This window comes from Melopsittacus undulatus, chromosome 4, assembly GCF_012275295.1.
Source record: "Melopsittacus undulatus isolate bMelUnd1 chromosome 4, bMelUnd1.mat.Z, whole genome shotgun sequence".
NCBI lineage: Eukaryota > Metazoa > Chordata > Aves > Psittaciformes > Psittaculidae > Melopsittacus > Melopsittacus undulatus.
Window position 1 is genome coordinate 4,639,763 of NC_047530.1, and position 70,869 is coordinate 4,710,631.

The 70,869-nt window shown below is 46.7% G+C and overlaps 1 protein-coding gene across 2 annotated transcripts; it reads left to right on the forward strand.

Moving 5' to 3' along the window:
* The first annotated feature begins 6,706 nt into the window (after nt 1-6,706).
* On the forward strand, nt 6,707-47,878 carry CD82 (CD82 molecule). 2 transcript variants are annotated; one of them, XM_034062652.1, is made up of 9 exons: nt 6,707-6,763; nt 26,144-26,225; nt 31,291-31,363; nt 34,662-34,786; nt 36,848-36,922; nt 41,678-41,785; nt 44,698-44,889; nt 45,146-45,229; nt 45,754-47,878. In XM_034062652.1, exons 2-9 carry the CDS (start codon nt 26,163-26,165, stop codon nt 45,829-45,831), a joined length of 798 nt encoding a protein of 265 aa, XP_033918543.1. In that variant the 5' UTR covers nt 6,707-6,763; nt 26,144-26,162; the 3' UTR covers nt 45,832-47,878. The 2 variants fall into 2 exon arrangements, with proteins under 2 accessions (XP_033918543.1, XP_030909456.1); XM_031053596.2 differs by lacking the exon at nt 6,707-6,763 and adding an exon at nt 13,143-13,181.
* Nucleotides 47,879-70,869: the final 22,991 nt, after the last annotated feature.

Below are 70,869 nucleotides of genomic sequence, written 5' to 3' on the forward strand. Positions count from 1 at the left end.
TTGAGAAATATGCACTCTGCCAGTGCCAGCTCCTGAGTGCTTCCATTTACTTTGGCAGACCTTGAACTGGGTTCTCCTTCTCTGCATTTTCTAAAGTGCCTCTGTTGACTGGACTGAAAGGAATGACCTCTCATCAGCCTCCATGCCCATGGGGTGTGGAATTAATGCTGCCTAAGCAATAGTATCTGTTCTGGCACATCCCCAGTGCAGACCTACAGAAGTTTTCCTCATTGCTGGGTAATGTTCTTCTCAATCTGAAGTAACAGGCAGCTAAAAGAACTGTCAAGAAACAGATGAGTGTTTCAACACACTTATACAGCCTTGTATCACAAACAGAGCTGGTCTAAGTCAACATAGGTGCTAGAAGTGAATGAGATCAGTCCAGATGTGCCTATGTCATCGGAACTACATGATCTTAAGGTCCTTTCCAATCCTAACTATTCTGTGTTTCTCTGGTGCCAATTCTGTACTTCCCTTTTGAAAGGCAAAGGCAGAACCATGAAGCTTTGCATTCAAGTTATCATCTTAAGAGGAAAGTAATCTTATTATCAGTGCTCTGGCTCTTTATTCCAATGCATAAACACATCCAGGCAGCCTAACCTTGGAAACATTGTCATGGAAAAACATTATGCAAAATAGCTCAAATCTTGTGGGAAGGATCTCATGGTGCTTTGGCATTTCATACCCTCCTCATGCAAAGCTGGCCTTAAATCCAGAATATCCCTCCAATCTGTAAGTATTAGATCAAAACAAGGTTGCAAGTGGAACCTATTGTGCTCCAGCAGGCTGCCTTTAGAAACAAGACCTTACTTGGTTCCTGGAGGAACAGTGCATATTCTTGTTGCCCTCTGAATAGAAGACTGTGATTCAACCAGAGACCTGTAAGGTCTCACCTGCAAAAGGCACAAACAAGATGCCTTGTATTTCCAAGGAAAAAGAACACACTGGAAGAAGCATAATGCTCCTGTGTAGGAGGAAAAGAAAGATTTTGGTGTCTAATATGGAAGTCTCAGGAGTAAGATCAAATTCTCCGGGTGTTCAGCCATACCTACAAAAGTTAGGTTCCTAAAAGGACTGAGCCTGAATGCTGCCTCTTTAGAATCAGTTTCTGGTTGCCAAAGATGACTGCAAAAGGCACAAATTGATTAGAAAATTGGGATAAATCCAAGTTCCACAAAGTCACGCTATGGATGTTAGCCCAGGTACTATATAGAGGTCAGCAACACAAGCAAGGCCTCCTTAGTAACTGAGATGCTTTATTGAAACACATTTGGCTTTTTCTGTCTTATCTGACTCAAATGATCAAGCCCACGGCAACAGTCATGGTCTCTTCTCAATCTGGAGATGTCTGTGTCCTGCTCACACTCTGCAGAAGGCCTTTAGATATTTGTTTGCATGAGGATTTAAAAAAGGGACATTAAATCATTATTTCCAGCAGATTTCCTAACCCAAGGGCCAGACAGACATCCAACTCATGAGGGACAATGCTCCAATCCTTGCTAATGCTCAATAGATCACAAAAGCTTAGAGTTCAGAAGTCCCAGAGTTAGTGCCTAGAAGACACATTCCCATGTGTTGTGTTTCCCAGTACTCATCGAAGGGCGAGCAATCTTTCCTTGCCAAATACTGAGTTTGGGAGTGCAGTCACCTCTGTAACAGCTTCGAGGGACTCCTACCCGGGTCCAAAATAACCAAGCAACAGAGGAATCTGCTTCCCAGTTACGTGGTACCTCTGGCAGAACAGTTTATCCTTTGGCTTGTTTAAGTCTTAACTTCTGCTGGAGAATCCCAGTTGCCTGCATTTCTCATTGCAACCAGCGGAGGGCAACTGGTCATCAGGAAAATTAGTTCGGTTTACTACGGCTGACTTGTTCACCAGGTCATAGAACACAGAATTAGTCATGAAAAAACCCCCACCAGACTAAAAACACACCTTTTGGTAAGCATTTCTTTTCCTAATGTGAGTTAAAATAGACAAGGGGAGCACTGCAACCACTGCACTTTCATTGCTGTTCCCTCTAACCATTCCTCTTTGTATATGATTAATCTGCTAGTAAATCACAGCTTCTGGCAAATAAAAGAGGATTCCACTTACAGTGCCATGAAAACACTTCTGTTAAATTAGGCTTGACAAAATGTGTAATTTTAAACCATGCTTTGCGTTCTATTTTGTACTGTTTTATTAAACAGGCACTAAGTGTGAAGAGAAATACAGCAATTCTTTGCTCTGTTTTTGAAGTCTTTCCTCCTCATAACAGGAATTGCAAGTATTTTTCTCAAAGGCAGTTTGTATTGATAATTACAGCACTTATCACCAGAACGCTTCAATGTTTTGACCTTGTCAGCACAGAAATCCTCCTCCCATCAGTCACAGAAACATGTGGCCAATTCAAGGACTTCTTTAAGGGAAAGAAACATGCAAACATTATAAATCAACACGTATCTCCCTATCTCTCAGTTATCCCTAATGCCAAGCACTCATTCCCTGCTCCTGATGTATGTAAAGCTGAGCAGCAACCTGTGTCAGCTGAACCTTAGGATCCTTCTCAGAGATGCTCTGAGCTTAGAGAAAAGCAGTTTGGTCCCTCCCACTCTGCAGCTTGCTGCAGAACAACCCTGAGACCTTCCATCCCTGCTTCACAGAGAGAGATGTAAAGTGCTGCCTGTACTTAAAACGGTGGGAACTTGCCTGCTTGCATCCCACTGCTCCAGGATGGCTCCTACCAGCCAGGTATGGTTTTACCAACACAGGATGAGGGAGCTGTAGCTCCCTCCATCATCAGAAGCCATCCATAACTAGTAGTAGCTGTGTTTTTCATTGCAAAGCAGTGGGGCTCTGAGGTCTGTGCAGCTTCTGGCAACTCAGAGCAAGGCTGCAAACGGCTGTAGAGGTGCAGCACAGCCAGCTCTGTGCAGGGCATTAGTATTCCCCTGTGTCTGAAGGAGACAGAGCTTGTGTACAAATGAAGCAGGACCTGTACGAAGCTGGGTCCCAGGGACTTGGACTCGTGCACAGGCTTCTCATGTTTATCCACAGAATCGGCCATGACTTGATTGGGTAAAGAGATTAATTCCATCTCAAAAGAAAGTATTCATTTGACAGGGAATGGTTGCTGTGTTTGAAATGAAGATGGCCCAAGGCAAAAACAGATTGCTTGGCTGAGTGACCTATTGGCTGGTTTCTGACTGCCTTTGAAATGGTATTCAGCCTTCAGCCTTACATGCCACATAATGGTGGGTTTCTCCAGCCTGAGTGTTTTCTTACAAGCACTTTTGTCTAATCACTAGCTGAGAATCCAGCCTACTGTGTATGTTGTAAAAGATGCTGTTTATATTCGGGCTTTTAGTTTACCATCTGTGCACAGCTCAGCTGCAACATCTCTGCAGATCTGTTTCTCCTCTGCTGCCAAGTCCCTGTTGCAAGCCCTCAGAAGAGCATGATTCACTTCAGACTTCTAATAAAATTCAGGCTCTTTGGAGGCTCTCTTTAAAACCCTACCCCTTATTCTCAGCAAATGCACCGCTATAGATTTAATGCTTTTCTACAGGCTCACTGATTCATATCCGAGTGGCACTGAAGCATAACCAGTTATACATGCAACCGCTCATGCATATATACCTCCACACCGCCCTGCCTAAAGTGTATCACATTCTCAAAGCCATTGACACAAATTCATTCAGGCACCAGAGCTGCTGGCACACACACAATCCATTTGCACTGCACCTTGTAATCACTTTTTATTCTAAACCCATTTTCTTTATGAAACAGCCTTTGCACTAATCCTCAGGGGGAATATTTTGAGCCCAGGCTTCCTTCCTCAAAGTAGGACACTTTCTGTAAGAATCAGAAACAAGCTGCATGCTCAGTACCTATAGGCTTGAATACTCTCTCAGTGCACAGATGACGTAGACTGAATATAAGGACAGGTAGACACTACTTCACTGTCCCACAGAGCCTTGCATCTTTACAGGTAAGCATTCTGGCTTACAGACTATGGACATAAGCCTGGCCAGGTGATTAAAGTAATACCAAAGCTTATTACAGAGAGAGAAAGAGGGAAGAAAAAGTACTTCCAATATTCAGTTTGAGAATAGGAGTGTTTTTACTGAAGGTTAATTATACTTGAAAAAGAGATACTGGAAGGCTGCTGATTTCCAGAGAGAAACAACTCCGAGACTGGTTGTAAATGAGTTTTCAGATGCTGCCCCCAATAACTCTGATGCACAATTTGTCCTTATTGCAGACACTAACAACTGACCTTACAACTCTTTTGGTAAGAGAGAGGAGCCTGAGCAACACCAGGTTTATCAGAGAGTTTGCAGGCCATGGTATTGCTGTGGGCAGCTGCAGAAACAGGAGTGGTGAAAGCACAACTGCAAAAGCCCCTGTGCAGAATGAATCATCTCACTTCCACATTATGGTCCCTGTTCTGCTTCAGCACCTGCATTTCAACCACCTCTCCCTGGCCGAGCCCACATGGCAGCTGCAGCTGATGAGCCTGCAGTTAGCTGCTGTTGGCATCCTTGCTCTTATTATGTCTTTAAACTGAAAGAAGGTAGATTTAGATTCAATATGAGGCAGATTTAGATTAGATATACAGTATCTGAAGGGGGCCTACAGGGATGCTGGTGAGAGACTATTCATTAGGGACTGCAGTGACAGGACAAGAGGTAATGGGTTGAAACTTAAACAGCAGAGGTTTAGATTGGATATAAGGAAGAAATTCTTTACTATAAGGGTGGAGAGGTACTGCAATGGGTTGTCCAGGGAGGTTGTGAATGCTCCATCCCTGGCAGTGTTCAAGGCCAGGTTGGACACAGGGGCTTGGAGCAACCTGCTCTAGTGGAAGGTGTCCCTGTCCATGGAAGGGATTGGAGCTGGATGAGCTTTAAGGTCCATTCCAACACAAACCATTCTATGGCCTTGTGCATCTGAGGGTGTTGCATGCTATGTGTGGCACTCAGTGAGCAGCATCTGCTCTCCATGTGCAGCCCCCTCCCATAGCCCCTCCTGTCTCATGCTATCCAAGATGCACAAAGGAGGACTTGTTATTTGGCCACCACTCACCCATGACACGACCACATGCTTATCCTGCCAACACTGTGAGGTGTCTGTAGGATAATACATAGGCTAGAGGGAAAGCTGATGAGCACCACTGCTGGAAAAGGCGAGAAGGATGTGTTTAATCCTGGTACCAGGGAAAGAGAATGCTGCTCCTCAGAAGGGTGAGGGACCTCCTGACCTTCCTTCAGGCTTGCCTGGTTTGTTTTTAGTATATTTGAAATGGGGATTTAAAGAGGATCACATTATTATTACTATCAGATTGCCTTATCGCTATTATTTTTATCTCTGTTCTGCCAGGAAAGAAGAGGCAGGATCCCATTGCGCTGGTTTATGCCACATGCCAAGAACAAAGAACCGGTGCTGTGAGCTTGCTGCCTGCTGCGCGGAGCGGATACACTGCACAAAGCAGGGAAGCCCGGGGAAACAATGCAATGACATCGGTCAGCAGAGTAATCTCACTGCTGTAATCAGTGGGGCAAACAAGAGCTTAATCATAGAACCAAAGAACCATAGAATCAACTCAGTTGGAAAAGCCCTTTAAGATCATCAATTCCAACCATTCCCCAGCACTGCCGAGGCCACCACTAACCCATGGCACTGAGGCCTCATCTCCACACTGTGTGAACACTTGCAAGGATGGTGACTGCACCTGCCCTGGGCAGCCTGTTCCAATTCCTGAGCACCCTCTGGGGCAGGAATTGTTCCTCAGCTCCACCTAAACCTGCCCTGGTGCAGCTTGAGGCCGTTTCCTCTTGTCCCATCCCTTGTTCCTTGGGAGCAGACCCCAGCCCCTCCTGGCTCCATCCTCCTGTCAGGCACTTGGAAGGAGCCATCAGGTCCCCCCTGAGCCTTCTCTTCTCCATCTGAACCCCCAGGTCCCTCAGCCATTCCCCATCCCTTGTGCTCCAGGCCCTGCACCAGCTCCATCGCCCTTCCCTGGGCCCGCTCCAGCACCTCAATGTCTCTGTTGTAGTGAGGGGCCCAGAACCGAAGACAGGATTGGAGCACGATAGGGTTCGAACAGTGAACAATGCATCAGCGCTGATGCTGTTTACAGGGCTCACCAGAGCAGCAAAACTACCCATTGGAACAGCATTAGAGCAGGTCATCAGCCTTGCGTTCAGTTGGCAGCAAGCCACTGTGCACACCTCACAGGAGCAGCCTTAAACATCGAGTTTAACATTAACCCCACGGCAAAGGGGTTGGAACCAGATGATCTTAAGGTCCTTTCCAACCCAAACCATTCTATGATTCCAAGGCGATGGGCTTCGAAGGCAAGAAGAGCTTTAGATGAGCCAAACACAACAGATGCCAACGGCCTCAAGAAGAGTGCTGGGGGTACTGAAGCGATGAGGTGGGCAAGCTGAGGGGCCATGAGGAGCTGACGGGGGGTGTAAACCATGCCATTCACTTCACGGAGCGAGTATGAAGGGGCCACAGCGGGCAGCGGCAGGCTCCGGACGGCAGCGCCGGTAGGCACACAGCCAGCCCGGCCTGAGCGGGTGAGGCGCCTCCGCTCCGCTCTCCCCTCAGCGGGGGCCGGGGCCAGCGGCCCGAGGCCCGCCCCGGGGCTGGCTTAGCGCAGCCGCCAGCTCCGCCCCGAGGGGTTGGGAGCAGAGCCGGGGCCACATCGGCGGAGGGAGGCAGGCAGGGAGCGAGCGGACCGGGCAGCAGAGCCGTGCGGAGCTCCCCAAGCAGGTAAGCGCTGCGGCTGCCGCTGTGGGGGAGCGGGGTGGGCTCGGCCTGGCCTCCTTCTGCTGGGCCCAGAGGCTCCGATCCCCTCGGCACAGGGGGCTGGAGCCGGAGCCGGTCCCGGTGGGGGTCTGGGCTGCGGGGACTTCCCAGGGGCTTTCCGTGGAGTGGGGAGGTTCTGCCGCCGTTGGGGCAGCACCGGGGAGACCCCCGGTTCCTCTCCTCTTCCTTCCCCTTTCCTTTCCTTTCCTTTCCTTTCCTTTCCTTTCCTTTCCTTTCCTTTCCTTTCCTTTCCTTTCCTTTCCTTTCCTTTCCTTTCCTTTCCTTTCCTTTCCTTTCCTTTCCTTTCCTTTCCTTTCCTTTCCTTTCCTTTCCTTTCCTTTCCTTTCCTTTCCTTTCCTTTCCTTTCTTTTCCTTTCCTTTCCTTTCCTTTCCTTTCCTTTCCTTTCCTTTCCTTTCCTTTCCTTTCCTTTTCCCTTCTTTCCTTTCCTCCCGGGGCTGGCTGTTGCCCAGGGTCGCGGGCAGCCTCTCTGGGACCAAATCACCATCGCTCACACATATGCCCATTCAGCCTGAAGCTGGTGGGTGAGTTTTGACCCTCTTGTGTAGCTGGTGTATGGCCTAAAAGAAAGGAAATAATCCTTACCAGGTGCAGCACACCTGGGGCAGGACGAGCCCCGCAGGCAGGGTGCCATATCTCTGTAAAGGGGTTTTGGCAGGCTGAGTGTGCTTCAGACCGGGCAGTGCTGCTGCCTTCATCAGGACTCTGCCTTCACTGATGCTAAGATGTTTATTAGGTGCTTCTGTAGCAGTCTTACCCTTGTTGCAGCTACAGAAGGTTGGTACGTGCCCATCCTGCTCTGTACCCCTGCTTTTTTTTCTTCCTCCCTTTTAAGATGCTGTGGAAGAGAAGGGTTCAGAGTAGTGCTCCCATTTCAACAGCTGGGTAGGTGCTGGTTGTGGATTGCCCTGCAGTGTGGCTGCTGAATCTGTTGATACAGGGATAATGGCTTGTTACAACCCGGGCATGCTGTTTCTGCCCCAGAGCATACCAGCTCTGCTGTGTATGCTTTAATGTGCAATTGAGCACTCACTACGAAAAAGAGGGGGAGGAGGAAAAGAGCAACCATCCTGGAATCTAAATGTTGGCTTCAATAAACTGTGAAGCTGGTTGAGGATGAAGTGTTCCTATGTCTTGGACCAGCTCTAGCATTTCCATCTTGTGCATGAGATGAGAGGTTGAGGCTCATTTACTGGCTGTGCAAGGGCTGTCCTGCTGCGGTGCTGTGGGACCTGGTGACTGGGGAGAAGAGCAGCTCTTGGAGAGGTTTGTGCTGCTGCTGGTAATAGAGGCTTGCAGGGATATAACCCATCCCCAGTGCTAGTGAAGCCTCACTGGTGTGATTCTGCGCAAGCGAGGATGCACAGCTGGAGAGTGCGCTTTCAACATCTGACATCAGTGATACTTCCTCTCCACAGAAGATGGTTTTTAACTTTCTCAGGCACCTTTGGGCTTGAGAAAAACCTTCATCAAAGCCTGACGTGTGAGCCTGCTGCTGTGAAGCTTGCTCGCTGCATGACAACCAATACGTAGAAGCATGGGGCTAGGATCCTTTTGATGAGACACAAGGTACAAGAGTAAAACATTGCTCTGAAAGTCTAGTGAGAGGAGCAGTCTTGCTAGTGTGCTGACGTCAAGCAGATGACAAGCTGTAAAAATGACACATTACTTGGATCTTACAAAATACTTCGCCAGAACTGAGTGGGAAGAAAGTGTTAATGAGGGAGAAGGGCACTGTTGGTGCAGTCAATGACCTGTTCTGCAGTGTTACTGCATGAGCAGTGGCAGTCCTGCCAGTGTCCCATCACCAGACCTCTGTTGTTGGTACAGTGGGGTGGTTTTTAACATTCACACTTGTTTCTGGTCTTTTGGCTGCAGTGAGAACTCCCACACGTACAGTTGTGCTGCTTTTAAAAAGAAAGAGAAAGAATCCATTGCTCATACTGGGCTGCCACATGAGTAAAAAGGACCTTTGCCAACTGCTCTGCAAGCCAATGTGTGGATTTGGAGTGATTTAGGGAAGTGAGTAGCTTCTCCTCACTGCATGTCCCTTCATTTAACACTCCTTTCATAGAAGGATCTTGCTTCCAATATAGCTTTACTCAGTGGAGCCTCTCTGGGACCCTCTTGGCCTGGGTTTCTCCATCCTTGCTGAGGGCTCTGGGGATGGCTGGGGCAACATCTGTATCCCTGTGCTGCAGGGCAGAGGTGGCTGGGTGAAGCCTCTCAGCGTTTGCTCAAATTCTTACCTGCCTGTGACAGAAATAGAGCAAGATGCAAGCTCAGTGCCTAGAGAAAGCTCTCCCCCCGGGCAGTCTCTGTCTTGCTGCATGGAGGCTCCTCCCTTAAGAGGATTTAGCAGCTTTAATGGTGCAGCTCATCAGGACTCTCTTCATTCCTGTTATTGTCTCTATTTTAGTTCTCAGGGGACACAGGCAGGTGTAGTGTGACCTACAACCGTAAGCTGGTGCAGAAGATGCTCTAACAAGGCCTTCCTACAGCTCCATGGAGGTTTCCTGCCCCCAGGGCAATCTCTGCTTCAAACTCCATGAAGTGCGTGTGTGTATGATCATATGAAATTCCTTATCCAACTGTAGCTGAGGAGAGGTTTTATCCCACTCCTGTATCTCCATGTCCTTGTGTCACAGCTGTAAGGCAGCAGGGGACCATCCAGGACTGCAGGCATTCATCCAGGAGATATTTAATTGGAGAGATACAGGTGGGAGTTCTGCAGACCTCTGGTAACCACAGCCCCTGAGGTGCTTTCCTCAAACCATGGCTGTGGTTCCTGGTGCCCCCTGGCACTGTTACAGCAGGAAGCACACAGCAGAGACACAAGGGCACTGCTGCAAAAACCTCAGGCAGCGATGACACAGGATCTGTTACAGGAAAGCCAGGATGATTCTGGGAGGTGGACCATGCCCCATGCTATCTGAAGTGATAATTACTGGTTCACTTTAATGATGTGGGTGGTGTGTCAGCCACTTTCTTCCTGGTTTCCTTTCTGTTTCTGCTTACTGGTGAATGGGAGGACTCAGGCCAAGGTTGAGTTGCTTGGAAAGCTGGAGGAGGTAGCAATGCTTCAGGAAGGGATGACCAGAGCCTCAGTTCTTCACTTCTTCAGTTTCCTCTTTGGAAAAACTTGTGTGCATCAAAACTAACTTCTTATTGCCAGGAACTCTGGCCCTCACCCAGAGTGCTTTAACTTTACCTCTCTAAAATAGGAACATGACATCTGCATCCCCTTCTTTTCCTTCATTGCCTTCATTTGTTTTGGAACACAGATCATGACAACCTGGGATGTGGGGTCCTTATGTACTGTAAAGGATGAGCTGGGGCCCATTAACCTTGCCCCCTGCCCGCAGTTGTCGGCTTTGGTGGCCTAAGAAATAAACTGTGCTCTTGTACTGATGATTCTGTGTGAAGAATGTGGGATTGGAGCTTTCCATGGACAAATGATTAATGACATGTGCATGAAGGTAGTGAGCTGCAGTGATTACCTAACCCCTTCTGTCTCTCCCTGGCTCATCTGTATTCTTTTAAGGAATGAAATAGAGGAAAGCCTAAAAACCACAGGCTCTCTTGGCATGGCAAAAGGAATAATGCAGGAGATGCAGCCAGTGCCAGCAGTTCCTTGATGGTTGGTCAGAGCCTGTTTGCTGAAAGCTCTCTGCTTCATCAGGGATTGGAGGCACTGAAGCTGTTAATGGCCGACTTGAACCTAGACAGGGTAATAAGTGAAGCACAAGGAGCTGCACGCTGGAGAGTGCTTAAATCACTGCTTGCCTGCTCTGACAGATTCAGAGCGAGCCCATTTTCTGGAAGAAAGATGAGGCGTTACTGTGAGCAGCTCTGAAAGCGACCGCCTGGTAGGTGACAGCAGAAAAAGGGAATAAACCAGGAGCCTGTTGGGATGGGGACAGGGAGCAGACATTGCAAGCTCAGTGCCCAAGCCTGTGTCCTCTTAGACACAGTATGGCAAGGGAGGCTGAGTGGTTTGGAGCTCATTCAATATACAGAGGAGACTGGACTGAAGGCAGGCTTTCTCCTGCGGGAAGAGGCACATACACGGGCTGTCTGGCTGACTGCTCTAGTTATTTTATCTCCTTGATGGAGCTTTAGAACTGGGACAACACCATTAAAAGCAAGTTAAATCAAAGCATGGTGTGTGTGCTGAATTTCCAAGGCTTGCTGATGAGGCAGGAGCTCAGGAGCAGGGAAGATCTGTCTCCTGTGCCACCAGGAGCCCTGCACATAGGCAGGAGACTGGTGCATAAGGATGCTTATGGGCTGCAGCTTTAGTTTCTCTGCAGCACAGTGTGAGCGAATAGGTGCATCACAAAAACGCTTTACCTTTTACTGCAAAATTGCTGCTGGGCTGTAAGCACATTGCTCATCTCTTCCAGTATGAGGATAATCCCAGGCCCTGTGTACTTGGGAGATGCTGATCTGGGACAAATTATCCACGTTAAGATATCCAGTAGCCTGGAGATTAGAAATTATATAATGGAGAGTTCCCCTTGTAGGCAACACTAATTCTGCTTCAGGGAGATCTCTTGTATGCAAGCAAAGGAAGGGATGAGCCATCAGAGCTGCAGCTGTGGACCTCGAGCCAAGCTGAGCTGCCCATCACTGGAGTCAGGGACTTGGTCATTTCTGCTGCTGCTCCCATCCATGGCAGGTTGGGAAAGAGGAGGGAGAGGACCTAGCTTACAGGGATTTGCATAGCAGGGCCCAAATTTGCTGTGAAGTAGCTTTACCTGTTGGGAGCAAAGGAGACCATTTCCCTGAGCAGTCACTGGATGTGCCTTTGTCCTTCACCAGCAGCTTCCTTTGGACACTACCTCTGTGATCCATGAAGTTTGTGTGCCCTCAGTGTTATGGGGTCGAAGGGCTACATGGAAGCTCTATGCCCTCAGCTCCTGCTGTCTGTCTGTTTTTAAAAGCAACCCAGTCCAGGACCTTGCTTGTGTTTGGGCTGCCCTGGCCCAGGTTCCAGTGAGGTTTCTCTAGGTGTTTTTTGCATCAGGATCATCGCCTGTGCTGCATTGGTGCAAGGCTTCAGGAGCAGTACATCAGGCAGATGTGGAAGTGGCATCCTGCCTCTTGGCTAGGACTGCAAGGGCTGCTGCCATCATCCCCTAATATGAGAATATGCAAAGCCTGGAGTTGGCATGTCTCTATGGTAGATGATTAGCAGTTTGTTTGGGAATCAGTTGTGGAGTCTAACTAGAGGAGCTCTACTATTGCACAGAATGGTTTAGTGCTCTGGTTAGGGAAGTTTCTCTAACTTCCATGGTATTTCAGTTTCTAGGTACTCGAGTCTTAGATGCTAAAGTATCTATGTTGGGAATGTCTTACTCCCTTCCTACTAGACTTTTGTTCCCATTTTCTCCTTGGTCCTGCAAATGTCTTTTTTAACTTGGAATATATATGGACAGAAACTGAAGAGAGGTTCTGTATTCAGCAGTGTCAGGGTCAAGTGGTTTTTTGGACTTTGGATGCCAGAGCTAATGTGCCTGCTTTTGAGAGGCACCATGTGGACTGCTCTGCTCCTCTCCTTTCTGCTTGTAATCCATTTGTAGAGTACTCTGCCATTGTGTCTGGTGTGATGATAGAATACCACCTCAGTTATAATCATGCATTGGTTCTGGGGCTTGTTTCATGCTGGTGGTGTGGTGCAATCAGAGCATCCTTTGAAGCTGGTCATGTGTCTGTATGTGTGTCAGCCTGGACTGAAGCTGATGGTGATGAGTCAGTCTTGAGTGGCTTCGCTGGAACGTCCTCAACTTCCCAGTGTGCTTTACTGAGTAAACTCCATCTCCTTTCCCCTCGCTCCCACTCTTCTGTGTCTTGTGATCACAGAGCTGGGCTCCCTGGTCATACAGAAGTGTTGATCCAGAGTGCTGTGCTTGGCTTGGACTGAGGACACTGCTGATTATCAAGGCTGTTTCCTCTCTGCTGTTGCCTCAAGTTTTGCATTGCCCAAGCAGAGATTGAGAACTATTTTGCATCATCTGTATGCTTGAAGAAACTGGGGCTTAAAAGGCAGGCAGCAGTTCTATTTATGCTCATCTCTGAAGTTTCTCGGAGGGTGGGGGGAAAGAAATCCACCCAGACAAAACCCAGCTGTCTGGATTGAATATGCTTTCCCAACAGTCTTAAGAAGCTGCTGGGCTCTTTGCATTCAGGTCCCTTTCTAATGCAGGCTTGCAGAGACACTACAAATGGAATAGCTAAAGAGTCCTCTGAGTCGTGAGTAAATCTGCCTATTCCCAAAGGAAGCTCTTTTAATTAAAGAAGACTTCTGCTCTACAGCTGCTGTGCAGGACAGTGCTGGACCACTGCTGTGCATGAGATAAGGTAAAGGCACATAAGGGGTTGCTCCCAAAGGGTTTGCTGCACTTCCCTTGGGACAGGAGTGGAATGGGAGGCTGCAGGTATAACAGAGGTCCTTAGAGGCTGGTGGTGAGGTAGGCAACCCCAAGCATCCTGCTTGCAAGCCCCAGCCCCTCTGTGGGACTTTCTATAGGAGATGGCTGCTCCCTCACACCAAAGCTGATAACACCTTGCCTGAGAGCAGCTAAAATAAGGGTGGTTGTGTCTGCTCCCAGGAGTTGGGAGGTGATATCAGTGCCTGATGTGAGGGGAGTCAGAGTTTCCTCTCCCCCTTGCTCCCTGGGGGTGGTGTTGTGACTTGTGGCTTCCTGGAACAAACCCAAGGTGGCCAAAATGCTTCTGTTGAAACCGCGTGGGAATTCATGTCAGAAGCTGCATCGGACTGGCTGCAACCTCAGCAGAAAAGACTGTTTCAGTTGAGGGACAGCAAGCTGCTTTAATGGCCAAGACCTCAGAGGCTCCTTTGCTTTGATGCTGCAGTCCTGCTGGTGGTCTCAGAGCCTGGGTGTCTGCATTCATTTCCAATCCATCATGCTGCAGCTTCATAGGCTGCTGTGGCGGTGGTAAAGCAGCAAGTTCCTGCTTTGCATAGCTTCGGGCAGATGGGAAACCTCTTCCTAGCCCAGCTGTCAGCTACAAGCAAGACCTACCAGCGTGTATACAAGTGGATGGCCATGCCCCCGGTGTTGTCCCATGGGAACCTAAACAGTTGCTCCTTGTTTGCCCAGAAGAGAAACAGCTTTCTCCATGGGGTGTTTGCTGTCAGGAGGAACAGCCTGTGTGGCAGTGTGAGCTGAGCCAGGTCAGCAGTTGTGTTACTGCAGTTGTGTTACTGCAGTGCTGGCTGATGGTTACTCCTGTGCCCAGGGTCTCAGGAGCCCTGCAGTGTGTGGCTGTCTACACAGCATCCATCCATCAGAGGAGGAGCAGGCAATGGGGCTTTGCAGGGCTGGGTTTCATGCTGCTGCACAAGGGGTGGGCACACATCCTTAGGAGTAAAGGAACCCTTGTGTCTCAGCCATAACCTGCTGAGGTAGGATGCATGAGACCCCTTGCTGTAATTTGATGTCATTAGTAAATATGGCTTCCTTAAAACCTGTAGAACTGATGTGATGTAGAAGTCTCTGGAGAGTGGGCTATAAGGGAAAGAGCACAATGTGGTGGGACAGAGAAAGCAAAGAGAAGTGTCTGCAGCCCTATTAAGTAATCTTAGCTTGAATCATGACTTACTGGTTAAAGGTGATACAGCCCTGCTCTATTTCCTCTCTGAAATGGCAGCATTTATCTCTGCATTGAGGCCTATCTTTGTAAATCAGTTTTTTTTCTGGCTAAAAGTTCCTTCTTGTTAAAACAAATACCTCTGATACCATTTCAATCTCATTCTTCTAACATCGCTCCATCAAACAATCCCCTGGAATATTCATGCTCCAAGGTTAGAAAAGGAGACCCTTTCAAGAAGGTAGAAGAGGCCACCCAGCCTCCTTGGTCCATGGTCAGCAGAACCCATCCTCCAGACCACTGTGCGTAAGTCTCTAGGCTCCAAGGAGACCTCTCCTGTTCCCAAAACAGACCCAGCTTTTCAAAGTCTTGCTGTCTATTTTAACTGCCAGATTCCTGGGGAATGGATCCCATATGTCTGTTCCTCTTGGCTTGAAGCAGCCCTGTCCATACCCTCTGCATGTGGTGCTTGGAAGGATGGATTGATTGTTTTCCTCTTTTTTTTTGGATGGTGCTTGGTGGAGGGGGGATCTTAACTGCAGATGGCAGGTCTATAAGTGACTAATGTTATCCCATTGCTTCAATTAAACCTGCTGGGATTACCTGCACTAATAATGTGGCAAGTAGCAGTCTGCCTTGGCCTCCTCCTCTTAACAGCAAGGAAACCAGAAGGTCTGGAGCATCTCTTCCAGCTGGATAAGTGTTTTGTAGATGGACCTTTTGTTTTCCAGCTTTGTCTACTGAGATTGTGAGTGGGAATGAAGCTGGGAATGAAGTGGCTTCGCTGCAGCTTCTGTAGCAGCTTGTGCTGTGTTATTCCTGCTCCTCACAGTGCTGCCCTTTACTGCTGTACAATGCAGCTTTATTTTCTTCCTCCTGTAGGAAGAGCCTGGAGTAAGGAGACTGCTCAGCGAAGGTGGAAGGAAAAGGTGCTAGACAGTGCTGTCATACATCTCTTAGACTGTACAGCAGCCCTGTCTGATTGACTGTTCCAGAGGAAAGCATGGAATAGCTTTGGAGTTGCATCCTCATGGTGCTCAGACCTGCAAGGGATTTGGCTCTTGTGGCCAGGTCCTGCCAGTCAGCAACCTGATCTAGTGGAAGGTGACCCTGCCCACGTTGTTGGAATCAGACGAGCTTTAAAGTCCTTTCCAAACCAAACCAATACATGATTCTGTGCTATTGGAGGCAGAAAATGTGGTTGCAGGTGGGTGGTTTTTAGTAGAAAGGAATGACTCAAAACATCTGTGCTCTAAACTCTTGCACTTAAGGGCTTTTCTTCCCCTTCTACCCTCTCTAAGTCATCATTGTGGAAAGAGAGGCTGCTTGAGAAAGAGTCCCTTCCTCTGAAGCTTTTTATAGCTCTGGCTTTCCCTTTTCATTCATGGCCACTGGTAGAGTCAAGTGGTAACTGTGATGTGAAACTCAGGATGTTGTGAAATGCTCATCCTCAGACTGTGACAGTGCTCATCATGCCAGTGAGCAAACCAGGCTGCAGTGGGACCTTGGGATGGTCTGATGGGAAGTAAAGCTTTTCCCAGGGCAGAGGTTGGGTCCGGCAGTAACCTCTTGTGGCTGTGGCACTACTGGTGTGTGAATGGCTCCTTACCCTGGAGTCCGTTAGGTTTGGAGACCTTTGGCTTAGCCATCCTCATCTACTTGTAGCAAGTGGGTTTGCTGAGTTGCTTTCCTTGTCTTCTGTGATATTTGTGTCTGAAAGAGACTCTGAGATGATTTGTGTGAGAATCTTGCAGGAATCCTGTACTTCTGACTCTGGGTACTGGCAGATTATAGAGTGAAGGGCCCATGGTTATGGTAGGGCAGACCCTGTTGAAGAGAGGTCTCTTCCAACCCTAACAATTCTGTGATTATCACAGCTGCTGATTTGTGGCCTTCTGCTCCAGAATCCCATGTAACAGTGCCAGCGTACTAGCAGGGGAGCAGCAGTGGTTCAGTAGCCACAGGCATACAGACAGCTGGTAAACGGCGAGGGGGCTGCAATAAGCAAATGCTGTATTTGGCAAAAACAAGATCCCTGGGATCATAAATAGTAAAGGGGCTGTTTCTGTGAGCAGGCCAAAAAGTGCATCCCCTTATGGGCTGAGGCATTATTCTGTGACTTCGCAATCGTGCTGGGTCTGCAGTAGTATTCCAGCTCTGCTTGATCTGTGGGGCTAAAGGGTCGAAGCCTCTGTTTCTTGAGATCAGTGCCTTGTTATCAGCAAAGGAACTGATACAAAGCAGGATTAAAGTAGACTAATGGCCTGCCTCTTTTCTTGTCTGAGAAAGCAGACTTAATTCTACATCTTCACAACCATTTGGAGTTACAAGCCAGAGGTGTCTGCTTAGTGGTGTGAGTTGTGGGTTGTTTGGTTTATTGGTTTTCCTGTTGCTTTTCTTCCTTCAAATCCTGTTGATGGTCTATATGGGAGACAGGCCTTGGAGGGAATCCTGCTGCCAGAAGACACTTCTATTCTGCAGCAGGCTGGTGCCCAGCCTTGTGGGACTCCAGTGCTCTGGTGAGCACTTGGCTTGGTGTCTGCTTCCAGAGGCTTCTGGGAAGCATGAGGGAATGCTTGTCCTCTGATGCTCTTCTGGGTAAAGGGATCTCTAGCACTTGGCTTCTAGCAGTATCTGGCTTCAGCTATGGAGTGAACTACCGGAGATCCTGCTATTGCTGGGAATGGTGGTGGATAAAGCCTAGTTAGGTTTGGCTTCTTTCCCTTGCTGCTTGCTGGTGCCTGTGCTGTGCTAGACCCCATCTTTCTGTTTCTGAAGAAAGGTGCTAATTCCTGGAAAGGATAAAAAAAGAACAAGAAACTTCATTTCCCAGTTCAGGCAGATGCTGTGACTTTCAGAAACACATTTGGCATGGGTGTGATGAACCTTGAACGCCCACTGGTTATGTGCCCTAGCATCCGAGAAAATGGAAAGGAACTGAAAACCAGTTTGTTTTGGAAGGGAACTCTGCAGGTGAAATTCCTTGACCTTGACCTCTGGTACCTTGTGGGAGGAGGAGATGGAAAAGATAAAAGTCAGTTATACTACCTCAGTTCCTACCTCAGTCTGGCAATCCCTGGTGCTGTCTCATAAGATGGAAAACCCCCTTGTGTTAAGGCTTCCTTCCTGCCTGGATTGTGATAACCTTTGGGCGCTTTGGCAGGGTGGGAAGGCTGCTGGGTCTCCGGAAGGTATCTCCAAGGCAAATGGCATTGGGAGGGTTATTGTGCAACTCCTTGGAGGAGATTTGACCTCCAAGGCATTGCTTGCATGAGAGGCTCAGGAGCCCATCCTGTGCATGTACTTGTACTGTGATTTCCAGGCTGATGTATCTGATAGCAGTGACAAAGGCTTAGTAGCATCCTCTGTGCACTGCAGAGAAGCTTCCCTGTGTGCAAGCAGGGTGCTGCTAGTCTGTGCTGGCCCCCCTGCTGCAGTTTGGGGTGCAGGTCCTGCCTCATGGGCTTTGCTCCCCCATGGGGAGGTGCTGGGGACTGCCTTTGACACACAGGCGGGGAGGAATCCATCTCAGAGGTTATGTTTACAGCCCAGCAGCTCCAAGAGCAGAAAACAAAGCTGAACCAGTCTCATTTTTGGAGCCATTAAAGAGCCAGCGTAGTCAAGTGACAAGAGTTGCCCAACCAGTTTTGTGAAAACTATGCATTTTTCCTGAGCTGGGTGCTGGTTTTAGGCAGTGTGGAGACTTCCTTCTGGACCCTACCTGCACAAATAACATTCTAGTAGTACGTGGTAATCCAAAAGACAAAAAGTCCACTAAACTGTACTTTGGGCTCTTTCTTCTGTCTATTTCTGGTAAGTTGTGTGTTGTGGGTTTGCTTTTCTTTAGGGGGAGAGGAGACACAAATGGCTCTGGGATAGGTTGTGGGGTGCTTGTGGGGTTTTTTTTCCCAGGTTTTCTGTTGGCAGAGCTGTAACTCTGGTCTTGCTGCATGGAAAGAATTGCTTAAATGGGAGAAATACTGTCCTGCAATGCTGTCGTGCTGTGCAAGTATGAGTGTATAGACTGCAAGCAGCCAAGAACTTCCTCACTTTGCCAGGGGTAAGGACTGAAGACCTACTTAAATGTTGGCTTCCACACTGAAGTGTGAAGGCCAGATGTTCTTCTGATTGCAAATATAGAGATGGCAACAAGTCCTTCCAAAAGCCATGCTGCTCTTTGATGCTGAACAGTGAGTTGGATTCTTTTCAACAGCAGGATAGTGGTCTATAAATACCTAATCACTTCCCCTCGAGCATCAGAAATATGCTTCTAAGGTGTATTTCCAATTGGACAACATGTGGTTGCTGTGGTAAAACATGCTGAAAACCCTCTTCCATTGTGGACAGCCCTGTGGGTGCTTTCTAATCTAGCGTCTCACCAGATGACACTGTTGCTTTCAGGTTCTTCACACAACAGTGTAATAAAACCAGGAGGCAAATGGAAAAGCTTCATATCTAACCAGGTGCACCAGGAATAAATCTGCCTTTGCCTTTTGAGTTGATGAGTTTTATCTGAAGCTGATCTAGTTCCTTGAGAAATCTTAGTCTTTCCTGTGGTGTTTCTGCAGTACAAATGATGCCTTGCTGCAAATCTGCTCCCTTTACTCTAAAGATAGTGAATGTGCATTCTTGAGCTGCTATCTTGTAGATGCTGATGTTGGGGTGTCACTATAGCTGTACTCCATGGCACATCAAGGTTTGTTGACAAGTACTGTGCTGTGGTTTGCAAGCTGATGTAGCTGTACTGCTGTCTCTGCACTTAGCACTCAAACCATCTCGTTCAGCTTGAAAGTGATTGCTTCTACTTAAGATAAGAAGCAGCTATCTCTAGAGTAGATGGAATAAGAGATAGTCTGTTCTGAGCACCTTCTTTTCTTTCCTCTGTTTCCAAAGTTTGTATTATGCACAAATAACAAGTTTTCTACCTTGCCCTGACACTTCCTTTCAAAAAGAAACTATCTGAATCAGTGACATACACATACACACACACACATATATATACATAAATATATATAAGAAATCACTGCATCCACAAGTGTGGCCTGTTTCAGAGGGTAACCCTAACCAGCAGCTGTACTATTTAGGCTCCAGCTTCCCCCTCAATGCCTCCATTGTAACTTTTGAAGAGATGCAGGTTGGAAAATCCCCACAACAAACATGATCTTATATGTCTTTTCAAGGTCATTACACCACTGGTATTATCTCAGTGGAGCTTAACGGAAAGTTCAGTGAATTCAGACCTGAGTCTTTCATTAGCTCTGTGGTTATTTACTTACCAGAGACAAGATGTACTTCCCAGGTGTACTAAAAGTCCAATGCCTTTGAGTATTAATGTCAACAGGATGAACTCCTTAGGATAGTCTTTGTATGTTAATGTGGCTGTAACTTGGAGTCTCTGCCTTGAGAGCTGCGCTGTACATGATTAACAGGGTCTCAGTATCTCTCTGGTTGTTCATTAACTAGTACTGTTGTGTGAAGCTGTCCTGTCTCATCACTCTGATTACCAAGTGCTTGTTCTTCAGTGCATGGATAGAGAAGCATTCCCAGCAGCTGGGCTCTGTGGTGCAAGGGCCCAGAACCCAACAAAAGATGATCTGTTTCCTCCCCTGCCATTAAAGATCATGTCTTTCTAGGCTGCCCTACCCTGCAGGTGTATGGCTTGGAGCTGGAAGGAGAAGTAAGCATGAAGTGAGCAATTTCTGATCCCCAACTGGCTTCTGTGGGTCTCTAAGCTCAGATCAGCTATGGCTGATCTGGTTCTGGTGTTTGGATTGGGATAATACTGCAAAAAAGTAACCTGTTACAGTAGGAAGAAAACTAACTGTATCCCAGCCAAAACCAGGACATAACTGCTGTAACCTTCAGAATGGCCTTAACCTCGTGCAAATTAGTGTGCAGAACCTTAGTTTGCAATTCTTTGTAGCTGTCCAGTTGGAAGTTTCCCCTTCAGCAAGAGGAATAGCAGAAATGAGCCAGTCGGTATGCAGCTGTAGAGGGCATTCAAGGTGTTTGTGGGAGCAAAGGGAACTGGAAAAACACAGTTCTGGTGCTGGTTTGACCTGAGCCGAGCTTGGTAATGCTACTACAAGCACATCCTGTAGGGTCTGCCTTTGTTTCACATGCCCTGGCGTTAGAGCTTGAGGGCAGGTGGTAGGGAGCAACTGGCCAAAGTACATAGGAACAACCTGCAGCTTTTTTGCAACCCATTTCTTTTCCTTATGGAAGAGGGCCTGAGGCAGAGAGGACAGCATCTTCCAGGCTATGTAGATGCATTCAGAGGTGAACCTCCTTTTCCTTGGAGCACTGGGGCTGACCTTCAGAGCTCATTGCTTTAGTGCTCCCCTTGAGGGTTTGTGGGAACTTTGCACTTGGCTGTGAACGTCCCAAGACGGTGATTTCCACACTGAGCTCCTGTGGTTTGTGCTGAGGCTGTTCCTGCTTGTCTGCTGCGCTTTCACCGCTCTCATAAATGAGTGCCTTCTTTGTGCTGTACAATAACTTGGCAGCTGAGGTGCTTCAGCTGCCAGGACTCGTCAGGAAGAAACCTGCACTGCAAGAGCGAGGCTGGTGCTGCGGAGGAAGGCTGAGCTCTTACCAGCAGAGCTGCATGGCACAGGCATGTACAGTGCTGGCCTGAGCCAAGAGTCATAAACTTCAGCAAGCACCAAGTATGCAGTGTTGGCTGCATGGAGGAAGGGCAGGATCTAATCCGTGGCATCCCAGACTGGTTTGCGGTGGAAGGGACCTTAAAGCTCATCCAGTTCCAACCCCCAGCCATGAGCAGGGACACGTTCCACTGGAGCAGGTTGCTCCAAGCCCCTGTGTCCAACCTGGCCTTGAACACTGCCAGGGATGGGGCAGCCACAGCTTCTCTGAGCACCCTGCGCCAGCGCCTCAGCACCCTCACAGGGAAGAGCTTCTGCCTAATGTCTAATATAAATCGACCTTCTTCCAGTTTAAAGCCAATCCCCCTTGTCCTGTCCCTACAGACCCTTGTCCCAAGCCCCTCTCCAGGTTTCCTGCAGTCCCTTTAGGCACTGGAGCTGCTCTCAGGTCTCCCCTTCAGGAGCCTTCTCTTGTCCAGGCTGCCCCAGCCCAGCTCTCTCAGCCTGGCTCCAGAGCAGAGCTGCTCCAGCCCTCACAGCATCTCCATGGCCTCCTCTGGACTCTCTCCAACAGCTCCGCGTCCCTCTTGTGTTGTTGCCCTAGAGCTGGATGCAGACTCCAAGAGAATGCAGTCCAAGAGAGCAGGATTGTGATTATCAGTTAACTTACCCTCTCTGTCCCTTGACTACTGTGGTCATAACATCCCTGCATGACTGTTCCTGCTCCTGTGCTGCTGGCTGGTGGGAGGCAGAGGTGTTTGGCTCTCCCCATACTGCTTGTCCTTCACTGCAGTCACCTTCTGCAGGAGGGTGGCTGTGACAAAAATAAGCTAATCTCTGAGCTGTGATGGGACTCCTCTGCTGTCTCTAACAAAGCAAGCCTCTGTCTGCCTCTCCTCAGACACGTGTCCTGGATTTTGTGCTCCATATACCAGTGTTGCTGTCATCGCTGTTGCTGGGAAAACATCAGGACTGAGAGCTGGAGGTGGTGGAATGGGCAGGAAGCCATCCCCTGATGCTGGTTTGGCCTATGTGGAGTTGTCCCATTTCTCCCCCATAGGAAACACTGGGGTCCTGGATCACTTGATGCCTTCTGGAGTTAGTTCTTTCTTCAAGTTCAGGTGTTGAAACTGGTCTAAGAAAGAGTGATGATCAGCTACACTGAAGCTGACCAGGCTGTGTTGGCCACCAAGTTTTTAGGGCAGTGATACCTCAAAGCAGCAATCTGATAGATGAGCATAGCTTTACAGGCTGGGAAATGAGAGGGTGGTATGGGAGAAACCCCTCTGCAGACTGACAGTACAGTCTCTTATGAAATCCTCTGCAGAGCTGGCATCAGTCTGGAGAATGACAGGGAAAACTTGGAGGCATATGGGCAGGATGGTTGAAAAGAGTAGGTGCTGCTGCTTGGGAAGGAAGACTCAAGTGATCAAAGCAGCTTGGCTGGAAAGGGAGAGGAAGAAACAAACAGTTGCAGACCATACTTCCTGTATGAAACCTTTGTGTGCATTGCTGAGGGCTTAAAGTTGACCAGCTTCAAAAGGCAAATGGTGACTGCCAGAGTCCACAGGCAGGCAAGACTCTATACTGAAGTCAGCCCTACACTGCCAGTTGGCTGTGGATATGCCCTTTTGTGGTAACTCCAAGCTCATCTGCTTCCAAACCTGACCCATCTCAAATTTGGTTGAGCTGCTCCTTCTACTGTATGGAAGCATTGTTAGTTTTGTGCCTGCTTGTGCAAGTTCAGAAGGAAGGGGTTTAGAATCATAGAATGGTTTGGGTTGGAAGGGACTTTGATGCTCATCCAATTCCAACCCCCTGCCATGGGCAGGAACACCTTCCACTAGAGCAGCTTGCTCCAAGCCCCTGTGTCCAACCTGGCCTTGAACAGAGCCAGGGATGGAGCATTTACCACTTCTTTAGGCAACCTGTTCCAGTGCCTCAGCACCCTCCCAGTAAAGAACTTCTTCCTTATATCTAACCTGAACCTCCTTATGTCTAATCTGAAGAGGGGTTGCATTAATGTAGTGAGGAAAAGTAAGTTTAATTTCTTAAGGATAGCAGAAGAATTGGAAAATCTCATATATTTCTTTATGTGGATCCCTAAACTATCTCAAAAACTCAAAGCAAACCCCTAAAAACCTCGTTTTCTTTTGGCTTGAAAACTATGCTTCGAATTATTTTATTGCTGAGAGCTACGAAAGAGTTATATCTCCTTGTGGCATGAGAAGAACAATGTGTAATGCTGTAATGCACAGTTTGAGGTTGTTTTCTTTAATAAACATTGAAGATAGTCTGCCTTTAACAAATAGCTAGAAGAGCCCTGAAAGCAATCTGTCGCCTCAGGCACCTCTTCTTCCACACCAGCTCTTCTCAACTTGTTTGATGACTTAATTATCTTAGATAACTCTTGTAAAGATCCTAACAGCTCTGCAAATCTCTGCTTTCCTAACTCATCAAAGTAGCATGGACAGAGTTGGAAACAGGCAGCACATGGCTGTTTAGCGCTAGGAAACAAATCAGCAACTATTGGGAGTTGCATCTCCAGCTTGAAAATAAGGAGGATTACACCAGGGACCAGACATCTAAGGTAAGAAGTCCAGTGCTTTGTGCATGACTTAGTTTTTGGCTATGTTGAAGAGTAGGAAAATGCTTGTATCCCCCACAGCAGACAGACATCATTGCCTGGGGACCTGGCTGCCTCAGTGTTCTGGTTAGACTGCCAGGCTCCAGTTTGCGATGCTATTAAGAGGAGATGTGTTCATGGTGAAGCCAGTAAGCAAGCCAGCTGGATGGGGAAACTTCATTATCCTCTCCAAGTGCAGTCTTTAGGTGTTGGTGCCTGCCAGGATTAACAGCCTGAGAGAACGTTCCTCCTGCAAAGGAAAGGAGGGAGTGCAGAGTTTTAAGGAAGCAACATTAGTGTTATCCTTAAATACTCACCCCTTTTCTGAGATACCATTAAAGGGTATGGTAGTCTTTGGGTTACAGCTCTTGTGTGCCAGAAAACTGGCATATCAACTGTAGCAGAACCGCTCTAAAATGAGCAAGACTTGTTGAGTAAACTTGCTGTCACTAACCAAAGGTGAAAATCTGCTAACAGAGAGGCTTCACTTGCTTATAGGTTGGTAATGATGCATCTGTCATATAGTGCATCTGTGCTGGAACAGAACCAGCTCATAGCCAATAGCTGCATTGGAATGGGAATGCTGTGGTCTGATACCTTGTGTAAGTTTGGACCAGAAACCATTACAGGAGCCTTCCCTGGCTATTTTGAAGGACCTGCTTTTGGGTGCTGCTGCATGGACTCAGACCTGAGGAGTTAACTGAATAAAAGTGACTGAGATGGTGCTAACCTGAGTGTGCAGTAAGAGCTTCCTAGGTGCGATATATATTAATATATCATGGGATTTTTAAGAGCTCAGCTGGCTGAGACTGTTTCTTGTGCTGCTTGCCCATCTCAACAGCATCTTGCTAAGTGTTGTGCAGCAATGGGCTTAGCCCAGCTTCTAGCTATGGCATCCCTTGAAGCCAGAGCACTGTTTTCTTCAGCCACAGAGCTCAAACTCATGCTCTCTTGTGGTAGTTGGAGGGTGACCATTGCTTGGTAGGAAGACTAGAATGCCCATGTACCAGTTTAGCTCCAGAGTTAACCTAAATATTTAATAGGATTAAGCAAAAGCCTTTGATTGAAACAAAAGAGCATACTAGGCTCCAGTGACCCTCGGTACACCCAGGCTGGCAGCAGGGAACCCTGCTGACCTTGCTCTCTTGTTGGGGCTGGCTCCTCCCAAGCCACACTGGTGACCCCAGCCTAGCATTGCTCTTCCTTTGGCTGGTGCTTCTTAAATCAGCATGGTCTATTTTGAGCAAGGAACTTGCTGGAGCACATTTTAAGGAACCTGAAAGATCTCCAGTGCCTCTGCAGGAAACCTAACTGAGCACAGGGGAGGAAGGAGAGGCAGGAAAGCTGACCTCTGAGATGTTCTCCCACAAGTCCTCATGTGTCACTTGGTTGTGTTGCTTTCCCAGGAGGAGGCTTGCTGCACTAGTGGAGATGATCTGTGGGACTGTTTTCTAGCATCTGAGCTCTTTGCTGTCAGACAAGTGGGAATGGAAGTAGCTTGCTATAATAGAGATCCAGTTATTCCCTGGGTCTTATAGCATGAAGACTCATATCCATTCCTGATAAGCTGCCTAATTTGCAGTGTTGAGAGCAACCTTGTCATCTCTTCTCATGCTTTGCATAGACTCCAGCCATGGTAATAGAACAGAGTTAACTTCTGATATAGTAAAATACCTTCTCTTGTGGGGAAGACCTGCAGTGAAGTTGGTCTTTTGCCCTCTTTGTATTGTGTGCTAGCCACCCCATGGATAGGTGTAGTTTGTGTGGCTGGTACCAACAAACTAAAACCAGCATCCTGTCTTACCAGTGCTCCCACACTGCCTCCAACTTGTGGGGTTGGCTTTGGAAACTGGGGCTTGTAATCCTGCTAGTCTTGATCTTGCAGCAGAATTGGTTGTATGCGACTGTGGAGTTGACTCACTAGCCCTCATGTGTTGTCAAAGCATCAGGTGCCAAGTTGCATTCAGGAAGCTTGATTTAGTGCTGCCTTTCAGTTTGACCCCTTGGCCTTGCTGTCCCTTCAGTTGCTTAGGAGTCATGAGGAGATGAGATTATCTGGGGAAGGGAGCTGGCCTTGTGAGTTCATTCCTCAGATATGTGCATCCCTTTTCTCTGCTAGGAGTGGTAGTTAGAGGTGATGCTTTGGGTTGATACTATTAATGCAAAGTCTGGATAAATGGTGATGGAATTACCAGTGTTATTTATGATTACATGTCTTCTGTAACTGCCTGTAGTCCTCTGTCACTCTTCAGGAGATCTTGGCAGCAGTGGCTCTTCGTATTTGTAGTGATCATGATGTCCTGTTTTGCTGCCCTGAGAAGCCAACTCAGGTCATCTATGAAGCACAAGCATTCTGTGTATCTGCTCTGAGCACTACCAGATGATCCAGAGCTCTGCACAGGGTAAGGGTGTTGTTCTGAAATTGCCTGGATGACCTGTCAGTAACATAACTGGTTGTCTGTTTGCTTTCCCCTTAGGTCTTATAAGTGAAAGAAGATGGGGTCTGGCTGCCTGAAAGTCACCAAGTACTTCCTCTTCCTCTTCAATCTCCTCTTCCTTGTAAGTATTATGGGCATCTTCCTCTTCAATCTCCTCTTCCTTGTAAGTATCATGGGCATCTGCAGAGTAGAAAGGAAGGCCTGTACTAAAGTAAGCTGGAAAGCTCTTTGTTTCTGGATGTTGTCCCAGTGTGTTCATTAAATAAAATGGTCAGTTTTGGAAGGAGGGAGGGAATCCCTGAAGCTACAGGTCATCAGAGCTGCTGTGTGGCTCCCAGGTATGTTCTGCTCCCAGTACCCACTTGCTGTCTCCAGTCCACATACCTCCTTTCCTATGGAAATGGGAAGGGAAAACTGGAGCTATGGGTCTATTCTGGAAGGACAGTACTTGCAACTACTTTCCCTGCCACATCTGGAGCAGCAGCTGAGCTGCCCCTGAGCAGCAAAGTACAAAACCTGCCAAGTAATGGCAGTGCCCTCTTAAATAGGCCAGACAGGCTTCAAAGAGCAACTCTAATTTTGTTTGAGTCCCAGCGGCTGGTTTTGGTTTTTAACAAGATGAATTAGTCCAAGTCCCCTGTTTGAAATAGAATTGGGAAATGGGGAGCACTGGTGGAGGTTTGCCTGGGGGAATGAAGCAGCCCACTGGGTGCAGTTACTTTCAAGTGTAAGGTTTAGCAAAAGGTAAGCTCTTCTTTGGATCAGAGTGGGTCTGGGAGGGCCACACACCCTCTTGCATGCATCCTTTTGTGAAGCTTGGATATTGTGTGCCTTGGGGATGCTGTTGGTGCTGCCCTCCTGCAGTGGTATGGTGGAAAGCGTAAGGTTTCAGCCTTCCACATGCTGGCAAGAAAAGGGCCTGTCTGTTATTCTTTGTGGAGCATGTAAGGGGAAGGAAGGGCTGGGCAGGGAGGGAAATGGAGCACGGTAAGGTGAGCACTGCTTTCAGGTCTCTGTCCCTGCAGAGAGCTTCACTCTTGCTTCCTTCATGGCTGCTCTGTGCTTCTGGCACATGGGTTTGAGCCTGAAGCACATCTGGATCTGGTTTTCCTTGGCTTGTGCTGCTGGCTCTTTCCTCTCTGCTTCTTGCTTCCATCCTAAGAGCAGTTAGCCTAGTCTAAGGGCTGAAAGTCAGGGATGCTCATAGCATCCATGGGGAAGGCTCTTGGTAGGAAAGGGAGAGGAAAAGTTTTTTCAAGTGCCACTAGATCTTTTGGAATATGATTTGGTTCACTTTAAGGCTAGGAAAAATCCGTCTGGGTCCTGTCTTCCTTCTAGTGCAGGATTCCTCTGAATGCATTAGCATCTAGGCTATCTCTGCTTTTGAAGAGGTGGTGGTACTTTTTAAGCAGCATATAACATAACTCTTAAGGTGTAACTTAAGGTGTAACTTAAGGTGTAACTTAAGGTGTAACTTAAGGTGTAACTTAAATGCAGCTGTGCTTCACAGGAGACACTGGTTAAGGCAGTGTTTGGGTTTTGCTGAAGCCCAGTGCCTGAGTACTCTCTAATCTTCCTTTATCCCTGAGCCTGGATCCAGGCACTGAATCCCTCTGTGGGTCCTGGGGAGGCTTGAGCACTCCTGGCTGGATTGGAAGTGATGGGAAGCAGCTCTTCTTTGTTCTGTGCACACCCTGCTCCAACCCAACTCCTCTGGTGTAGCAGCCAGTCCCTGTCCCTCTTGGGGGAGGCTCATCTGATGCACTGAGCTGGTCCTGTAGAGTTAAGAGCCTTAAGGTGGAGTATGAGGAGGTCTGTGCTGACCAAAGGGAGAAGCTGCTTTCATAAGCTCTTTGCTAAGCCTGCTGTGCAGTACAGCCACTGTTGAGTTGCTGCAAGCTCCCAACACATGCAGGTTGTATATATCTCATCCTAGTTTCCTGGAGCTGCTGAGTTTTGTTGAGGAGAGTGCATGCACAAATGTGAACATTAATGCTGGCAATGGAGCTCCATGTCTGCTCTGAACCTTGAGCTGTGAGCCTCTGTGATCACATCCTGTGCTGCCCTCGCTGTCTGAAGTGTGTTCTCCAGCCCTGCTTGGAGCTGATGAATTAAGCCTTTAGTCACATGCTAGGGACTCTATTAGAGTTCAGTCAGTCATTGAAATAGCACTTCCACAGCTCGAGGTCTGTGAGGAGGGCCCTTGAAGTAGTTCAGGGACTTGGTGGTGTTTTGCAGGCATGAAGGCTCACTTCAGGGAAGGGTTTGACCTGCTTTGATTAAAGTTATATGGACTGCTTTCCTACTTGCTGCAAAAGATAGCAAAACCATAAGCTTGGAGTATAAGCTTCGTTTCTTTAATTAAAACTTAACACATCTCTAGCTTCTTGGGTAGCAGACACAGGCCATAGCAGATGCTTCTCCTTAAAGGGAAAACAGTTCTGTGAGACAAGTTCAACAGTCTCTGGAAACTATTTGTTTAGAATATATAACTGTCTGTCCTACTTCTAACCCTTCTGTAAATGGAACAGAAGGCTGCTACCTAAAACAAAGCCTGGAGTTTAAGAGCCTTTCCCTGTGCCAGGCTCAATGTTGCATCATGCAGTCTGAGTGTGAAGGGAAGGATGGCTGGGGACCCCAGAAAGGTGTCAGCTCCATCACGGCTTAGCTCTTCTGTGCCCTTCTTCACTGGGCTCTGCTATAGCAAGCTGCTGGCCCTGCCTTGAGGGAGCTGCATCCTTCTGGCTTGGCTGTGGAATAGCATCTTGCTGAAATCAGGGATGAAATCTCCATCCCCAGGGTGGAGGGGAAACATCCGTCCCCTATTGTGGGAGTTTAAAGCACTGGAGCAGAGGAATTAATCCCTATGGAAGGCAAAAATGATTTCTTCTGTGGGGGTTCTGAAGCCAAGCCAGTGGCGGAAGCAGCCTCACCATGCTATGCAAGCTCCTGAAGATGCTGAGCAGAGATACTGTCCTGCTAGGAGTTAAATACACTGTGGTTAATAGCACAGCATTTTCTCCCTGCCTTCCCCTTTTACTGCGTTCCCCAGCAGCTCCTGGCAAACACACAAGCTGTGGACTAGAGCAAAGATCAGAGTGAAAACAGGCCTCGGATAATCTGAGCACCTCATAACAAAGAACTTCCCAGGAACTCAGCTCAGCAGCTGGGCTGTGTTTTGTCAGCAACAGCAAAACTTAGGTGACGTTTCAGGGTCAGCGAGCCAGGAGGGATGTCACACACGGCCCGGGTTGTGTCTTTGTTAAGACAAATATTTTAGTAAGGCTATAGTTGAAGTGTGAGGCAGCCTCAAAACTGCCAGTTCAGCAGTTCTTGGCAATACCAAGCTTGAGAGGGATTTTATAGGCACCACATCTGTTGCATGTGCAAGGGGCCTTTCTAGTTTGATCAGCGGATTGAGCAAGGGGAATCTTGTTACTGCCATCTTACCATTATTATTGTTATTATTATTGTTATTATTATGTTTTTCTGGGATACAAAAGCTACATTTTTTCTGCAGCTGAATCAGTTGTCATAGAATCATAGAACAGTTAGGGTTGGAAAGGACCTTAAGATCATCCAGTTCCAACCCTCTGCCATGGGCAGGGACACCTCACACTAAACCGTATCACCCAAGGCTTCATCCAACCTGGCCTGTCTTCATCCATCTTCCTAGATGGGGAACTTGCTTGGTGACTTCCTACTCCTGTCCCTAGAGCTATCTACATGTTCTGTCCTCTGCCAAGCTAGGAAAGCTTGGAAGCTGCTTATTTCAGGCTGTTGCTTTATCTTTGCTCAGAAAAGCTCTTTTGTATGAGGAGCTGAAGCCCAGAGTAAACTTTCAAGATGTGGAGCCAGTGTGTGTTCATACAACCCTCTCTGCCAGCTTTATTCAGGTGGTCGTTTGGCTTTTCCTTTGGCTCCTGAATATCCTAACATTCTCTAGTGAAGCATAGAATTGCAATCTCTTTTCAGCCCTGTTGGTTTATTCAGTATTTCACTTTATCTTGTCTTGAAATCCTGCTAATGTGAGAGTTGCTGCTTGCAGTTCACGTCCTCTGGAAGCATCTCACTTGCATTCCTTGTCCTTCCCTTGTTTCTTCAGTGTCTGTTTTAGGTCTTTGCATGACAAGTAATTTCCAGCCTTTGCTGCTGCTTGTTGGCTGAACAGTGCAAGTTTCAGCTCCTTATCAAACCTGCAGATTTAAAGGCTTCTCAGCTTAGTGACTGTATTATGGGTGTAATAGTGCTCTCATCCTAGTTTGGGAGTCAGGGTCATCTGCCTGCAAACACCTTATGGGCATGGTGATACCTAGAAGCTAAAACAGAGTCCACTTTCCCTCTATTGCCCCTTCAAAATGATATGGGAAAAACTGTTGCCTTCTCAATTTAGTGTCTGGAATCAACTGAATCCTCCTAGGGACATATTGCTCTATTAATCCTTGCCCTGGATGAGGCTGTGGGGGGCAAGGCAGAGGCCATGGCTGATGTTTCATAATGCTCGACTGTCTTGGTGGTAAGATGTGTTGACTTGAGGGCCTGGGGTATTGTGCTATAAAGTAGTGACCAAGCCAAACTGCCTAAGCTTGGCTTTGGAAAGGGAAATCTGCATGCAAAGTGATTGCTGCTGGTTTATTGCATTTGTGGGTTGAAGCTATACTGTTAAAACAGAGCCTGACAAGACAGATTTCCTTCCTGGGAAGGTTCCAGCTGCCAGATATCTAATCCTTTGGCAGCTGGCTTGAAGCCTGGTCCCATAGGGTCAGGGATTTCTGTATTCTAAAAGCATCTTTAAAATCAGATGCTAGATGTGTTTGGCCTTCATCAGTTCTTCACAGCAGCATTGTGCTTACCTTCTGCTTCTGACAACAAGGTTCTAGCAGCAGGGAGGCCCTTCCTTAGGCAGTTTCCAACAGTTATCCAGGACAGCATCATGTACTACTGCAGTACTGTGTGAAGGACTGCCAAGCAGCACCTGGGGCTCCTGTGCAGTTAGCTGAGGTGCTCTTCCTTGAGTCATGCTAATCCTGTTTACTCTGGGAGGATAGCATGGGGGAGATGGGATTGGAACAACAAAAGAATGGTTGTGTTCACTCTGGAAGTATGGAGAATGGTGACTGCTGTGTCTTCTCTGCATAAACCAATAAGTCAGTTAATATGTTTTGTTCTTACTTTTACTCTTTCAGATCCTGGGTGCTGTGATCCTGGGTTTTGGGATATGGATTCTGGCTGACAAAACCAGTTTCATTGCAGTTCTACGTAAGACCATCTTTCTTCATCTTATTTCTCCTTCTGAATTGACTTTAGTTCAGGGCTGTGCTTGACCATGGAGTAATCTAGGGACAGCAATACTTCTATGCACAGTCTGTGACCTGAGCAGTAACATGGTGTATAGCACAATGGGACCCTATTAGGGAAAGGGGGAAAGAGAACAACCCTGGAGATATTCCTCAACACCAGGGTCAGACTGAGACCATTACCTCTTCACCCAGCAATCCAAATACATCATGTTAAACATAAGGGCTAGTATTTCATCCTGTCTTCGCTGCATGCCCTGTTTCCACAGCAGCTTTCTTATTACCATCAAGTCCAATGCCTTAATGTAGTTTCTCTGAGTCCCCCATGTTCCCACTGCTTTCTGTAATGATCTATTTCAATTTGACAATTTTAAATGCCAAAGAAAGTAAGTACCTGGTTTTATTGGTGCTCAATGTGCATTGAAAGTAGGCAGTATGTTTGTCCCTAAGCAGGAGACGATGTAGATCTATGGGGGGATGGAAGATAGGCTCTTTACTGCTCTGACTTCAAAACATACTTGATTTATACATGCTTCATGAGGCTTAGCCTGGCCATCAGAAGTGGTTTGTGTTGCTGCAGGTGCACGGTGCTCGCTTGTTTCCTTCCTCAAAGTCAGCCAAGAGCATCGACTTGAGTCTTAACAGAGGGTCTGCTTTCTGCAACAACCAAAACACTTGAGCTGGCTTAGCAGAGCCTGGGCTTAGCAGAGCTGGAAGTGGAGCTTAATCACCACATGAGTAGCTCAGCTTCACCCTTCACAAGCTCTGCTTCCTTTGGGGTTTGTTCTAGAGGGGATTTCAAACAACTTTTCTGCTTGACTGGTTTGGTTACTTGGTGCTGCTACCTCCAGCATTGCTGACTCTGGCACCAGTGTCAGATGCTGCAGGAGGGCTGCCTGCACACTGCAATACTGGCATTCATTGCCCTGTTCCCAGCTCCACTGTAAAGGGTTTTATCCCTCAAGTTCTGCTGAACACTCCAGCCTGGCTTCAGAAGGTGCTGGGTGGGAACAACACTCCCACTAAATGCCATGCACACTGCTGCTGTTTGTTGTGCTGTAGCATCTGGCTTGCTCCTGCAATACTAGAAGGGCAAGAAGCACAACAAAGGGTGTTGGTTAATAAAGTGGGGGCATGATTCTAATATAGGCAGCCAAAAAGGAGGTTATCACAGCCTGGCTATTTGCAGCACTCCTCACAGTGTGACACATGTTTAGTACCAGTGAGCCAGAGCTGATGGGTGTTACTATCGCTTGTGGAAGTACAAAGTCCCTCAGCTTGGCTCTGCTTCCCATTTTACCCAGAATCTCTGCTAAGGAAGCATTGAAGGGTTTAGCTTCCTTCCTGGAGATTTCCACTATCAGCTGTTTCTCCCTGCCCCCTTGCTTCCTTTCCCAGGCCTTGCCCCTCTTTCCCTCTGCTTTAGTAACCCAGGCACCAGGGAGGGAGCTCTGCACAGCAGGGCACTCCAGCCTTGCCAAAGGAGCCTGTTGTACTTGCTTGGCCGCCTGCCCAGCACAGGGGAAAACACGGAGCAACAGCAAACAGAGCAGGAATCATCCTGCCAGCAAAGCTTTCTCTTGCAAGACAAGATGTATTGGAGATGTATTGTGAAAAGAAGCAATGGCTCTGGTCCCTCTGCCACTTCTCTGAAGGGTTTTTGAGTGGGAAATGCCTTTTTCTCTTTCCTAAGTTGACTGAACAACTCCTTGCTAGCATTTTGGAGGTGCTGCAACTGGGGCACACTTGTATGGTGGCTGAGCAGATTTTAGGAGAGGTAATAGCATAGTCTTGTGAACGGCATTCCTGCAAGGCTGCTACTTCAGTAAAGGCTTTGCAGTACCATCACCTAACCTGCACAGCAAGAGTCCCAAGGTGAGGAAGCAGGAGCAGGATCCTGGTTTCTGTGGTGTGTGTCCAGGCAGGGAGAGGCTGGCCTGGAAATGAATCAAGGCTGAAGTGTTCAAAGTGACCTGTGTGGCAAACAGCTCTGGTTCATTGGTTTTGGTAACTGATCTGCTCAGCGTGTTCTAGGGAGACAGTTTGGAACCTGGTGACTTGCACCAGGTATCACGAAGGAAGGGAGGAATGTGTTAGGTGGGAGAGCATCAGTCTGGATTCAGTTACTCTCTCTTAACCTATTTCAGGAGCTCAGAGGAAGCTTGCCTTCTGGGACTTCTGTCCAGGAAACTAAATGCTGAGCTCTAGGAACATGGTTTTCATTAATCACTGGACACCCAGAATTCCCATACACTGCTCAGTTTGCAGGTTTAAGAATGTCTCTTAATGATAAATGAGGTTTCTGGTTACTATTTCTAGCCAGTGTCTCTTCAACTTGCATGCTGTAATGCTTGCTCCTACCAATCCTGTCCTGCAAGAAACAATCCTGTGGCCAACCCAAATGGAAAAGCTTGTTTCTTTTGTTGCAGCAGACTAAATGTTGGCGGGAGAGAGGACTGGCACACCAGCATGTTTGAAATAATAGTACCTAAACTTGGTTGAAAACCTCTCTTGAGTATTCAAGAGCACATTTGTTGCAGACACAATAGAAGGAGGATAGGTAAAAGCAGCTAATTTTGGCATCGTACCTGTTTTGATGCTAGAGGAGTATCCTCTATTTGCAGGTGGTCATACACAAATGCTGCAAGAGCCTGAAGTGAGCACCTGGCCACAAGCCATTCAACATTGACTTGTCAAGTAACCTGTCACATCACCAATGCTCAACACTAGCTGTAGCTCTTATTGCATAGAGTTTGTGTGCTGACTGCAAGTGGATAAGTAAAAACAGAATGGCTGGAACAAGGAGTAGTGCATGAAAGCAAAAAGCCAAACCAAAAAGGGGTTTTATGACTTGAAAAAAACACTTCCCTAATGGATAGCAAAAGGAATTGAAGCAAATAGGTAGTAGCTGTGGAGTAGAACATGCTTTATCTTCCTCTCACTCAGTGTGCATTCATGAGGGAGTTAAAAATCCAGTCCGCATTAACTTTATCCAAACAAGGTTCATTTGTTTGGAGTGACCTTGAGTCTCCCAGGCTCTGAGACTCTGAGGTGATGGAGACCTGCAGGTTGGCTTTGAAAGTCTTTCTTCATCAAAAGACACCCAGAAGCAGCTTTGTGTCTCCATGTCCATGTTTGCAGTCCCTTGGTAGAAGACGACAGACTATTACAAGTAGATAAAGAGGCAGTTCTTTATACGGTGATGGTAGATGTAGTTTTTATTCAATAGCTAATGTTGTTCCCTCTCCTGGCCCCTACAGAGATGTCATCTCCTTCCCTGAAGATCGGTGCGTACATCCTCATCGGTGTTGGGGCTCTCACCATGCTGATGGGCTTCCTGGGCTGTCTTGGAGCAGTCAATGAAATCCGATGTCTCTTGGGTCTGGTGAGTGACTTCATGCTGTGTTTTAGAGCCAACTTTTAATACCTGCAAACTCGCTGTTGGATTGTAGCTGGGGCTCAGGTCTCCTGGGGATGGTACCTGTGCTAGGTCTTAGTTTGCACACAGTAGATTCTCCAGTAGTCTACAGGCTGCAGCAGAGGTTTCTCAGACATTACTGATGGTAAACTAAAACTCTGTGAAATGAGAGAGGATGTCACTGACACTTTGTGCAAACAGTGGCTTGAGGATTGCCAGCTGAGGAGGTGACCCTGTCCCTCATCTCATCATCCATCCATCCCCAACTTCCCAGTTTGCATTGTGCTTTCAGTGGTGCAAGGAGCGAGTACCAAGGGCAGAGAGAGAGAAGAGTGACAGTGCCCTGCTGTGCTGTGAAGTTCAGCTTCTATGGAAAGTGCAGGAGTCAAGAGAGACTTCACAGAATCACAGAATGGTGTGGATTGGAAGGGACCTTAAAACTCATCCAGTTCCAACCCCCTGCCATTGGCAGGGACACCTTCCACTAGAGCAGCTTCCTCCAAGCCCCTGTGTCCAACCTGGCCTTGAGCACTGCCAGGGACAGGGCAGCCACAGCTTCTCTGGGCACCCCATTCCAGTGCCTCAGCACCCTCACAGGGAAGAGCTTCTGCCTAAGATCTCATCTAAATCTCCCTCTTTCAGTTTAAAGCCATTTTCTCTCAACTAGTAATGTCATGTAGATTAGGGCCTTTCTTCAGATGGTTCATCTGTAAGACTTTTTCTGTCTGTGGTGGATGGGATGATACTAGCTTCATACACCTCAGCCTGCTACTTGACTCCTGCTTATTCAGAGTGCATATGTAGAGAAAGCCAAGTTTGGCCAAACTGTGTGTCCTGACATTAGGAACATAGAATCATAGAATAGTTAGGGCTGGAAAGGACCTTAAGATCATCCAGTTCCAACCCCCCTGCCATGGGCAGGGACACCTCACACTAAACCATGGCACTCAAGGTTCTTTCCAGCCTGGCTTTGAACACTGCCAGCAATGAAGCATTCACAGCCTTCCTGGGCAACCTATTCCAGTGCCTCACCACCCTCACAGTAAAGAATTTCCTCCTTATATCCAATCTAAACTTCCCCTATTTAAGTTTGAACCCATTACCCCTTGTCCTATCACTGCAGTCCCTAATGAAGAGTCCCTCACCAGCACCCCTGTAGACCCCCTTCAGATACTGGAAGCTGCTATGAGGTCTCCACGCAGCCTTCTCTTCTCCAGGCTGAACACTCCCAACTTTCTCAGCCTGTCTTCATACAGGAGGTGCTCCAGCCCCTGATCATCCTCGTGGCCTCCTCTGGACTTTTTCCAACAGTTCCATGTCCTTTTTATGTTGAGGACACCAGAACTGCACACAATGCTCCAAGTGAGGTCTCACAAGAGCAGAGTAGAGGGGCAGGATCACCTCCTTCAACCTGCTGGTCACGCTCCTCTTGATGCAGCCCAGGATACGGTTGCTTTCTGGGCTGTGAGCACACACTGAAGCCAGCTCATATTCATTTTCTTATCAACCAATCGATGCGAACATCTTCTAATGTAGTGGTAGTAGCCACCACTGTTTAACCTCAGATGTCAAGCTCTCCTTAAAATCATTTTTTCCTTAAAATTTTCCTTAAAATTCCTTAAATTTAGATCCTTAAACAAATGAAATAGAATTTTAAAAGACAATTTAATAATAATAATAACAAATAGGTTCCTAAAATTTACTTTTCTTGGTCTGGCTTTGGGGTAGGCAGGATCCAACTGGTTGAGGCCAGAGTGGTCTGGGAATGGAGCTGGAGGTGGGAGAGGGAGCATGGCACATGCAGAGGATGCTTGTAAACCCTCTCCCTCCTGAAGTCATCCTGTTGGCCTGATGTAGGTGCTTGTACTTAACCCCTTTACTGGGGAGAGCACTGTTGATAGCAGAGCTTCTCTGTTGACAGAGGTGTTGGCTCAGTGTTGTGACTTCTCTTGTGTATGAGATCTTACTAAAACTGTTACGTACAGACCTTTCTAAAGGCTGATAGTGATCGTCTGCTTTTGTTTCCAGTACTTCACCTGCCTGATGATAATCCTCATAACTCAGGTTGCTGCTGGACTGGTCATCTACTTCCAGAAGGAAACTGTAAGTATTTCTTATTGTGCATGTTTTCCTTTGTCTTGGTTTGGGGGCACAGGAGACACCTGGAAATTCTTTCTTCTAAACTGGGCTATACCATTAGCAGGCGTAGGATCACAGAGTGGTTAGGGTTGGAAAGGGCCTTAAGATCATCTAGTTCCAATAACTGGATTCTCCTTTCTCTACCCCAGCCTAGCAGCTTTGCTGTACAGTTCGGTATCTGCCAGCCTCAGTAGTGCTTCTTTCTCAAGGATTCTGAATCTCTGTTTGGTATGCAGACTTTATTTTTGGGTAGTGGGAACAGTAAAAGGAAATTCCTGAAAGGCTTTTGACCACACCTGCTCTTATTCCTGCTGTAGACTACTGTTTAGGCATGTAGTAGCAGTGATTACTACTGTGTTGCCATCACTGATGCCTTGAGGGGTCACCAGCCTGAGTGACTGCTTTTGATTGGTCTCCCTCTTTGTGTCATCTTGTTCCATCCTTTCAGTCCTCCTGCCTCTGTATTTAAAGCTCTCCTTGGAAGAGCTGCCCTCTTTCCCCAAGAGCAAAGCCAAGTATCTGACAGTTCCTGTACTACAGTTTGAGCTTGAAGCCAAGTGGTTTAACATTTTGAAGTGGATCTCTGTCAGGAATGCAGGCTCACAGTGTGTGCTTCCAGAGCTCCAATAGGCTTGGTAGGATAAAGGGAATAACGTTTTTGTTACTCGAGTGCATTGCAACAGCTTTTCCTTGACTATAGGCTCTCTGACCAGACAGTGCCCAGTCAGGCTTCCAGCTGTTTGACAGCTAAACTGGGAGCAAGTTATGACTGTGAGGTCCCTTCTGGCTTCTGTCCTAGTGTACCCATTGCTGTACCAGTTGTGGATAGCCCTGTTCTCTGCCACAGCTGTATATCTATACCATTGCACTGCTGTGCTTGCTTCTCCTAAGCCAACCCTCCTGCTAGGAAAAAAGCAAGTGGTTGAGGAATCTATGGATGAGGAGTGAGGTGAAGGTTTGCTCCTGGTGTAGCTGGTTACGAGTTTTGTACAAGGGGCTGTGTTGCCTGTGAGCAGTTGTTGGCTGGGTTCCTTGGCAATGTGGGCTGGCTGGAGCTGCAGGAGAAACTGAAACGTTGGCTAGCTGGTGTGTAAAGTTAGAGCTTGAAACGAGCTGCTGACTCTCAACACATAGCTCTGACTCATGCAGAGGAGGACGTGTGGGGATGGGCATTCCCCTGCAACGGGGAAATGTGACTATTGCAGACCATGAAATTCCGTACCGCTGTTGGTATTTCTCTTCCAGCTGTCACTGCTCTAGAAAACTCCAGCTTTTGAGCTGTAGTTCTTCATTTGAACCTCAGACCAGCGAGAGAATGAAAGTGCTGGAGGGCTGTTTCTGTACAGCCCTTGGAGCTGGTGTGGCTGAGGATTTGTATAGATCCATCAGAATGATGGGGGGAGATGGGCTTTGAACAGATACTCAGTGAGCAAAACTCATGGAAAAGCTCTCCTAGAGCCCTTCTATTTCAGATATCCTCCAAAGTTGCTTCCTAGAGCACTAAGAAAAGCTGTTTCAAGAAGGTTTTGCTGAAACCATACACTGCTCAGTGGCTGCGCTTCAGTGATGCTATGCATGTCGCTCTGCTTGACTTGATGCACGTCATCCCAGTACAGCAAAAAGCAAACTGTAAACTGCTCAAGATCCAGGCCCTGGATATCTATTGTGTTCTTTGTGTTTATTTCTTTCTAACGTCAGGAGCTTGGTTAGATATAAAACAAGGAACTACAAGAGTGGAGGCAAGGATTGTGGATCCAGAATATAGCAGGGTGGTACTCACTCCTAGACTCCTTGTAACCAAAGTATTTATTACAGCACTGCAGTAGACAGGATTATTATTGTACTCCTCTCTTCATGCCCTTTTCCTGCTTGGTTGCTACAGATTCACCTGATTGGGTTTTTTTGTTGGAATATTTATTCCTTTCTATCGCCAAAATCCCCATCCCTACATATGAAAGCATGCTGAAATAGAGTTCATGTAACTGTAAAAGGCTGAGTCTCTGGCAGGAAGGCTGCTGCTTTGCCTGCCCCATGGGCATTCCTGGAGGAATGCCCCTTCAGACTGGAATTGCCCAGTACTATAGGGAGGATGTTGATACAACACCCATTTCCCTACATCTTTTGGCAGCTGAAACTCTGGGGTGGGGTTTTTTAGTGACAACAAAAATAGCAATGTCACAAATGGCTTTGTGCTTTGTGAGCTGAATGTTGGTACCTATATAGAGTGGATCAGAAGCCCTTATGCATATGAGAACCCTGGGCAAGGTCTCCCTTTAGGGTTCCCCACAGCTTGGCTCTAAATGCCTTGAATAAAGCAGAGCAGTGGTCTTTAGGGAATTACCCTACTTGGTAGCTATTGTTTGCAGCAAACAGGCCCCCTGTGATTGTGTGCAGTGACTTGTCTGGGGCTCAGTTTCAGAATATGAAGGGACTGGGGGGATTAGAGCCCTCTCATGTGTCTTTGAGCTTATCTAGGTGTCCAGGCTAAATCTAATGTATGATGGAGGGAGGATGTAGCTTGAGTCCCAGACAGAGTGCATGACAGACAGCTGATGGTGTCTAACAATAGAAGAAGCTTGTGCGATTCATTCTGTGAGCAAGATTGGAACCAAAGACCTGTGCTCTTGCCTCTGATGTTCAGCTTTGCCCAGCTCCCTCTTCAGTAAGCCTGTGCGAAGGGAAGTCTGACAGCCTTGCTGCTGGCAGTGATCTGTGGCTTTGGTGCCTTGGCTTTGAATGTCCCTGCTTTGGGGTGCTGGGATTCTGCCTTCTGACACCAGGCTAGAGCTGGGAAGCAGCAGAAAGCAAGGGTAACAATCATGCTCCACACAGCACTGAGTCCTGCCTGGCCTTAAATGGGTGAAGATAGGATATTGAAAGCTTGCCCAAGTGTTCAATATGCCTTTCTAGCTCCTTGCTCTTTCAGTGACCAGGTGCAGGTCCCTGTGTTTCCCCTTGAGGCTGCTCTGCCAGGTAAGCCTGTGAATAAGCTGCCTGCGTGGGTGCTCTGCAGAGCTGGGCTATTGTTCTCACAACATTCCCCCTTTCTCCAGTTACTTCCTGAAACACCTAAGAAAGCCTGAGTTTAACTGGAATGCCTCACCCTCTGAAAGCAGAGTTGTTTGAAGACTTCTTGCTTGTTCTTGTGTAAGAGTAGAAGAGCAGGCATACAGCTTCCTATGCAGCTGTGGTTGAGCACATCTAATTCAGACCCTGTCTCTGCTTCTGCTGGGGTCCTGGGATGGAGAACAGAGGCACTGCCTGGATTCATGCAGAAGTGATGCTAGCTTCCCTAATAGCTAAGGGACTAGTTGGGCCCAGGGTAGAACAACAAGCCCAGCTCCCCTTGCCCCCCTTCTGCATATGGAGCAGCAGTGTAAGGATGGGAACTTGGAGGTTCAGTAACTGGTAAGGCTTATGGTAGCAGCCAAGGCCAATCTCATTAGTGGGAACCAGGTCAGGTTGCCTTGGTTCACAGGGAAGGAAAAGGGGAAGGGAAGTAATTAAAAGGGGAAGAGCTAGACATCATGAGAAGAAAGATCATGCAGCTCCCATCTGTCTGGCCTGACATAGCTGATCCCAGTGACCTGAGCTGCAGGTTTCCTGGGAAGAAGAGTTGCTGATACAGAGAAGCTTCTCTTAACAGTAGGCACTGCTCCCTCTTGGTGAGTGTCTCTGGGTTTGCCATGGTAACTTGTAGTGCTTAGCTGAAGCAGGTCAGGGAAAAACTGTTTCCACTGACCTGAAATGTGCTCTAGCACCATCGACACAAAGGTAATACGTGGGATGGGAGCATCCTAGTGCTTAGGGTGATGTAATTGTCCCATCCCTGAAGCAGTCTAATGATGATTCTCTCCAACCTCTTGTAAGCTGGGTCTGACTTTAGTAGTAGCAGTTATCCTTGTGTACAGGCTGGCTGAGAAGAGTTTGAGAGGGAGGTGGGAGGAAGAAGGTGAAGGAATCTGCTGAGTGGTAGCTTGTACCTCTCTTTAGATTGTGTGGTGTGAATATGATAAAGAATGGGGGCAAAGGGATGATTTGATACACCTGAGCTCTGGGAGAAGACTCAGTTTAGGCAGTTGTAGTACTTCCTGTCTTGATACAGAAGCAGCAGTTGTATGAGTCTGGGGAGAGCAATGTCTTGTGAAATGGGGAAGTTTCTACCAGCTGTGTGTCAAAACCCAGCTGCAGACAGGAGCACAGTGATTCAGACCTTCCCTGCTGGTGGTGAAGAACTGCAGTGATTGAGATCCTGCAGCAGAGTCTCCCTTGCAGTGCCAGGTTAGAAATAACATTACCTGTGAGTACTTAAGGCAGTGTTGCCCTTCATCTTGCACTTAGCTTTCACCTCTACCTTGCCTGGGGCAGGCAGCACTTCTTCAGCCTCTGTCACTCGGATAACCATACCAAGATCTGTTTCCTTATTGCTCATCAGGTTTGTAGCCCTTCTGTGTGCCTGGGATAGGACTTGCTGGGACATACTGGTTCTTTGGCTGTTGTATTGTGTAGCAAAGCTGCTGTCTTGCTCTCCCTTCATGGCAGAGGCTGTGTATACCACCTTATCTGTTACTTTGTTCAATCTCCTGGTGTCAAACCACAGCATGCAGTTAGCTTTGGCGTATTTTTAGTGACCAAAGCTACATTATATATACAACCTAAGCCACAAGGAAAGGCTACAAGGAATTGACTGATAACTCTCCTGCCTATTTTCCTTGCCAGCTGAAAGAAGAGTTGTCTCGCATAGTTCGAAATCTGATTGAAAAATACGACCCTTTGAACGATGATGAGAGGAACCTACAAGATGCCTGGGACTATGTGCAAACCCAGGTGAGTTATGGGGGTCAGGAAGAGGCAGATAATGCTCTTTGTCAGTAAATGCCTTTAAAATTACACTGAGGACAGGAAAAAGGTATTGCAAGAGGTGATACCATAGAACATTGATGTGGCTGATCTACGAAGTTGCCTGTGAGGCTTAGTGCTGCAGACTAGATAACCGTCTTGTTTGTTATTGAAAGGTAAGACCCCAAAACATTCCTACATGCTGGCTGTTAGGACTAGCTAGTATTGGCTGCATAGCCTGATATATCTGACTTATCAGATGGCACCCCAATACTTCTCTCTGTCTGCAAGGCCTCCAGAATAGTAGCCTATGTGAAAGCCACAGTGAATGCTTACTGCTAGGCAAGTCAGCAGCACTTCATGCCTTACTGCTTGGTGCATATCACTTGCTTATTGTGATGGCTCTTCTGCAAGTGTCAGTGTTCTTGGGAGCCATCCAACTGCCTATGGTTTCTGTTTTAGCATCAGGGTCAGCACTTGAGCAACTAGGTCAGTGTTCAGGCACACTAGAGTCATCATAGCTGTTGACTGCCAAACCACAAGCTTGAGAGCTGGCTGTTAGGCTTAAATACATGCCCAGCGTGGGACTAATGTGTAGTAAGTACAAGTAAGGGTGTTTTTCTTATGTCTGTTCTTCAGTCTGCAAAACACTGACCTGCAGTTTCTCCTCCTTGAATGGGAAATGATTTATTTATGCTTTATCAGTATAGTTGCATCTATCACTGTAGCTGCTGGTGAACCCAAGATAAGCCTAAGTCTACTGTAAACTATCATGCTTGAGCATTTCTTTCATGTGGGAACAAAAGAATAAGGTTTTGTAGAGGTGGAGAAGTCAAGTGTTAGGAGCTTAGTTCCTCTTATACTGGAGTCAGCATTTGAAAGGGGGTGGTTGTTCAGAGAACAGCTTGCAGTTAGAAGTGCAAAACCTCTGTGAGGCAGAGGAAGCTCCTTCTAGAGGCTGGATCTTCAACTCTTTAGAAAGCAAGTGCTCATTCTGGTGTGGGCGTTCAGCTGTTTGTACATCCGCTCTCGTGTGTTTTACGTCAGACTGAAACATAACTCTTCCTGCTGAGCAGAGAGGGATTTTCCCCTAAACTTCCACCTCAAGTTTAATAATCGGCGCTGTTCCACCTTGCAAGCACTAGGATCTGTGCTTAAGATAAGAACATAGACCCACAGACTGGTTTGGGTTGGAAGAAACCTTAAAGCCCATCCAGTTCCAACTACCTGCCATTGGCAGCGACACCTTCCACTAGACCAGGTTGCTCCAAGCCCATGTGTCCAACCTGGCCTTGAACACTGCCAGGGATGGGGCAGTCACAGCTTCTCTGGGCACCCTGTGCCAGCACCCTCACAGGGAAGAGCTTCTGCCTAAGGGCTCATCTCAGTCTCCCCTCTGTCAGGTTAAACCCATTCCCTTTGTCCTGTCACTCCATGCCCTTGTAAAACCCCCTCTTCAAATTACTTGTGGCCCCTTTTAGGTATTGGAAGACTGCCACTAGGTGCCCAGAGCTTTCTCTTTTCCAGGCTGAACAAGCCCAACTCTCAGCACTGTCGTTGCTGGACTTCCCAATGTGTTTTCCCCTCCAGCAACTCCAGTTTTATCACGTGGTTGTACAGGAATGTAAATGTTTCTTCGGATGGAAAATTCCCCTGGTCCCATGTTCCAGCCAGCCCCAGCTGCAGCCATGTGGATGTGAACTCATGGTGCCTCCTTGGGGCTCGGTGGCATGTTGACGCCATCGTGCGGTGGCTGCTGGTGTCCCCCCGGGGGTCACAGCTCATGTCAGTGATGCCTTGAATTGGGAACCAGAAAGTGAAAATTCACCTCTTAGTGTCTGATCAAAAGATGTGTGTTACTGAAAGAAAAATCAAGTCTTGCCATTTAAACCTCTGGAAGTGGCATCGCAAGTGGAAGATGACTGAGTGGTAATTACAGAATCATAGAATCAACCAGGTTGGAAATGACCTTCATGGTCATCCAGTCCAACCTTTCCCCAGCACTGCCAAAGCCACCACTAACCCATGGCACTGAGGGCGTCGTCTCCACGGTGTGTGAACACTTCCAGGGACAGTGACTGCAGCACTGCCAGCACTGTTCCAATGCCTGAGCACCCTCTCTTTGAAGATGTCTTTCCTAATATCCAATCTAAACTTGCCCTGGTGCAGCTTGAGGCCGTTTCCTCTTGTCCCATCCCTTGTTCCTTGGGAGCAGAGCCCAGCCCCTCCTGGCTCCATCCTTTTGAATGTCTTTGAATATATATGAGGTCAACACATTAATCTCTTGCCTGCCTTGTGTCACCCTCACCATGGCAATCTGCTGACAGTGAACTGGAGGGACTGAAAAATGTCTCTCAAACATACCACACAGGACAACTGCCTTCTGCCAGCCGACCCACCAGCAATGTCTGTTGTTCACTTTTACCTCTCTTCGACATTATCACCTGGAAATAAGATGAGGTTTGCTAGTATTTAGTCTACAAAGGATTGCACTCTGTGGAATTGATGTCAAGCTGTATGGCCTGCTAAAATCTGAGTATTTGTGCCTCATGCAGTAAGGCTTGGAAAGGATTCATATTCTGGCATGATTGATGTGTTCAAACTCTGTGGATGACCTGTGCATATGCTAGTTTACTAAGCTCAAAGGCTGCTAGAAGTGGCCCTTTAACTTGTCTTCTAGCAGAGGAAATAAAGCCCTTGTCTTCTGGACAGTGCTGTGCATTGGTTATTATCTGATAACCAGGGTGATGTTCTAACATAACTAATTCATGCTGACTGTATGGCCTGACTGTTGTCACGTGGGGAGCTCCTGTATACTTGTACCTCCACTGCCTGTGTTCACATGCAGTATGTTACCAGTGCAGAGTGTAAGACCGTGATGATCTCTTTTTGCTTATCAGATCGCCTGCTGTGGCTGGACTGGAGCAAAGGACTGGGAAAACAATGAGATTCTTATCAACCAAAGCATGACTGCATATCCCTGCTCCTGCTCCAATAGCTCCAAGGACTTTCAGGTAGATACTGGCTTCTGTAATCTGGATGTCCCCATCAATGGCACTGCAACATATGCTGACTGGCCTGTTCATCAGCAGGTGAGTGTGTATGTCTTCCACTGAAGTCACCTTGTCTTTGTTCTTCTTAGTGTTGTTCCCATGTCAGTATAGCTTAAAGTACTGGTGGAAACTGGGGGTGGGAGACAGGGATACTGCCCGTTCCTGCTAAAGCTACTGTGAAACTTAGTTTAGAAGTAAGTGGGAAAATCCCTGCATGGACAAGGAGATGTGTTATGGATAGCTTGAGATACTTTTATTCATATTTCCTTCCATTGTGACCATATTTTCTCCATAGGGATGTATGGATGGTGTAGAGCAGTGGTTAAAGGACAACCTTGGTGTCATTCTTGGGGTCTGCACTGGTGTTGCTGTTATAGAGGTAAGTCACTCCCTGACGTGGACCCATACTGGTTTACCATGGAGACTCTTTTAAAGGCAAAGCTGTTTATTCAGGTAATAGACACCTGGTTTAATGGCAGTGCAGTTCTAGCTCTTGGTTGTATCTACTTGGGTAAATGTTTTGAACTGATGCTTCCAGGGATTGGATGAAAAACTGAACAAAACCCTGTGGTCTGCTTGCAGTTCCTCTGCTGTGTCTGACACTTGGCAACTCACTATATGCATAACCAGGAAGAACAAGCCAAGCAACACCCCACTAGTGAGATCCCACTTGTTGCCTTTAATAGCTTAGAACAGATTCCGGATGAAGGCACATGTTTTTGCAGCAAAATAGTATTGTTGTCCTGATTATTGTGTATTTGTTGCATTGGGGACCAACTGTTCACCTTTGTGGTGCCATTAAAAGGAGACCACTGTATTCTGCTCCCCTTTATCACCCTTTCTTCCCACTTTATTATCTGTTTGGGTGCTGATTTTGTTTCCATTCTTCATTACTTATTCCAGCTGCTGGGGATGATCCTTTCCATCTCGCTTTGCAAGAACATACACAGTGAAGACTACACCAAAGTGCCCAAGTCTTGAGTTGGCTGAAACCAGAGCTACAGCCCCGCAGAGAAAGGAGCAAACAGAACATTCCTGCCTCATACCCAGACTGTCCAATCATTGACCATTACTCCTGTGACATCCCATTTCTGATACCACTCTGCTAAGAACTGTTAGAGCTGCAATACAGCCTGATCTTCTGGCAATAGGGCCCTTGGGCCACCTGCATCCTGCCTCTGGATTATTTTTACTTCAAGAAGCAGAACTTAACTGCCTCATATCACATGAGACACGGATTAACCTGAGGGGACAATGCTTTTTCTGCCTGCTCCATGTTAAACAGTACTACTCATATCCCCATTCTACAACCCACTGGCCCTAATACACAACAACTCCTCTCCAACCTTGTTCACCTTCAACACATCTTCCCCCCTACCCTCAAGAGTCCCATCTCTATCTCTTGAGCCAGGATTGCTGTTGAGATTATAGTGCTTTGGTAGCTTCACCTACTTCACTGACATGTGGTGGTAACTACTTGTGCTTTATAGGCCTTCTCCTCCCTTGCAGTTAACCTGATTCAGCTCTTCCTATGCATTTTCCAGCCTAGGCTCTCAGCTGAACTATCGAGTGCTATCCTCATTCTTGCTTCTCTTGCTTCTGGAGTCAGCTATGCCTTGCCTTCAGTGGAGTTCTTCCCTTTGACTGTGATGAGGAGCCAACAGGAGGGCACCAAGCCTACCTATTCCTAGTGTGTCCTGGCAGATTGTGGTGGTGGTGCTCAGCTGCTTCTGGAATGGGTTTCTTGGGTTCTGGATTTGGCACTTCCATGTTTCTCCCACTTGCCTCTTTTCCTTTCCCTCAGCACTGCTTTGCTGGCTCTTGTCAGCTTGGAGGCACTTCAGAGACAGCTGCAGAGCATGGGTTCAGCCCCAGGCTGGCTCTGCTGGTTGCATTCTTGGGTTGCCAACTTTTATAGAGGTTATGATTAACTTGATTCTTCCCCTGCCCCTTTATGAACATAAAGTTCATTAGCTGTGGTTTTGAATATGGAGGGATCTGACTGCCATTGCTAATGCTGTATATTAGAGAGAACACCACTGCCAGTGCCCAGTTTAGGTTCTGGAATGCGAGGTGTGCCTGTGTCACTCCTATTCAGTTGTCCAGTCTTCTGACTGTGCTTTGGAGCCGTGGCTGCATCCTGAGCTCTATCTCGAGTCTAAGCACTGCAGCAGTTATAGGCAGTTCTGCAATTGTGCAAGCTGGTTGGTTTCTGTACTTAATGGCTGGGCTGTTGGCTATGTTCAGCCAGTGGCCAGCAGCAACGAGTGTTGTAGAAAGTATGAAAGGTATGTGAAAACCAGCCCCAGCTTCTTGGATAAGGCAGCTGGGTGCTCATCCTCAGTCCTAATGGCTTGGGCACAAATCATTTTCCACAGTTGCATGTGTGTGCAATGACAGGCAGCAGGAAAGAGAAGTGGATGGTCCATGCCTGAGACCTGGTATGAGGTACTTGGTGAGGGAGCCTTTGCCTTACAGAGGTGGTCCCAGGTCTGTCTCTTGTCAGGGTTGGGTTGTAGACATAACCCTAACTGTGGTTCCAAGGGATGGCTTCACTGCTCAGTGTTCCTTCTCAGAGGAAAAGCTCATCATGCAAGGGATCAGGGCCCTACAGTGGATCCCTGCTCTGTCCTTGCCTCTGGACACAGCAGTGGCTGGGGAGAGGAGGTGTGAGTGGGCAACTATGTTTTATGGAGGTCTGATAAGGCTTTGCTATTTTGAGACAGCTGCCCCGTCCTGCACAGATCCTTCAAGCTGACCTTTGCTATAGCAGAAGGCACCCTTCTCGGCAGTAAAGCTTGCTAGCTTTTGTAGCACAAAGCCTATTCTCTACTGTGTTCTCATTTGTAAGATTCTTGTTCAGTTACAGATGCCAATGTCGAGCTGCAAGTAAAAAGGAGCCCATGCTGGGTTTCCTTTTTGTTTTTTGTCTGTTTTTAGCAACATCTTCCTACTGGAAGAAATGCATGTACAGATATAAAAGTCTAGAGGGTGAATATTTCTGTAATAAAGACTTTGCTAAAAAAAAACCATATCTTTGCCTGTGACTTTTGCATTGCAGTGGTTTCCCCTTGCTTCCTCTCCACCCCTTTCTGCTTTACTTGCAAATCACTGACACCTTGTTTGTTGGTAGCAAAGGGGCCTCTCAAGTACTGTTTGAAGCCCATGTGTGAAATGTGTGGACTACTAAGATCTGCCCAGCAGACAGAGGTGACAATATTCCTTGGCTATATTCTATAGTAAACTTTGCCTTGTTTTATGGAATGTGTCTGTCCTAGGGTGAGCTGAGTGCTAGTTCCTTTGTATTACCTGCTGTTTCCTAAGCTAAGTGATCTCTGAGTGCTCTGTACAGTTCTGGTGTCCTCAGCGTAAGAAGGGCATGGAGCTCTCCAGAGGAGGCCACGAGGATGATCAGGGGCTTGGAGCACCTCCTGTATGAAGACAGGCTGAGAAAGTTGGGGCTGTTCAGCCTGGAGAAGAGAAGGCTGCGTGGAGACCTCAGAGCAGCCTTCCAGTATCTGAAGGGGGCCTACAGAGATGCTGGAGAGGGGCTCTTCATTAGGAACGGTAGTGATAGGACAAGGGGTAATGGGTTCAAACTTAAACAGGGGAAGTTCAGGTTGAATATAAGGAAGAAGTTCTTTACTGTAAGGGTGCTGAGGTGCAGGCACAGCTTGCCCAGGGAAGCTGTGTCTGCCCCATCCCTGTCATTGTTCAAGGCCAGGCTGGGCAGAGCCTTGGGTGCCATGGTTTAGTGTGAGGTGTCCCTGCCCATGGCAGGGGCTTGGAACTGGATGATCTTAAGGTGCTTTCAAGCCCAAACCATTCTATGTTGCTCCAAATCTCTAGAGGCTATATGAAGACATAAGCCTCGGGGACTAACTGACAAAACATAAGCTTGCTGCTGTGCCCATAAAGCAATTGCTAAATCAGCTTTATCATTTTTCCTTTTCCTACTCACCCTCAGGAGGCTCCTGCCTGCAGGCTGCTATTTTTATAGATTCCTCTGCCACTGTGAGAATGAAGAAAGCTGAAGTAGCCATTTTTGCAGGTTATGTCACCACATATGGGCTTGACTGTTGGGAAAGCTCTTGAGAAGTAGATAGAGTAAGAATTCATTCAGATCCTGCCTATTGTGGTGTTTCTGACCCTTTAAAGTGGCTGTTCTTAGAAGGACCTACATTAGTGTCCTGATGGAGCTGGTGCTTTAGGGAGCATGACCAAAGCATGACCAAAATCCTCATACATGTTTGAAGCAGCAGAGTGAAGCTTGTAGAGAAGAAGGTAGTGGGGTGCTACCAACAAACAGTGGTGAGAATTGGTCTGAAGTCAAGACTTCAGTTATCCTGGCCCAGGTGAGTGAGGAGCAAGAGGTGCTTAAATGCATCCTGGACCCACAATAGGGTGCAATGATCTGTCTGATCTGTGAGTACAACTTGTTCCTTTAGGATGTGCTCGAGGAGAGCTTGGTTCTTGCTCATATGGACTCTCCCCTCCTTTACAGCTGGGTTCCACAATGGCAATGCTTTCACAGGCCTCTTCATATAAAAGACTGTGCTGCATGACAAAGCTGGCGAGCCTGACCAGATGGATGCTGGGTGAGGAGTGCACTGCTGGTTCCCTTTCGGTCTAATGTGGAGCTGGAAGAAGAAAGAAGGGAAGCAGAGAACTGCTGCTTGTCCCCAGTTTGGGTCCCCAGCTTCTCTATGGAAACCACTTGCCTTTGGCCACTGGAGGGAGGTGTTCCACCAAGAAAACTTGGTCCTGGTGCTGCTCTATCAGCAGGATCGCCTGGTCCCTGGGGGGGCAAGATGATGACACTGATCGTTTCCTTCTGCTCCTAGTTACTCCTGGCAGCAGGGTAGCTAAAATCACTTGTAATTACAAATGTATTCTCCTTGTAAACGATTTGTGATGCATGCTTGGCATTTTCTGGGATAATTTTCCCTTCCATTCCTTGGAGCAGCACGCAGTTGGGTATTTCATTGCACGTTTTCTCACTACTGTATATGGGTTGTGCTTGTTTCTCAGGTTTCTGCCCTAAGTAGCTCTGGGAGTTGAAGATAGCATGAGGAGCTTCTCCTGCTGCTTCTTTCCTTAGTGAATCACAGGATGGTTTGGGTTGGAAGGGACCTTTGAGATCATTTAGTTCTAACCTGCCTCTTTTTCTTGTTTCCTTCCATCATCAGTTCTGTTGTAAGGGGGGAAATAGGGGACATTTGATGCTTCTGAACCTGATCTGAGAAAGGATTCCAGGAAGAAAGCTCTCAGCTCTTTAGAGACCAAGAAACCTGCTCCTTGTGCCAGGCTCCCAGCTCATCTCAGTAAAGGCTTGCTGCTGGAGCCAGGAATCAGAATAGCACTCAGACTCCTTGGGAAGTCAGTGTTTGTCTAGCAAAACCCACAGCGCCAGCCTCTGCAGTAGCTCAGCACATGGAAGCATTTTGTGTGTAACCAGTGAGCTGCTCTATAGCTGTCCCAGGCCAGCCATTGTTATTGCAAGAGTATGGTTGTGACCTCCCTGTGGCCTGAAGCAAAGCCCCTAATAATGAACTGGTGATGTTCCTCGTTCAGTGTGATCATGAGGAGCTCAGGACCTGCTTTAATTCTTCTCATGAGGTGTTTCTTCTGGAATTACATCAGTTAGAGTGGGTATGTGTAAGTTACAGCACATCCTCTGATGGTTTCTGCACAGCACATGCTCAACTACAACACGTGGAGGCTGCTCTTCTCTCTGTATCTCCAATATGTGGTGGCATTGCTCAGGAACTGGGTGAACCTCAGCTCATTTTTGGCTGCTGAAGGACAGATTGCAAGTGGTGGTGTCTGACTCCATGGCTTGGTTGGGGAAGGTGAGGAAGAGCAGCCACAGGGACTCATTGCTGAAAAGCCTGAGGACTTTGGGATTCCCACAAATGCCTTTTCACAGCCAGCTGCTGCCACTCAGTACCATAAATGGAGAACATACTCTCAATTATTCATGGTCTGGCTCTAACCCATTAGCCTCTGAGACTCTTGGCTCTGGTCTTGGCCTTCTATTACAGAGGATAAAGCTCAGTTAGCAGCCAGGATTTCTCAATGACATCTTAAGCCAGGTTGACATAAATTGTCAGTGTAAAATCTACTAACATGGAAGTCTCCAAATACTTGTGAGCTGGCAAAAGGTCCTTAGCAAAAGCTATGCCATTAGTGAACCAAAGCTATTAGTAATACGGTGCTACTGGTACCAAGGATGCTCTGACCATCACAAACAGCTTCTAGCAGGCGTGTGCTGGGAGAACACATCATTTCTTGCCCTGTGGCAAGAATCTCCTCTACAAAACATAGGAAATTGCCTTCTCCTAAGTAGACTGTGTAACCCTGCCCCTACATTCCTTCTCATAGGTATGAATTGTCAGGTTCTAATAGTACAATTGGCTGGGCTGTGTGTGCTGTTTGGCTTTTGTGGGAAGGGATTAGGGGAATCTTAGATGCTCTGTATCTGGAGAAAAGATATTCTCAGTTCTCCAGGCAAAGGTATTATCCCCATTTAAAATAGGCTCCAGGTAGTATGTGGATGTTCTAAGATGCATGGAATCCGAGAGGGAAAATCTTGCCTTAGCCCCCAAGGATGGTATTTGCACTCACTTGACTTGAATTTCTCTCTGGTGTCTTCTTTCCTGAAGCTCTCTCTCTGACAAAAGGCATCAGGAGGTGACTGGTCTGTCCGCAACAGTGCAGAGCTAACAGAAACCTACTTCTGTAACCACAATAGGCCCTGTCTCCAGGAAACTGGAGAGCATTTCCCTTCCCTCCTATAGCCTCCAGATGTTAGTAACCCCCATGCCTCCACAATGGTGCTTTGAGCAGTGGCAGCAGCTCAGGGGTTACCTTGATGTTGCTCTTTGTTCTGGGAGCCTTCACCAGGTTATGGCTGGTGGTTTACACCAATGTGAGCCATCGTGTTGCTGCTCCAGACCTGTGTCATATCTGCACCTCCCTCAGGACCCCACATCCCCACCATGCCACCATAGTGGCAGACTGGTGGCTCTTCCCAGCATTACCTACTTATAACTAAGCCTTCTCCGTGTTGTTTCTTCTCATCCAAGCAATTTCCCTGTAATTCTGCAGTTCTTTCCGAATGTGGCTTCCTGGCATCAGGTGCCTTAACTCCGAACCCACACTTGTGACAGTGCTGGAGATAGAGGAATATGCATCAGACTAACTTTTCCTTCTTTTTGCCCTGCTTAACATTACAGACTGGACATATGGAAGTTCTTCAGAGACAGCAAGGATCCCAGAGCACGTGATCATCCCAACTGCTCACCCTGCATGCTTCCTGGGTATTTCCTATGTAGCTCTTCTGGAAGCCATTTAGGATTTACTAGGGTGGAAATGTGAGGTCCTGTCAAGACCATGTTATAGCACAGCCATGTGCTTTGGGCACTGAACTTGCACACTGATGTCAGAATAGTCTAACTCATGCAGTGATGTCTGCAGACAGCCTGGAACAATAACACAGCAGAGAGCAGACCTTTCATTTTGGCAGAGGTTGTTTCACGACGTGTTGGAAATGGGGTTGTCCTTTTAATGCCATGTTGTAATTAACTCTGGTTAGCACTGGCTGGGAATTCTTTTGGCAATGCAGTTTTTTCCCTAGAGGGGCTAGGTTCCTATAAAACGAAGTGAGTTTTGTTTATAGGGTTTCTTTTTCCTTCTGCTTAAACAGGACTGAAATTAACTTCTGATGGAGGGGTTCCTTCTGCTTTCTTACTGGCTGCCTCCAAGTAAACATTATGCAAAAGACCTGGAATTGGGCAAAATAGGATTGTAAACCCATGTTTTTAACACATAACTAACAACAGAGTGTATTGTTCTGAGGTGGGATAGACTGGGGAGATGGGTGCAGTTTTAACATGTGGGTAGTCAAGAGTGCTGTGCAAGATGTTGCCAACATGGTGTGTTCAGAGAGGGACTGGACAAGATCATGGTAACAAAAACATCCATCGAGGGCCATTAAATAGAGGTTGATGCAGTATCTGCTTGGGGAAGTCATCTTTAAAACTGTACCCTGTGTACCTGGTGCATGGAGTTTGGAAGAAAGAGGTGTTAAGGTTTGAAAACCATGGATATAGCTGGGAAATCCCAGCCTGAAGTGAAATCTTGATGGGAAATCCCATCTGAGGTAATCCCAGCTGCATGTGGCACTGCTCGAGTTGTTCCCATTGCAGGGATTGAATTGGATGTTTGCTTGGCTGGGGAAGGGTGCTCTGGTGAAATCAAACCTGAAATCATAGAATCATAGAATCATAGAATCACAGAATGGTTTGGGTTGGAAAGGACCTTAAAATCATCCAGTTCCAACCCCCCTGCCATGGGCAGGGACACCTCACACTAAACCATATCACCCAAGGCTCTGTCCAACCTGGCTTTGAACACCGCCAGAGATGGAGCATTCACAACCTCCCTGGGCAACCCATTCCAGTGCCTCAGCACCCTAACAGTAAAGAATTTCCTCCTTATATCCAATCTAAACTTCCTGTTTCAGTTTGAACCCATTACCCCTTGTCCTATCACTACAGTCCCTAATGAACAGTCCCTCCTCAGCATCCTTGCAGGCCCCCTTCAGATACTGGAAGGCTGCTATGAAGTCTCCATGCAGCCTTCTCTTCTCCAGGCAGAACAGCCCCAACTTTCTCAGCCTATCTCCATACAGGAGCTGCTCCAGTCCCTGATCATCCTCGTGGCCTCCTCTGGACTTGTTCCAACAGTTCCATGTCCTTTTTATGTTGAGGACACCAGAACTGCACACAGTGCTCCAGGTGAGGTCTCAATAGGTGATATTTGAGTGTTATGATGTGGATTTAAATGCACAAAAATCATATTCTTTTGGATTTGGTTCAGGTTTTCTTTTAATGCCCCTGGAAGTAACTTCTCCAAGCAGTGTGTAAAATGAGGAGTAACTGGTACAACTGCATTGTAAGCTGGCAATATGGCTGCCCTCAGTGACTCTTCAGAGCAACATCCTATCAACTTGTACATCTGACAAGCTGATGACGGTATTCCATCAATCCAGATTTACAGGGTTTGTGGGGTTTGTTGTTTGGGTTTTTTGGGGGGGTCTTGCTTTGTTCTTAAGTGGCAATGTGCCAGTGCCAGGTCTGTATGAGCCTGTGAGGAAGCATCTGGGAGCTTCTGGAAAGTGGAGCAGCAGTGGGAGGGAATGGTCTTGGCACATGGTCTGGCACTGATGGATGTGTCTGGAGCAGAAGGAGTCACTGTGGGGTTTGCCCTGACAAGACTGAGCTGGAGCAGAGAGCAGATCCCCTATAGTGAGCAGGGTGGGAATCACCTAATGGTCTGTGTTGGAAGGGACCTTAAAGCTCATCCAGTTCCAATAGCCTGCCACTGGTCTGGAGTTCCCAATAAGAACACAAATTACAGCTAAGCTCCTTTCTAAAGGGTAATTTGGATTTACAGGGGCAAATTGTTGTGGCGAAACACCCTTCATTTACATTACACATGAGGAAGAAGTTCTTCACTATGAGGGTGAAGGTTGCCCAGAGAAGCTGTGGCTGCCCCATCCCTGGCAGTGTTCAAGGCCAGGTTGGACACAGGGGCTTGGAGCAGCTGCTTCAGTGGAAGGGGTCCCTGCCCATGGCAGGGGTTGGAACTGGATGAGCTTTAAGGTCCCTTCCAACCCAAACCAGTCTGGGATCTTATGGAAGAGTTGCTCTCAGGACCATGAGGCAGGCAGGGTGGCAGGAGGTTGCATTTCAGCTTTCAAGGTTTGCCACACCAGTTCTCCCTGGTGGTGTGAGAGCAATGGACACAACTCCCATGCTGTTGGAACACGCTCCGGTGTATAGCTGCTGTTGTGCAAACAATCAGCAGGGAATACAGAAACCACAGCACCTTCATCTTTAAACGACTGCTGCCTTTCCCATTAATCTCAGGATCAGCTGGAAACCAGTTGTTTATAAAACAATCCACTGGGTTGCCAGAGTTGCCTTTCGAGTCCTTCCAAGCGCTGGCAGGCTGACGATGGCTTTGTACAATCTCACCACAGACGTTATGAAAACCATCTCCTGCCTCCTGTAACACCCCTGTTTAAATGTTCCTTCTCATGCTTCCTGTCTCTTCCTAAAGCCCCCGGCAACTCCTGCTTTGGCTGGTAAACTCCCAAAGCTTCATAGGAAAGCTTGCCTGTGCTGTGGGTTGCAGGCTGTTGGTTGCAGAGAACCCCTTTGCCATGGTGAGCTGTGAGTAGAACAGAGATGTCCTAACAGCGACCAAGGCTTCAGAGTCTGGGATGTGGGAGCTCTCTTTTCTCTTTGATTTCCCTCAACATCCCAGTGATCATTAGTGAGGAACTTGTACTTTGTTTGCAAAGAAGCCGGTTACACCAGCTTTTACCCTATGAGAGGATGCAGAGAACACATCGCTGATCAGATGCCTATCATGAAGTTGGCAGTTTCATGGAAGCTAATTAGGCTGTCTCATCTGAACAAGGCAACAGCACGAGGACATTGTCTTCCTATTAGGCAATGATCTTGCCTGACACAAAATGAGATGTCTGGCGATTCTTGTAATTGCATACAGCTATTTATTTTCACCACAGCGAGATTGTCTCACTCTTTAATAAGCAGCAAAATTGTAATGAGATCTTGAATTCATCACAAGCCATGCTGAGGACTCCTGTGCTTCAATAGTAAAGCAGAAGTAGCGGAGGAAGCAGTCTCTTTGACTTTACCCTGAAATCATCTTGATAGGAAAGGGTGGTCTGATAGCTCCTGTCTTAATCTCTAGGATAATCCATTCCCATTCAACCATTTATTCTCCCGAACTAAGATAACATCCATCATGAGCTCCTGCTAGTGCCACCAGGACCTTGAGAGAGCATTGCAGGACTGCCAGCAGTTCTGTGCCATGTAAATGCAATGTCCTTAACGTGCCATCCCTGCCTGCACTGCGTGGGTTCATACTAGAATTCAGCACTAAAACTAGCTAACAATTGTCTGCAGGGAGAGGGCTACAGCTGAGGGTGGTTTTGGTTTATAATGTGCAGAGATGCTTCACATAAGGATAAGAACCAAGGACCAGTCCTAGAACCTAGGACTAGGGTTGAGAGTATGGCATGGTTCATAAGAGGCTTACAGAGGGCACCAGTGGGGCATGCTGTGTCAGGTCTAGGGTTATCCAGGATTTAGGCACAAAGCTTTTGAAGAGCACAGTGTACAGTAATGTAGAATTAGGAACAAGTACAGTGAGGGTTGGGGCAAAAAACATTAGAGCTGGATTTTTCCCAGTGCTCAGGAATGGTTGAAGGATGGTGTTGATAGGATTCCTTGGCTTCAGTAACATCTTTTCATGGGAATGAAATGAGACATGAGTTAAGAATGAAGGATGTGTAGCTGTGTGAGGAGGTTCCACTTTAAGAAGGCTTCTGGCACTGAATTCTTTATTGATATATGGCTGATTTTTGGGTTAGCTTTGGGATGGGAAAGATTCTGTGGTTTAACCCCAGCTGGCAATGAAACACCACAAAGAGCTGCTCGCTGTGTCGGGATAGGGGAGAGAACAGGGAACAGTAAGAGTGAGAAAACCCATCTGTTGAGATAAACAGTTTACTAGGTAAAGCAAAAGCCATGCATGTAAGCAAAGCAAACCAAGGAATTCACTCACCACTTCCCTTGGGCAGGAAGCTGTTGAAGCTGTCTCCAGGAGAGCAGGGCTCCATCATGTGCAATTGTTACTTGGGAAGGCAAATGTCATCACTCCAAACATCCGCCTTTTCCTTCTTCTTCCCCCAGCTTTACATGCTGAACATGGCACCTTATGGTGTCCCTTGGGTCATTTGGGTCCTAGCTCTGTCCCCTCCCACCCTCTTGTGCACCCCCAGCCTCCTCTCAGAGTTATTTCAAGACCAACTGCTGAGACCCTGTGTCTTGTAAGTAACACCATTGAATGCTGCTGTTTTCTTGTTCTTCTTCTGCAGGCCATGAGGCACTGGAATGGGTTGTCCAGGGAAGTTGTGAATGCTCCATCCTTGGTGGTGCTCAAGGCCAGGTTGGACAGAGCCTTGGGTGCCATGGTTTAGTGTGAGGTGTCCCTGCCCATGGCAGGGGGCTGGAACTGGATGATCTTAAGGTCCTTTCCAACCCAAATCATTCAATGATTCTATGATTCTATAATAAGAACTGATCATGTCCTGTCCTTTTCCTAAAGCAAAGCCTAACCCCAGCTATACCCCCAGTGTGTTCCAGGTAGTTTGATGTTCCAGCCTCAGCCACATGTAAAGCACAGCCCTAGGAGCTTTAGCTGCAATAGTTCTTGTGTAAATTTCTGGGATCCATCAACAAAAGGAGCTCCCAGTTACTTGCTATCCATAATCCTAACTCTAATCAAAGGCTGCTGAAGCACTGTGTCCCTGAAAGTAATCATGGCTTGGAGGAGCCTTCTGGCATGCAGTCCCAGCTTTCTGTTGGAAACCTACATGTAGGAGACAGACTGAAATGCTTTGATTCTTGTATTATGGGAAAAAGAAGTATAAATCCAACCTTAGCACTGAAATTGGCCTCCCTGCAAGCTCAGCAGGAGCCACTGGGGCTTGGCCATAACACCCTTGCTCTGTCTGAAACCTTCTGGTATTACAGGAAAAGCTGTTGATTACTACCTCCTAATGCTAGTCTAAACTGTGGTGTGCTAAAACCCAACGGTCTTCAGGTGATGGTAGTTCCTAGGATGTCAATGGTGTCTATCCTTTGATGTATGTCTGTGAATGCAACTTGGTGTTGAGTAGTTTTACTCCTAACTATTTTTCAGTGAGAGCACAGTCATAAGGGTGTGGGACCTTAAAGAGAGCTGCTTGGTGTGTTGGTACCAGAGCCAAGGCTAAGATTTGGGCTGTGATCAAGATCTAATGTTCTGTTCTGCCTTGCCTTGCCTACAAGGCAAGAATAAGGGCTGGTTCCAAGAAGAGCCAATGATGTTTAAGGTCCAGTCAGGAGAGTTTGAATGTGAGGTGTTGGGCAGCACTGGGGAGACTGGGGAGTAAAAAGGGGTTTAGTGATCTATTCATAGAGTAGAATCACAGAATGGTTTGGGTTGGAAAGGAACATAAGTTCATCTAATTCCAACCTCCTGCCATGGGCAGGAATACCTCACATTAGACCAGGTTGCCCAAGGCTCTGTCCAGCCTGGCATTGAACACTTGAGCACAGGGATGGAGCATTTATCACTTCTTTGGGCAACCCATTATTCAGGGTTTGTAATATTAAGAGAAAAGCTGGTGAAGATTTGGGCAAATGAATGAGCCTTAATGTGGGAAGTGGCTCCTGGACTAGGTTTAAAACTGAAACGAAGGAAGAATGGTTAGGGATGGACTTATCAGTGAGCTCTGTAGGATGTGGTGTTCAGATGATGGCTTGGACCACAGCTACCCTAGAGAGAGCAGCCAGCCAGCAATATAGAGTTCTCATGAGACCTTCTTTGTGCTGCCATGAGCTTGAATATTCCCTTTCCATAAACTTCATAGTATTCAATTCCAGAAGGACCAAGATCTCAACTGAGTACTGCACTTTTAGCACCTCATCCTAAAATCCCACACATTTCTCATCCCATATTTAACTACTGAAGAGCCTTTCCTGCCTGCTCCTACATGATTCCCATGAAACACTCACCAGAGCAAAGCTTGTCGTGATCCAAGTTTCCACCTCAGCCTCCAGCTGATCTGGTCTTTGTGTGGAGATCACACCAGAACAGCTTAGATGGGGAGCTGCAGAGTCATCAGCTGCTGTTCTTGCTGTCACCATTGCCCTACAGTTGGGACCTGAAGCTGTTCTTTTATGAGTCACAAAAGGTATCAAAGCACTGATTCAACTCCTTGGAAATCAAAGAGGAAACCATGCTAGGTAATAGCTCACAGATGTGTTTGATCTTGTGATCTCGCCTCATTCCAATGATATTTTGGGATAAATCGGTTTTCTGGGTTTTAGAATGTCATTGAATTGTCTTTTAGCACTTTTTCTCCTTTCAGAAACTTCACTCCCTTCCTCACCCCCCCTGCCCTCACCCTTCTCAAAATAGGGACTTGAAGAAAAAGGAGTGTGAAGGCAGTGTTGTTCTATGGGATAAAATATCCCATTTTATCCCATATTTAGTTGCAGAACTAGCAGCTTGAGATGTGCTGAGCTCTTAAAAATCCAGGGAGTGGGGCGCTTTGGCAGGAATCTCTTTTTCCCATCCCTTGAAGGTCTCCGGCTTCATCAGGCCTTGGAAAAGGGGATGAATTTGGAAGGCCTTTGAGGAAGTCGCTTTGATACAAAGGGGGCTCAAGTTGCTGCGGTCTGTATGAGGATTTCTTTCTTGGAAGCAGCTCCTCAGACCCATGTGGCAGGCGGCCTTGTCATCTTAGTGCACTAATGCTCCTATCCAGAGTGCTCCAAGGGGGGGTGTTCTGGTTTAAGGGAAAGAGGAGGAGAACGGAGTTTCCCTTGTGCTTGCCAAGGTAAGAGGCGAGATTCTTCTGAAGCTACTGCCAGCCCCTATTACCCTTGAGTACTTCTTGTCGTCACCTGCTATAACCAGAGAGTTTATGAACTTCCTCGATGGCTCATTTCAAGCTAAAGTGTCCGTGTTCCTTCTAAAGCCTGCTGCTTACCGGCTCCATCCCAAATGCAAGGGCTTGGGAGGGATTCTCATCCCTCAAACTTGAGCCATAAGCTCTCAGCATACTACATTCGATGCTGCCATGAGCTTCATCCAAGGGATGCGGGGTGCCTCTCAGCAAGAGGGGATCAGAAGCTGGTTTAATTGGGACATCCAAAGATGTGGACTTTATGAGGCAATTTGTTCATCTCACCCGGGAATAGAGGGAATCACTGCAAATAGCTAATAGAAGGTTTTATGAGAACAGTTAAATATCTGCTGCCACTTCTTGTCGTTTCCCATGCAGGTTGGAGCCTCTTCAGACTGCTTTCAGCTGTTTCCAGGCTTCTTTATCCTTTACAAGTGCTGCTCCATCACCCTTTTACAGCAGCTTTGTGCCACATTCTTCTACTTGGCTGTTTCCTCAAGGGAACTGTGCATTTTCCATAGTGGAGAGATGCAAACGACTGGTTTGGGTCAGATACCTCATCTGAAGGTGAAGTGATTCCCAAACTCTTCTCATGCCAGAAAAAAGAGATTTTGCTTTCTTTTTGTCATTTCTTCCTGGTAATAATCTGAAACTACTTTTTTTTTTGCCTGAAATAAACAATATTTTGTTTTTTTGTTGAAACACCCACAAATTTTATAATGAAAATGAGTAAAACCTGAAATTAAAAGAAGGAAGGGGCTGTGCACTGCAGACATTGCTCTTTGTCTCAAAACAACCCAGTTTCTTTTCTAGCCCCTATGCTGTATGTAAGACACCTTACCCTTCCCCCTCTCAGATGTGAAGATTTATAGGCTTCCTTCCTGGCTGCTCGCCCTCCCTCCATTGGAAAAGAATAAATCCAGCAATAAATAGATTCACAATACTAGGGCTATAAATTCCTAAATTCAGTTGCCAAAACGAATTCATCATTTGGTCATAGGCACAAAATCCGATAAGATACGGACCTGCAGCAGTTGGTTCCTTCCATGGGTCTTTAATGCATTTACTCCATTGGGAAAATATCCAACCAAAGCCAAAACTTGGTGGGTCATTTCCCAACTAACATTCCCATTGTGTTATCAGAGGTGTTACCTGCCAGATCCCAATGGGATAGCACTGGGGCTGTTTGGGAGCATTGTTCTGTTGCTCTGTATGGGGTTCAAGTCTCAGTACTGAATATATCAATTTGAAGTGTGTTTCTGCTCCCTCTTCATGTACAGCAATATAGAATTCCCCAGGTGCTGGGTAAGTAATCAGCTGCCTTTTAAATCAAGTATACAAACATTTGTGATAACATATTTATATATAAACTCATTCTTCTAATAGGTGCTCCCTAAATTAACTTACGTTACCAGAGGGATGTGTTGGTACATATATTTGTATTCCTGCTGTTCTGTAAGGGCTTTTCAGGAATTTTAAAGAATTTTGAGTCTCCAAGTCTGTCAAACTTAGGAAATTATTTTTCCAAGTTCTCTTCATTCAACATATGCATAAGTTCAATTTATAGAATAACTTTTTATCTATATATATTTTATTATTGATATAACTGTTTGAGGTAAAGTATGAGTACTCTGTGGCCCACAGTAACTCTCTTGCTGCATTTAGAACCATGGAATGGTTTGGGTTGGAAGGGACCTCAAAGCTCATCCATTTCCAACCCCTGCCATGAGCAGGGACACCTTCCACTGGAGCAGCTGCTCCAAGCCCCTGTGTCCAACCTGGCCTTGAACACTGCCAGGGATGGGGCAGCCACAGCTTCTCTGGGCACCCTGTGCCAGCACCTCAGCACCCTCACAGTAAGTGTGATTGCTTTCCTGCTAATAGCATTTTGCTTCCCTACTTACCTACAGGTCTGACAAGACCTGATGGATTCACTCTTCAGCAGCCTCTTATCCTGTGGCATCCCTCGGATTTAGCTAAATGAGGAGGCATTTTCTTTTATGCTTAGGGAGTTTCTGTGTAAATTGGTAAACCAAAACATGCCCCTTGGGGTCTGACTCCAGTGTTAGTGGGGAGAGAGGTGGAGGTAGGGGTGAGAAAGGAAAGAACCATAAAATTCAAAGAACCATTGAAGAACCTGCTTTCAATAACCAAGATTTCCCCGCAGTGAGCTTCATCTCTATGGAAATACCTGAGAGGCCTGAATTGATAGCCTGGTCTCAGTTGAAAACCTAATCTGAACCAGGAATTGAGCCAGCCCTTCAGTAGCTGCTGAAGAGAGCCTCGGATTGCAGATTAAAGGCACCACTATAGGGTCATTCATATCTCTATCCATCACCTGTGGTATCTGAATATGGGCAACTCCATCACACTTGGTTCCCCTGCCCTTTGATTAAGCTCAAACTGAGCTGATTCTTTCAAGTTTCAACTCGAGTAAGATCTGGAATGTCTCTTTGGCTAGGCTCATTACAAACATATGTTGGGGTGTAGACCACATCTGTGGTGGTGATGGGGGAGGAAAAATGGGATGTGGAAACTTCTCTCTCCACCCCACCCTCTCTGTCACCAATCCATCTCCATGGTTTAACATTTGTGATCTGAAGAATCTGTTCTCCAGGCCTTATTTCTGGCTCACTCTGCAAGTTATTCCATTTAGGAGGCCTTGCCAAGAGTGGTTGATGCTAGAAGGAGGGAGAAGTCTAATGGCTTTCAGCTCCGGTATTCACATTAAACCCCTGCCATTGAGCTGACATTAAGCGAAGTGACTGCTGTACTGGCCTGTTCTCATCTCATCCAGCGGAGTCTGCTCTTACTGAGGTGTCACATCCTTCCCGCAGAGTCAATGCATGCCATGAGACTGTTGAGGATCTGCAGATCTTCCCTATTTACAGGATTATCTGTCAAATGCTTTCACTTTGCTGACTGCAGTAGGGATGTGCTGCTTGCACTTCACTAACAGATCCCAGATTACATTTAGGGTTCTTTCTGCTTTATTTTGCACTTTAATTGGCTTGGATCTAGGAAGCTTGGGTAAAACCTCAGTCATGATGTCTGTGATGCCTGACACCAGGCAGGAAAAGGTATTTGAAGCACTATCGAGTAACAATTGTGTGGAGACTACAGAATTCCTTGCTGAAAGCTGTCTGTTGGTTAAAACTGGAGAAATCTGTTAGAAAGCCAAGAGAATTCATTGCTGGGAAGCAGAGGATAGGGTTGGGGAATAGGTCACATAAGCACTGCTAATGTCTCAGTTCCCTAACTCTTGAAAGCTCAGGCACTCACAGTGGAAATCCAAGGGGCAGCTTCAGTTTCCCACTAAAGCTGGGAGCAGTGGATGGCTCTGCCATGCCACTGCTCTCCTTATCACTAAGGTGAGCACAGAGCCAGCACATGATGGTGAAAGAGAGATGGATGTTACAGCTTTGTAGGTTCCTGAAATGCCACTAGTTCATGAGTACTTCAGAAACACAATGTGAATTTCCACATACATCAACTATTATTCACATTACATAGAATCATAGAATGGTTTGGATTGGAAAGGAACTGAAAATCACCCAGTTCCAACCCCCCTGCCATGGGCAGGGACACCTCACACTAAACCATGGCACCCAAGGCTTCATCCAGCCTGGTTTGAACACTGCCAGGGATGGACCATTCACAACCTCCCTGGGCAACCTATTCCAGTGCCTCACCACCCTTACAGTGAAGAATTTCTTCCTTATATCTAACCTGAACTTTCCCTGTTTCAGTTTAAACCCATCACCTCTTGTCCTATTGTTACACTCCCTGATGAAGTTCCTTCCCCACTCTGCATTACAGTAGCTTTCTGAGCATCTGAGTTCTGGAAACTGCACTTTTCCTTGTAACCCCATAACCAAGGAGAGCAATTCTGCTGCTCTGGCAGGGTCTAAGTCTATTCTCCTTGCTGCTGGTCCTTGAAAGGGCAGAAAAGTCAAGCTTTCTTTCTGAGATCCTTAGCAGACCACAGTTCTGATTAGTTGTGGCTGGATGTGAATGCCAGGCTTCATTAGCAATCTCATCCTTTCCAAATTCCCCAAGAGCCAAGCAAGGATAAAAAGAGCATCTACCAAATAGGGACAATAATCAACATGTAGGCTGCTGGCAACAAACATGCAGAATGAGGTACATCCTGGTGCTGCTCCCTAATATTCCCTATTAACAGCCCACAGGCATCCTGGGGAAGGAAATACAGCAGACCAAAGGCCAGGGAACAGACAAAACAGGAAAGGGACAAGCACTCAAGACCCCTTGCAAATGAATCTGATTTATTTAAATGCATCCCACCTTCAGTCAGAAGCTTTATCAAGTGCCCTCCTGACCCTCTGTGCTTTAAGCCTGTTTGCCCTGTATGTTGCCTACCTTTGAGTGCTGCATCAGTGTTTGCAACCATCCCATTTTATCACATCTACTTGTTCTTTGATGAAATCTTCATCTCATGGCCTTTCAATTGAGCCAGCTGAATTCTGCTTGGCCTCCTGTAACTATCTCTTATTTCTGCTCTCAGTGAGTTAGGGAATGGAGGAGTTTGCCTTCTTTTTGTCATTTCTCTAACTCCTTCCAAGCAGCTGGAATTTATTTTAATGAAGTTCATTTCAATAGAGCCTGGAGCCATAATACATGAGGCTGTGATCTCAGAAGAGCTCATAAATTAAGTAGGGTCAGCTCTGGTCGATGCATGCATAGGAGACCTCCAAGGACACCGTGTGTGCTGCTCAGCCTGTGCCAAGCATATAGCAACTGCCAGACTCTGTCTGCCCAGTAGTCTGTCTCTTTTAGTATGTGATCTCTAGCCAAATGCTTCGGAGAAGGATACGTGATCCCTGTGTTGGGCAAGTTATTCTTGACTGATCATAATATCCTTCTAGACCTTTGTGGCACGAAGCTGTTGGTCTGCTGTCTCATGTGTGCAAGGTTAGTTGGGGGGCACTGCTCTCTGGCTGCTTATACAATGCCTGGACCACTCTCTAACACTGAAACCAAAGGGGCTATTGTAGGTTGCTCTGTGATCAGACCCATTTAAACTTCATTGCCTGTCCTGAAGGATGAACACACCACAGAGATACCTTGACTTCATGAGGGGTAATGGGTTTAAACTGAAACAGGGGAGGTTTAGGTTAGAGGTAAGGAAGTTCTTTACTGTAAGGGTGGTGAGGTGCTGGCACAGGCTGCCCAGAGAAGTGGTCAATGCTCCATCCCTGGCACTGTTCAAACCAGGCTGGATGAAGTCTTGGGTGCCATGGTTTAGTGTGAGGTGTCCCTGCCCATGGCAGGGGGTTGGAACTGGATGATCTTCAGGTCCTTTCCAACCCAAACCATTCTATGTTTCTATGAAGTCTCCAGCTTGAACATACCCTTTGCCATTTCCCCCCTGAAGCTAGTTAAGTGTGTTTGTAAAAGATATACGGTCTTGTCATAAAGACTCCAGAAGATGGTGACCTCCCTGGCTGTGCTGTTGTAGTTTCAGCTGCCCAGAAATTACATCTTATTTAAATAAGGCAGAATTTCTCTTGTTGAACTTCCAACTATTGGCTCACGTTGTGACTTTGTCAGGCTGAAATGCCTGCCTGCTTGCCTCCTCCTCCTATTCAGTGCTTTTCTATATGTAAAACCCTATATTCAGCAATTATGTCACCTCTAAAACTTCCCTTCTGTAAGCTGAATGAATTGAAGAGTGTAAGCCTTACATTCAAAGTCTGTTTTTCCACTTCCTATGGCCCCTACTACAGATAGCCCCACGTGGTGATAAAGCCTGTGTGCTTTGTACTCCAGCAGTGTGTTTTTAATTCAGTTTACAATAAAACCCACCGATTAGCAGTAAAACAATCCTTTAGGCTATGTTTGACAATAGGTTTTCTTCATCAGTGAACCTGCTAATTTAATCTTTCCCCTCCCAAGTCAAGGAAGAAAGAAAATACTAAGCATTAAGACAGGCTGAGAAAGTTGGGGCTGTTCAGCCTGGAGAAGAGAAGGCTGCGTGGAGACCTCATAGCAGGTTGTGTTTTATTTCCTTCTTGCAACAAAGATGATGCATTTCAGCATTCAGCCTGTGCCTCGGCTGTGGTTTTTCTCAGGTTCAGTTTCTAGGGCCTAATGTACCTGATTGTATACCCAATACCTCTTGTATTTTGTGCTGGCACTATCAGCAGGCTGTTCCTTAGGCTTCTAAGGCAACTTTATCTGATTTCAGGTATGCTACAGGAGCCGCCTTAGTAGCTATTAGGTTCCATGGATGACTGGGTTAAGTGGCAGAGACTGTTATGCCACTTAAATGGTTGATGTAGGAGAAAGGTATACTTAATGGAGTCAAACCAAATGGAGAGTGGGAGGAAATTGTCTCAGGAGTTCTAAACATGAAATGAAAATGCATTTTTTCTTTCTCTTTTGCAGAAACAAATTTAATTCTGTAATAACATGTAATGTGTGAATGGGTGTGAATGTGGGTGTCTATGTTCCAGGGTGTCTCCATAATGTGCTATGGATCTTTTCCATTTGCTTGACATTGCATTCAGTTCTTCTGCTGAGCCACTGAATAGTGATCTGTGTATTGCTTTCCAGACCATGATAATATAGCTCATCCTCAATCACTGCGCACTGCTTGATGGAGGTGTAGCACCTACTGACTCATGTCCTTGCTCATTGCAAGGGGGTTGGACTATAGATGACCTTTGAAGGTCTCTTCCAACCCAAACTATTCTATGATTCTATGACTTGAGATTCAGCCCCTTGCAGAGCAGCCCTTTCTAATACCCTGCATCTGGCAAAGCTATGAGTGAGATGTGCAGGGCATCCCTCACCTGTGCTACTAATACCTTCACCGTGTCACATACCACAGTGCGTTCTTGGAATGCATTAGAGAGATTAAATGCTTGATTTGGAATACTGATCACCTCCCCTCGATAAAGCCAAGACCTTTTAGTACTACCAATTTAGCTCTTCAAGGTTCAGGGGAAAGGAAGAGCCTATGTAATAGAAGTAGGGAGGCTTTTAAAAGACAAGATAGGCTTTTCATACCTAATAACACAACTTCAAAGTTCACCAGCTAGCACTAGTAGCACAAGATTTATTCCAGAACAGTTACATGTGCTAATGTGTTTTCAGAGGTCATCTGTGCTATTGTTTAAATATATTAGGTTTATGGAAAGTTAGTTAACAGCAGCCCTAGCCTCCATGGATTAATGAACTATAGAGTGCATTTATACAGTTCCAAACCACACAATAAGTAGTGTCTCACTTTGCTCTGGACATGTCTGGTTCTGCACCACAGGGTGCTTTCAAATAGGGCATCTTAAATAGGACATTGTCGTGGTTTAAACTTCACAGTTTTTATTTCCAGTCTAATCAATGGCACTGACACTTCTAAGGTCTTGCACTTCATCTGAAAGAAGCCTTTACCACAGTTCCTACAAGCAATGGGGATTACTCTGGTCATCTTCCATGTGTGCTGGGCTGAGGTTGTTTTACCACAGCCATTAGGAAAGTGTTTTCCAGCTGCTCCTTTATTATTTGACCAACGAGACTGAAAACAGGCCAGAATAAAAGCCTCTTACAGGCCACTGGAGGAGATAAGAGGTGACCATGTGAAGAGGGATTTTCTGGCTGTGATTCCCTTTCTGGCTTCCAAAGTTCTTGCCACATTCTGCATCTGACCTAATCCTCCAGATTCAGATACCAGGACCACTGGGACAAGCTATGGGTCCTTCTCCCATCAACAAATGAAGCAGGTTGCTGGCTGGGGATCAGTGACTCCTCATTGCCCAGAGATTCTCTTGGCTGCAAAGAGCTCCCACCACAATGAATGGACTTTGCTTGCAGTAACAGGTCCGGACTTCTAAGATCAAGCCAATACGGAAGGAAGAGCACACCAACCAACCTGACTCCAGGCTTCCCAATATGTGAGTATCCTAAACTGTGGCAAAACCTCATCCATGTGTCCTGAAGTCTCCACAATCCTTTCTTTGTGTTGCCTTCCAGGGCAGAACAGACAGGAACTAAATGAGACAGCAATCAGCCTGTATACTTAATTAGTGCAATTTCTCTTGAGTAACCTGTGTTGCTTTTAGGCATAGATGTAAGCTGCTGTGTGTGACATCCATATCATAGATATTAGAAATAAAGAAGAGGAAAAGGTGTCCTTTTTCTCTATGCTATCTCATTGATTCCCCTTTGGTCACTGGGGGTTGTCCTGGGGAAAAGTACTGATGGGAATCTCAAAGACAGGATTTCTGTCTCTGTAGCCCCTCCATGCACCATGGGTGAGATGTTCTGGGTGAATGCAATTAGAAGGTCCATGCTTGTGTCCACAAGGAGGGCCTAAATGCCAAGAATGTGAGCTTGGGAGAAGTTTTAGATCCTCTACAGAAGCTGTATAGGATTAGCAATTCAATAAGCAATTAGAAGTAGAATCATGGAACCAACAAGATTGGAAAAGACCTATAATATCAACAAGTCCAACCTTTACCCCAGCACTGACAAGGCCACCACTAACCCATGGCACTGAGGGCCTCACCCTCATGGTGTGTGAACACTTCCAGGGATGGTGATTCCATCAAGGGCATCAGTGAAGAAGAAAATTTACTATGTAGTGAGTATTGCACTTGTGTACCATTGCCAACAGCCACAGTAAGGCATCCAGGTACTCGGGATACCTCCGAGTTCACCAAACCCACTTGTCTTACTGTATCTGCACCCCTGGGCAGCAGTAGAAGTCCGCAGGGCATGGACATGTATGTTCCCTACTTGGTGCTGCCTTGCCCTTGTAATAAAGACCTGCTTATCAAAGGCCTTTGAAATTTCCTTGCCTTTTCTCTGTTCCTTTTGAGAAGAACTGAACTTTGCCCAATGCCTGCAGTAGGAACACAGCTATTTTCTAACTTGTTTTCTGATATGTCCCTCTTAGCCATTGGGACCACTTAAGAGAGGGATTATCTACCTGTGAGCCTCTATTCCAAATGTCTTCTTGTATCGTTAAAATGATTTTACCATGTCATGTTCTGGTCCCCATCTACAGGACAACCACACCAGGCTTTGTTGTCTTCAAGTCCAGTGATCTGTGATCAAAGCATCTCAGAGTCATCCTGCTCCTCTAAATTAGCTCCACAATGTTCAGTCAAACTGCATTTGGATGCAGTGGGTAGCACAGCAGCTCCTGACTCAAACAGAGCTGTACTCTAATGTAGTCTACATATCCACCTATTACTAGCAGCAATGGCTAATCCTATAATATGGTGTAAATTACTCCACTGCTTTTCTCATGGAGTTCCTTTGTTCCTAGCCACATTTTAAAGTTTCTCAAACCTCGATCCTACTTTCAGGGAATTACCTGCATTGTCATAAGGAGCTGCTGAAAACTCAAGGGGAAGCTTAATCCAATCTTTCATTTAGAAACCAATGGAATATGAGTGATAGCTTTGCTTCCCCTGGGGATGAGGGAGAGTTAACAACTTCAAGACAGTGATACATCAGTTCTAAATGGGGTTTGAATGTTCTTTCTTGATAGGTATTTGGGTGGAAGGACTTTAAGAGGCAATTTGGAAGGTCAGTATTAACTAGTGGTTAATACTTCATAGCAGTGCTAGAGGGCACTGTACTGTTGAAGGTAGTGTTTATGGATCAGATATAATAGCTAGGAGCTAGACAGTTTAATGGCTTGAGATTCCTTTGCACTATTTGTTACAGAGACATGTTCATCCTGACAGTGCTGTAACTCATAATAATTGCACTCTTCCTGTCTCAGACATTCTTTGTTGTCCTGACCCTGTGGACTCCTTTCTTCTGAAGATGGGCAAGAAAACATAAACTGCTGCCATTTTGGGTGGAAAACCATTCCACATGCAGTTTTGCACTGCTGCAAATGGCTGCATGGCAGGGGGATTGGAACTAGGTGATCTTAAGGACCTTTCCAACCCTAACTATTGTATGGTTCTATGGTTATGTGGTGTTCAGGCATCATGAAATGTCTGAAGGACCATTAGCATTTGCTTAAGTACAACTGTGGGCAGCAGAGCTCTATAAAACTGGTCTCCTATCCAGTTAGATCAGCTTTACAGTTGATAGATAAGGATGAAATGTAACTGCTGTCAGCTCTGATAAACAGAACTTAAGAACCTCTTTACAGAACGCCACCAGTTGCCTTCTAACACTGTCACAAACCCGGTGGCCATGCCTGTGACTTTCAACACTGCTCACATTGTGCACATCAGTGCTTCTCTGGTTCTCTTGTTTCATCTCTTGTTGCTGGACTTTCAAATTGAAAATAGGAAATAGTGTTAATACCTGAAAAAATCATTCCTTGACAATAAAGTCCTTACTCTGTGCATGTTTTATTCATAGGTTTTTCATTAAAATGATGTTTCATAAACTAAACTTTCCTACATTTGACTAAAATATCATGAAGTTTGTTTTTGAATCAGAATTCCATTTCTAAGTTAAAAGTTGATTTTCACTGACAAAAACTGGTTTTGATTTTTTATTCTTTTGTTTTACCTGGTTTTGAAAATATTTTAATTATGAAATTTCCCACAAGTATTTAATTTCTTAAAGTTTCAAACTCCCCCCCCAATGCTTTCACTTAGAAATGGCTCTTAAAGTAACCTGACCAGTTCTCTTTTTGAACTTCAGTCAGTGTTTATAATGTAAGTTCTTCCTGTATATACAAAACGTGAGGAAAATGAAGTTATTGCTCTTTCTGGCTGATTCCATTACCCAAAATATCAATCCCAGACTGTGATATCATAACAGCGAGACAGTCGTGAATGATGAAGAGTCTGTTCTTTTACATGGCCCCCATTAGAAATCCTTGTGGTTGACAGATCCATGAAATCTGTTGTGCAGAAAGATCTGTTCCAATGGGAGAAAGTGCCTTGGGAAAGTGCTTTCTGGCAGCATTTAGGTTGTAGGTTTGGATTTGGGTCAATTCCCAAGTGCAACGAAAGGACAGCACACAAGTGATGGTCATGGAGACTCAGCACTGTGAGGGCAGGTACCAACAGGGTGATGCTGCTATAGAAATAACAATAGATTTTATTACAGTTTTCCTTTTTCTTCTCCAAATTTGGGGAATTAGCTCTGAAGAAGGATCCCATTGAATACCCGAGCTCTCTTCAGTGGCCTTTCCTATCCTACAGAATACTGCTTCTTTCCCCACCTTGCATAGCCCTTCCTGCAAATCCCATCTCGCACGTTCCCAGGTGCCTGCTTCCAGTGTAATTTCTGCTTGGCACTGAAATGCTGTTTTTCCTGCTTCCCCTCCCATCCTCCAGTTCATGTTCTGAGCAGCTGCGAGGTGGGCTGATCCCTCTTGGAAAAAAACCCTATCTGATGGCCTATCCTATTAGTTCTCCATGCTGCTCTGCATCCCATGCTGCTTTCCTCTTCCTTCCATTTCCCTTCTTATCACAGCTTCCCCTTTCACTCCCCTGCTGCTACCTTATATAGTTCTTTCT

Excerpts from the sequence above, each read along its gene's own strand:
- CD82 (XM_034062652.1), top strand. The coding sequence starts at position 26,163 with ATGGGGTCTGGCTGCCTGAAAGTCACCAAGTACTTCCTCTTCCTCTTC. Across the intron at positions 26,226-31,290 it reads TCTTCAATCTCCTCTTCCTT|ATCCTGGGTGCTGTGATCCT; the intron begins GTAAGTATTATG and ends TTACTCTTTCAG. Across the intron at positions 31,364-34,661 it reads CAGTTTCATTGCAGTTCTAC|AGATGTCATCTCCTTCCCTG; the intron begins GTAAGACCATCT and ends TGGCCCCTACAG.